This window comes from Nothobranchius furzeri, chromosome 16 (genome assembly GCF_043380555.1).
Source record: "Nothobranchius furzeri strain GRZ-AD chromosome 16, NfurGRZ-RIMD1, whole genome shotgun sequence".
NCBI lineage: Eukaryota > Metazoa > Chordata > Actinopteri > Cyprinodontiformes > Nothobranchiidae > Nothobranchius > Nothobranchius furzeri.
This window is the reverse complement of record NC_091756.1, coordinates 44674014-44746102: the sequence shown is the minus strand read 5'-3', so window position 1 is coordinate 44746102 and position 72089 is coordinate 44674014. Positions and strand designations below refer to the sequence as shown.

General features: G+C 41.9%; 2 protein-coding genes across 5 annotated transcripts; one reads left to right on the top strand and one right to left on the bottom strand.

Annotated features, from left to right (window-relative positions):
• Nucleotides 1–14563: 14563 nt before the first annotated feature.
• Nucleotides 14564–33839, top strand: cyth1b (cytohesin 1b). 4 transcript variants are annotated; one of them, XM_054749308.2, is made up of 12 exons: nt 14564–14882; nt 24240–24322; nt 26751–26815; nt 27086–27152; nt 27732–27850; nt 28065–28258; nt 28511–28659; nt 29597–29708; nt 30203–30279; nt 30375–30446; nt 32950–33104; nt 33184–33839. In XM_054749308.2, exons 1-12 carry the CDS (start codon nt 14795–14797, stop codon nt 33260–33262), a joined length of 1260 nt encoding a protein of 419 aa, XP_054605283.1. In that variant the 5' UTR covers nt 14564–14794; the 3' UTR covers nt 33263–33839. The 4 variants fall into 4 exon arrangements, with proteins under 4 accessions (XP_054605283.1, XP_070401811.1, XP_054605284.1 ...); XM_054749309.2 differs by lacking the exon at nt 14564–14882 and adding an exon at nt 18671–18842; XM_015962866.3 differs by lacking the exon at nt 14564–14882 and adding an exon at nt 20368–20500 and having other exon boundaries at nt 29597–29709; nt 30201–30279.
• Nucleotides 33840–34925: 1086 nt separating this feature from the next.
• On the bottom strand, nt 34926–69301 carry LOC107387730 (CDP-diacylglycerol--glycerol-3-phosphate 3-phosphatidyltransferase, mitochondrial). Its single transcript, XM_054749307.2, has 11 exons — nt 69150–69301; nt 63497–63707; nt 59326–59403; nt 56791–56887; nt 56532–56721; nt 46419–46597; nt 43428–43636; nt 42996–43287; nt 40508–40656; nt 40196–40321; nt 34926–35361 (listed from the first exon to the last, which is right to left on the bottom strand). Exons 1-10 carry the CDS (start codon nt 69263–69265, stop codon nt 40202–40204), a joined length of 1641 nt encoding a protein of 546 aa, XP_054605282.2. The 5' UTR covers nt 69266–69301; the 3' UTR covers nt 34926–35361; nt 40196–40201.
• Between the last annotated feature and the right edge of the window lie 2788 nt (nt 69302–72089).

Genomic DNA, 72089 nt, shown 5'->3' with positions numbered 1-72089 from the left:
TCCCCAACATCTAAGCCAACTTACCACCGCCACGTTGTGATCAGTTGACTGCTCCAACACTTTCTTCACCCGAGTGTCCAAAAAACACTGGGATGTTGTTTTGTAATATTTTTTTTAATTATTGTGAGAATTTCTATTAGATTTTATCCAGAAAGCCACACTTTCTAGCATTATATTATATCAGTGTCAGCATAAATGGGAACGTTTAATTTCTTTGGTAAAGAGAAAAAAAAACTGTGATGACGTATATTTATAATTAACAGACAATATGTGTCAGCAGAAAAACATTGCTCAATCAAACCGACCCCAGGAGAACCTCAGGGATGTGTACCCATTCCTTGGTTCTTTACTGTGTTGACACATGACTTTTCTGACTATTTCACCACAAACCAGCTCTTAGAGTTTGTTGATGACGTACAAATTTAAAACCATTGTAACAATGACATAACATCTTACACCGCTTGGAACAGTCTGGAGACAAGAACCTCCATGTTACTGGCAACAAGAGTTGGGTGTGGACTTCTGAGAAAATACATATATGTCAGGAGCACCCCTTGACGTGTTTGCAACACCCTTTTTTGTGAGTTTACATCACTGCAGCGCTCTTCTGAACTTTCATCAGATGACCAAGATTGCTCAACCAACACTTCCTCAGAAAACCGAAGCAAGTAACAACTTCCTCGTCTATCCTCATCAGGGAATCTTGACAAGAATTTTTGGCCAACCACTGCTTTATCAAGGTAGTAATTTCCCCCCAAATTTTTATTTTGAAAGAGAAGCAAGAAAAGTCCTTGGTATTGTTTTTGATTCCTCTTAGCCCACCCATGTCCTGTTGAATCTGAAAGATGTTGCTCTAACAAACCAACAGCCAGCATGTGTCAATGAATGATTCCTCATGCAATAAGATTTCCAAAGTCCCTGTCACATGATCCATAATGGCTTTACTTTTTTGTTCCACTCATTTAGAAAAGAAACTATAGTTTTAAAAAAAATTAAGAACTGACCACTGCAATACTAAAGGCTTTTCATCAAATATTCCATCCACTAACATTTCCCTGCAGTCTGATAAAATTTCAAAAGATCAAAAGATGAGTTGCAGAGAAATACCCACTATTCTAGTTTTTTAATGAATGAATGAATGGATGGATGACTTCATTCATTCATTCATTCATAAATCCTATATGTTTTGCTTAAACCTACAAAAAGAAAGGATGAGGCATAGAAGGCAAAAAATTCCAATTGTTTGTCACATTGGTGTGGTAAGAAGAAACATTTGGCCTTTGATTGTTTCTAATTTCCTGCTGAGGAACGAAGTGCAAACTGAACAATAATCTATTCTGCATGAAGGGTGAGTAAATGTGTGGGAATTGACTCAGCATGGAAAATATTTGAACAATGTGCAGGCAAGGCCCAGATCAGGTGGTTTTGTCATCTCTGTTCATTCTCTATGCGATCAGTTCAGCCATGACTGTGATATTAATCCAGAGTCAGAGGGGGTACAGCTCTGTTTTTATTCTGAGGTTCTGCTATCTGAAAGAGGGCGTGAATTTAAGGCTTGTTAGCTGAGGAGATTATGAAAGAGTTTCCATTGCTGTCCCTTGATACTTCTGTTAAACATGCATTTAGATTTGCCTTCTATTGAACTATTGAACTTAGGTTGCACATAAACTCCACTGAGCTGGTGAGTTGATGTTGCAAAATGTGCTTTGTAATACAGATTGCCCAACACAGATAACACACACACACACTAGAGGTACACGACACAGGACTTTTGCTCAAACTAGGGACAAAATAGTTGTGAAAGAATAACACATTCTTTGAGCATTTTTGATGCATCTTTACAACTTTTGATGAGTTTTGGATTAGATAAATCGGCCAACTAAATTACAATTCTGCTTTGTTTTTTAAGCAGAAAACTCCACATGTACCTAGAAATTATTGATAGTCTTTATACAAGTTAACAAGAATGATATATTTTCAATATTCTCTTAGTTTTTAGTGCAGTTAATTGCAGCTTTTGCTCAACAGCGGGCTTGTGATTACTAAATATTATGATCCTGATTTGTCTTTTTGACAGAATAGCAATAGCAGGTTACAGTTTAATGTAGTTTCATGGCTTCCAGGTAATTTCAGTGAGATTCTAGTAGCTAAATGACTGTTGTCGCATGAAAACTCTTCTTTGATTGTAATGCCATCTAGTGGCCACTGAAGACGCAACTGCCTTTTCATTAACTAAGGTGGGGTTATGCATTTTTACAATGAAATGATCCATTTTTACAATTTCTCCTACTAATTATAACATTCAAAGAGCCACAAATTCTGCTTTACATTAAAATTGTTTTCTAAATTTTCATTATTCTTTCTACATGCACTTACTGATGTTTCCTTCTTATTTATTTTATTAGGACAATGCATGTTAATCATTATACCTCAGTATAAATAGGCTACATTTCTTCCTTAGTCCTGGTGGTGCTAAAACCTTAAAATATTTGCTCTTAAAATCCAATAAACATCAAGTCAAACCAGACAGTAAACTGAATAGAAATGCACAGTGGGCCTGTGGTCCAATAAGAAAACAAATAGTTATGCAGGTAAGAAGAAACGGCATGATTCTATAAGAGCACCCTTTTGCTCAGAACTATAAGTAGAACAGTAAAAAGGATCACAGCATTTTTAACTAATTTGAACACAAACTCAAGCGTTTTATCAAGTTCTTCAACTAAAGTGATGGGAAGTGGCCAGGCAGCCTAGCTTGTGTGTTCATTTGGCTGCAGAAGCACCAGGCAGGCATGGGAAAGCAGCTAGAGCTATCTGGTCTTATTTTAAACATAAACCTCATGTTCATGACATTAGTGGTCATCAATACATGACGCCACCCACAAAAATAAACAATCAATAATGAACAATCTGTTTCTTGACCTGCAGAAAGAGAGAGAAAAAAAGGACACACAACAATACAACAAGAGCAAAAAAAATATCACTGCAACATCAATATCACTTTTCTCATTCCTAATGATAAATATAAAATCAATATTGTTTAACTGAACATTCACACAATAATAAATCACAGTGCATTAAGGGCCAGCCACAGCCATGAGACGTGTGTTGAAAATGCCCAAGTCCATACTTATGAGAGCACCATGTGAGCACCTGTATGCATACACTCGCTTGTATATGTAAGGTTTCTCTATAGGAGCGTCCAATAGAGAGTGTGAGGGGCCACATATCTGCCCCCTAAAGATGCATAGAAGATGGAGGGAGCTCCAAGCCCCAGAGATCCAGGAGGTAACCCAGAGCGCAGGGACCCCAGAGAGACTGTAACCAGAAAAGCCCCCAGCCTCCTCTTGAGAGGCGCAGAGTATTGCCCGGGGGAGCCACAACCAGCAGCCAGCAGAATCCCGGGAGATAACAGCGGCAAGCCCACAGGCCCGTCCGCAGCCTCCCACCCCCAAGCCGGTCGAGCCCGGAACCCAGCGGCCTGTGACCAGAGGCGGAGCTGCCTAAATGGCGCCCTGTGCGAGATCCCCCTGTGACGCCCCCCATCAGCTGACGTGGGTCATGTGACAGGGAGTAGTTGATATGGGTTACACTTTGTTGTGCTTTTATTACAGAAATATTATTATTATCATCACTATTATTATTAAGAACATGCAATTTCTATGTTTTGTTTATGTATTGGTTGATGCATCAAATTTAAAAAAAATTTAGAAAAAAAAAAAAAAAAGGAAATTAAATGCCGCCCCCTGCAGACTGCCGCCCTGTTCGGCCGCACATGTTGCACATATCAAGCTCCGCCACTGCCCGTGACCCAGGGGGGACCAGCCCCACCGGGGGCCCAACAGAGCCTAGGGACTCAGATCCCAACAGGCAGATGCCAAAAATCTTACGCCCCCTGACACGGGAGCCGCAAACACTCAGGCAGACCAAAGCACTACAGTCAGCACCAAATGTTGCAGTGGGAGGACAGGCGAAGATGTGTAGCAGCACAAGAAGTCCCAGGAGAGTCCAAGACCCCACCTTACATATACAGTCATACACAGACAGAGTCACGCACTCCCTCCCTCATGCTCACACATTCAATCTAAGACTTACAAAAATGAATGCTAGACACCCACTTATGCTCCCCATACTCACCCTATTCACTCTGGTCCCGGTACTGCTGCACAAAGGATACAACCATCACCGGTTCCCAGAGTTTGCCCCTTTCAGCTGGGGTGCTCATGAGCAGGTACCCCCTCTATTCAGAACGTTGTGGATCGGTGAGCAAAATACTTTGAAAATCCAATCGGCATGTCTTCCAGTGAGGAAACGGAGTCTAGGGACTTTGAGTTGGACTCTCCAATCTCTGGGGCCAAAGTCATTGAGGTGTCAAAAAGCTCCTTGGTGGCAAGGCCCCAGGGGTGGATGAGATCCGTCCAGAGTTCCTTAAGGCTCTGGATGTCATAGGGCTGTGTTGGCTGATGCGGCTCTGCAATATCGCGTGGACATCTGGGACAGTTCTACTGGACTGGCAGACTAGGGTGATGGTCCCCTATTTAAAAAGGGGGGTTGCAGAGTGTGTTCTAACTACAGGGGGATCACAGTTCTGAGCCTCCTTGGTAAGGTCTATCCAGGGGTTCTGGAGAGGAGGATCCGGCAGATTGTCGAACCGTGAATCCAGGAGGAGCAATGTGGTTTCTGTCCTGGCCATAGAACACTGCTCTTTATCCTTAGGGGGGTCCTGGAGGGTGCATGGGAGGTCGCCCATCCAATCTACATGTATTTTGTAGATTCGGAGAAGGTGTATGACCATGTCCCTCGGGGGGCCTTGTGGGGGGTACTCCAGGAGTATGGGGTACCAGGCCCTCTGATACGGGTTGTTAGATCCCTTGGGATTCCCCCGGAGGAGCTGGCCTAAGTAGCTGGAAAGAGGGAAGTCTGGGCCTCTCTGCTTAGGCTGCTGCCCCCGCGACCCGACCCTGGATAAGCTGCAGAAAAAGGATGGATTATTATTATTGTTTTTATTGTTGTTAATAATAATAATAATAATAATAATAATAATAATAATAATTATTATTATTATTATTACTATTATTATTATTATTATTATTATTATTATTATTATTATTATTATTATGGCCCAGTTACTGTGTATTTTTGCATGTTTCTAGTTTATGTTGTATACTCAGTTTCTGTTCTTTGAGTGATATTTTTTATTTTGGGGTGTTTCTGTCATTTAGTTTGTAAAATTTATTTTTAGTTTTCATCCATCAGGTTTCTGTGACTCCAGCTGTGTATTCATCTCTTCTGCATCATTATGTTTTAGCTACAATGAAACTCATTCATTTCCCTCCTGATGTTTGTGTTCTCCAATCTACAAAACTCATACTAACTAATTCACTGAATGCTTTATGTGGAAACCATTAAAACAAGGAACACTGGCTCTAGAATGAATTTGAACCAGAAAAGAAAAAGTTCCCAACCGTTTTCTTGTTTTCTAAATAATCTTTGTCCTGACAAGATTATATGTTTTTTTTACAAGTAATTTAAAATTTTAGACCACACAAATGAGGTCATTTTGCTTCAGAGTCATGAGAAAGATTGAATAACAAACTCTTTATTTCACAGGCAGGTGAATTTTCTTTTCAAATGACTTCCAGCCAACTTCAATCTGTTGCCAGGGAACTGACTCTTTTCTAAAAATGTCTGGTGGTTTCTGCATCGTGGTAACGGCTATTCTGTAAGTGTGGGCACAGTTTCAGAAGGTTCAATCTGTCTTCTCTTACAGCCCTTATTTAGCCTGTCCTGACTGATGAAACACAGCAGAACTGGAGCTTTTTTTATTCAGAACACCTTTTCTGGGTGTTCAATTTGACATTCTGGATTTTTGGACATTGGCCATTTTTGTGCTATTTTTACCATTCTGTCATTTTTTAACAAGCTCCTCCTCTGTGGGTGGTCTCATCCTTCCAAGCTCAGGTCCTCTACCAGAGGCCTGGGAGCTTGAGGGTTCTGCAGTATCTTAGCTGTTCCTAGAACTGTACTTTTCTGGACTGAGATGTCTGATGTTAATCCTGGGATCTGCTTTAGCCACTCCTCCAGTTTGGGGGTTACTGCCCCCAGTGCCCCGATGACCACAGGCACCACTGATGTCTTCACTCTCCAGGCTTTCTCGAGTTCTTCTTTGAGGCCCTGGTACTTCTCTAGTTTCTCATGTTCCTTTTTCCTGATGTTGCCATCACTTGGTGTTGCCACATCAACCACAATGGCTGTTGATTGTCCACAATGTTCAGTTGGTTTGCCATCATCATTTTGTCCAGGCACTCACCGTTTTTGAAAGAACTAAGCTGGAGAACCATCCACAGATCTATGAATTCAACAATGTGCTTCAAAAAGCTGAGTGTTGATGCTTTTCAGCAAAAAGAAATAATTTGAGCCGTATTTGTCTTATATTAACCACATTGTGTGTCAGTTTGGGTAAGATGAAGAAATCTTCAAATGTGTATTTAAAAATTGCCTCGGCTGTAAAATGTCCTAGAAACCCAGGGAAAACTTTTCAGAAATGCAGTCGCATTTACCACCCACAGATAAGGGCTGTTGATTATCTGACTGTCACTAGAGAAAAGATAATGATTGAAACGATCTGCAGCAACAAGCAGTTCAACTTTAACTCTGTGGCATTTATCTTCTTTATGACAAATGCATTTATTGGAGAAAATATGGCATATTCCGAATCTCCAGAAAGTTCATGGAGGCTGTTTACTTCTTAACACCTACTCTCATTTGAGTTCTTTACAGAGCTTACACCCAACACACACCGAGGACATACGGTGCTTGACCTGCCACAAGCGGAGGAAGTCTGCTGTGCGCCCTGACGAGAACTCCGGGCCCACGTCACTCGACAGCTCCTCGGGCACACTGAATGTGGCGAAGAAAGCCCTTATGTGACAGATTAGCCCAATGGAGCCCCTGAGATTGGTGCCCGCGGGAGAGCTCATGACTTCCACCCAGTCGGAGAGGCAATCGCCAACGACCAGGTAGTGGTGACCCCTGTAGTTGAAGAAGTCCGCAAACACCTCCTCAAGTGGCGTGGATGGCGGTGATGCCGGCATGGGAGGTGTGGCCACCTGCGAGGGGGCATTGCGGTTACAGTCTGCGCATCACTCCCTGGTCAACTGGATGTCCTTAGACATACCAGGCCAGTAAACAATGGAGCAGGCCCATCGTTCCATTGCCGACTTGCCCTGATGGGCGGCGTGGAGTTGCTGAAGTACCATGCGACGAAGGGACGTGGGGACAACAATGCGGTCGCAATACAGCAGTACTCCATCTTGCACATACACTGACTCACAAACCTTGGACAGGTTGGCCAGTGTCGGGTCCTTTGGGTCAATGCTGCCCCCATCTTTATTGAGGTGCAGGAGGTGGGAGAGGCATGCGTCCGCAGCCGTCTCCTGAGCGAGGAGTGGCCATGCAATGGCAGCAGACTCCTGTGCGTCGCTGCAAATGGACCCAATATGCACCGACTCCTCTCTATCGGTCACATTCTATGCGCCCATGCAGCGGCCCTCATCAGAGCCATAGGGTGAGGGATACCTGGAGGCTGCGTTGGCAGCGCAGTTACTCTTGCCAGGCAAGTGTGCAATGTCAAAGCGCCATGGGAGTGTGCACTGTTTGAGCCTGAACAGGCGAGAGTTAGTTATCTCATCCAGTGTCCAGTCCCCAAGGATCTTCACCACGGGCTTATGGTCGGTGACCACGACCAGATTGTCACACCCCTGAGTGAAGTATCTGACCTGCTCCAGGCCCCATGCTACAGCCAAGGCCTCCCCCTCAATAGCGGCGTATCGCTGCTAGGCGGAGGAGAGAAAGCGCAAGCCGGCCAGAGTAATTTTCCATCCATCAGGACAGCAGCCGAGGATGCCAGAGCTGCAGCTGCAGTGCTGCTGGAGGAGGAAGTATCCAATGCCGCGCCTGGACCAGCCTGGAATGGCAAGTGCGCCTCTCCATGTCGTAGATTTCTACGCCTCCAAGGATAGAGTCCATGACGGCCAGCTTGGATGCCTGAAAGGTTGCCTCTAAGTCGGGCGACCACACAAATTTGCATCGAGGGCTCAGAAAGGGCCTAAATTGTGCCATTATATCACGCAACTGCGCGCAGTTGGCCACCTGATTAACCAGACCAAACCAGCTCCTGATGTCTGTGGTCGAGGTAGGTGTGGGGAAGTCCCTAATGGCCGTCAGGTACTTTGGGAGGGGCTCAATGGTAACATCAGAGACCCTGAAACCGGCAAAATCAACGTCCCTCTCGGCAAATTGAAACTTAGAGGGGTTCAACACAATGCCGGATCAGCCAACGTGGGTCAGGAAGTTGATCATTCTCCACCAATGCGTGTTTAAGTTGGTGTCACAGTGGATGGTGTCATCCACGCACCTTTCCTTCTGCTCGAAGTCAGAGAGGGTCGCATCAAAGAGGCGATTGTAGCCATCGCCAGACGACAGAAAGCCCTGTGGGACTCTGGTGTAACGCCAGCAGCTGAAAGGAGTGATGAAGGTAGTGACATGACAGTGTGACTCGCGCAGGGGCACACTGTGATACCCATTCCAGGCGTCAGGGACAGTCTTCCAGGTCCCTTTCAGGATCCGGTGCAACAGGTGAAATGGGGACTTGGTGGCAAAAGTCTCACGCTTGCAGAACTTGTTAAGAGGTGAGATATCGACGGTCCTATGGGGGGTTCTGTCGTGCTTCTGGGTGACTACCATCCGGCGGCACCAGGTCACTGGTTCGCCATATGGGACATGTTTGATGACGCCCAGGGACTCGTCCTGAAGTAGGTCGTCATGTACTCTCTGTTGCCAATGCAGAGGCAAGGCCGCCGCGGTGTGGCACGTCTTTGGCATTGCCGCTGGGTCAACGTGTATCCCTATGGGTGGACCTTCCATGCATGGTAGTGGCCGATGGAGGCAAGTGTTGAACGTTGAAGATGCGTACCTGTCAACCAGCCACACCTTCATCCAGTGATTATTCTCTGGGGAGCATGGGAATGGCAGCTCCGTGGGGCGCGAAGGCGGGGTGCTACGTTGAGCACATGAGCAACAAGCCGCATGATGGGAAACCATGCCTTCATCACAGACATCCTCCGGGCATGTGGCTTTGGTGAGCCCACCACAACAGCTGGTGGCTTCAAGGTCACGGCCCACTGCAGAGTTGCCCTCACCCGTGCAGGGTGGAAACCCACACTAGGCAGCAGGCCGAGGCTGAGCAGGGAGTCATACGAGAGGTACATTGCGTGAACTGACCTGCTAACATATATCATTGTGCAGCAGGACCCCACCTCACCGCCAGGGGCAGCAGTGGATATTCTGGCAAAGAAGACGCCCTCGATGTTAATGGGGGAGCTGTTCGCTGCTGATAGGCTTAGGACCGCCAGGTGGAGGGCGCTGCTTAAAAAACCGTATGCCAGGAACTCCTCCAGGGACCACAGGTCCGACTGAGCCCCCGTGTCTGCAATGGCGGACACGGTGGCCTCTGTAACCGGGCATCTGGCACTGGCCCCACTAGTGAACCTCACCTTATCATCAACCTTGATGGAGATGGGCACTCGGGGGTGGTCCCTGGGCTTTGCGCGCCGCCATTCGCCCTTGGAGAAAATGTGATGGCCGAGCCTGATCGGCGTGGGCCCATCACCGCAGCTAAGCATCCCCAAGGTGCGGGGTCGGTGCTTGTCTCTGCGGCGCCCATTAGAGCATACGTCCGACGTGACAGATGAGACCTGTGATATCACGTCATAGCCCACCGCAGCCTGTTGTCCACCCGTGTGTGGCTGGTGCCGTGCCCGTCTCTTCCGGGCCCGGAAGCAGTCGGCACACATTTGATGAGGCTTGGTGTTCCAACCCCGAGATCCTTCAGAAGAAACACAGAAAGACACTTTGCAATCAGGGCATGTAGCCCTAGCAGACCTGTCTGGTGGGGCCGAAGAGGGAGCAGGCCCTGATGGTGGCATAGCTTGTCTGCGCCTAAACAAGGACATAGCTGATAGGCTGGAGGAGGGGAGGGCGTTGCAAGCCATTTCTTTGTGCTATAATATTACCAGTGCTATAATATTATTCACAGACTTACACAGAACATCATGAGTCCCCAACATGTCCCTTCCTATGTCAGAGTCATTAATCCCATTAATCAGTACATCATGAATAATATGATCAGAATAGTCAACTGACTGCCCGCATCTGCACACAGCGTTGTAGGCGCAGGTTTCTGCCTTACCATGCACCCTGGCGGCAAAAGCACGAAAGAGCTCGTCACTCTCCTGGTGTAGTTGAAGCAGATCAGTCCTCAGAACATATGTGGCAACTGGTATCACCGCCAAAGAGTGTATGGCAGCCAGCAGAGTCTCAACCGGTCCAGTTGCAGCACCTGGGTTAGTCTTCAGCAAACTGTCCCCAAGTTCCGGACCGGCACACTGAAACAGCTGGAAGAGTTCCAGCAGCGGGTAAAAACATTCCATTCCTCGATGGATATGCTGATATCTACTCTTGGTCGATCCAGCGCAGGGCCAGGCAGGACCGGGGCCCGGACGGGCGCAGCGGGTTCGGTCTGGCTCTGATGGGGGAGGCCATTGTTTGCCAGCAGAGCCACGGCGAGAGCCTCGGACACGTCGTCGGTGGCGAACATGCAGGCTGGAACGGAGCATCTGACGACTATCATGGCTCCTTCATGAAGAAATATACTCCTCGATGTCTAAAGGCTTTATTGACAAGATGAAGGAACCCTGCGGCGACATACAAAGTTGAGTGAGCAGAAGCTAACGGCAGCGTAAGCAGCAGCATGGGCTAAAGGCTACAGCAAAGCAATGTGATAAAATACGTAAACAAATGCAGCGCGGCTTAGCATGCATACTGACAATGTGACCATTACATTAGCTTAACAAGCATGTGAAGACTTACAGATACAAGTCGAACAGTAGCATGAATGGACAGCAGTGTGATGGCTGAGCAGCAGCAATACAAATAAGAAGCAGCAGTATGTACAGTCAGGTCACATGTACGTGATTTCAGGCACGTCCCTGATGACACCTTTTTCCCTCGAGGTTTGATCACAGCACACCCTAGTGGCCAGTGGTGAACTCTGCAAGAAACATTTTGTTATGGAGAAGCTGGTTTTATTCATCATAAGCTTAGACACACTTCCTTAAATCTACACGTCCAAACCCACTTCAACGTCAACAAGGAACATTGATTGCTGTAATGCTAATCGCAGAACAACACTAGCCTGAGCTGATGCAAGTGAGCTAATGCTTGCCCGAGTTACTGCTAACACAAGCCCAAGCAACTGCACTTGCCAAAGCCACTGCTAATGCTAGCACAAGCTACTGCTAACGTTAGCCTGATCTACTGCTAACTTCCTTGTTGGAAGGGAGGAAAATGACAGAGAACTGTCAAGTTTGGTTAAGTAGAACTAGGGCTCCAAACTGAAACCTCCATTGTGTGTTGTCATTTATCTAGGCTCCTGGGCCATTGTGAGCCCTGGCAAAGCTTCATGAGCTATAGGCTCAAAGAAAAGATTCCAATAGTAAAAAATAATTATTTTTAGAACACCTTTCGGGTTTACAGAAGAGGGTTAGGGCCACTGAAAAGAAAAAAAATAAGTAAATGGAGAGAATTCTGACTTTTTTCTCAGAATTCTGACTTTAATCTCAGAATTCTGACTTTTTTCCTCAGGATTATTAAAGATATAATTCTGAGATTAAAGAAAGAATTCTTAGAAAAAAGTCAGAATTCTCTTTTTTTTCTTTTCAGTGGCCCTAATCCTCTTCCATAAAAATTACATATTGAAATTTGGACATACAGTAAATGAAGTGGGTTTTAAAGTAATTATTCAATTTACATGAAAAAATCACAATGTAAAATGTAAATAGTCTACAAAAACATGATGAGGGGAAAATCTCCTAACATGATTGCTGAGAGGCCCAAAATCGACTAATTCTGTGCTTGAATTAACTCAAAAAGAGTCTGAGACCTCAGACAGATGACTCATTCACATCACTATTATTTTGATGGTTTACTTTACATCTGTCTGATTTTACACTTTAACTAAATATTTGGTTTAAAACCATAACACATTTTACTAGGTTTATGTTGGTGTTGTACGGGGTTCTGGTTATTTAAATTAAAACATTTGTGATTATTTTTAAATGTTTATCATTAGACTTATGGGTATATTATTCTGAAAATTTAGGTTTAATTATGGGTATTTAGACCATTTTTAAAAGATTTAAGTTTAACATTATACACTTTCTGTTTATTCTCTATATTTAATTATTTATTGATTGATCCTAAACATCTTTTCAGATGCTTAGGATTTAAACAATTAGACATAACATTGTGATTTATTGAAACAATATTGTGAAATGGTGACAAAGTTTTCATTTTCACAAAGAGCCAAGTGTAATTACATGTAATTGTTGAAAATGCTAAAGTGGTCAAATGTAGCTGTTAATTTAAACAATCCACTACTTTAAAATCGGCCCCTCATAGAACAGTCACTCTGGGACTGGAGCGATAATAAGTGGCAGAGAAAGTTGAAAGGAGGACGAGGTCAAGTGTGAGAGAAAGGATGTCAGCTCTGTGGAGAGGAGAGGAACGAAGGAGATCAAACAGATTTAATGAACAAAAAGAAGAACGGAGACATGATGGAGAGAAAGAATGGAGAGATGTTCTGTATTAAAACAAAGGAAGGATCCTTTTTGGATGGATGTCCACCTCACTCATATGGTGTTTGTCTAGACAGCAGCCCCGCTCCTGTACAGCAGATGCAGCTTCTATTTGGGTTAGGTCTAAATAAAGGAGCCAGAGGAACAACACACCAGGGCTCCCTGACAGCTGCTGACATGTTTCACATGTTTTTACTTGAACCTGTTTCTCTGAAACATGATCGGGACACTCAGAACACTCAGCTGTTGCAGGGATACTGGCATCAACGTTGTTTGTCTGATTGTTACCTTTTTTATTCATCAGACAAAACTGCAAAGTTTAAATCTCTATTTACTTTATATATTTTGCTTCCAAGCAGAGAGATTTTTTTTATAACGTATCTTAATTTTCTCCAGGCCTTTAAAGGTTTTTAGGACCTTTTCCAGTCATTTTCTTGATGTTACGATGCAGTTTGTGTTTAAAACGATAAGAAGAGTCAAGCTGAAGACCGAGAAAAAGAAAAGAAAAATCTGTACTTTACAATAAGGGTCCCTTTATTAATGTTACCGTCATTGTTAACTATTAAGTGTCCTTAAGGAGAAAAGGCTGGGGTGGGTATCTGCTTAATAATGCATTGCATAATATGGTTAAGCAGTATTTATTTAATAATATATTAATGTTTAATAATGCATGTAACGTTAATGAATGGACCCTTATTGTAAAGTGTTACCAAAAAAATCCTGCTGAGATCCTTACACAGACCTTATAACATCATTTGTTCATTTGTACATCAAGATTTGATCCAACAGCTTTGTGAGAACCACTTCCTTGGTGCTAAAATTGTGTTCATTTGTCAAACTATTTTCTTCATTTTTTTTATTGATCCAATCAATTAAATGTGATCAATTCACTCTTTCTGAAAGGAGACTGTACCATATTGACTTGATTGTCTATTATTTATTTGCTATATGTTCTGGTGAACACAAACACACACACACACACACACACACACACACACACACACACACACACACACGCACGCACGCACGCACACACACACACACACACACACACACACAATCAGCCAAAAAGAACTGAACTATTCAGATTAAAGTTCTGTTAAAATCTTTTAAAGACTTTCTAAAACCTGGTTGATTTCTAGACCATTTAGAAGAATGCAAGAAAATTAAGCTCACTGGAAGCAAAATATGAGGGAAAAGGGATGATTAAAAACTTTTAATGAGTTAGTCCTAGCAAAATGTTCCCCTCGTCGTCAAAGAACCTTGGACTGTAATTGAGTTAATTAAGTATTTTGTGAAAATACAGGTTCTCATCTTGACTCTTCAGTCACTTTCTCCTCAAACTTTAGCATTTACAGTAAACAACAATAAAACAAAGGGCTAGAAATAAATATTCACTAACGTACATAACAAATAAGGTTTTTTTGTGAGTTTTTTGTATATTGTTGCTTTCAAACTTGTGGATCAAGTTGAACATTACTCACAAGGGCTTTAATAATTAGCAGTAATGCATCTTTCCACTCACATCTAGCTGTATGTTCAGCCTAAACCAAACTGGGCACTGAGGCGTCTGTGTGGAGGTGTGAAACAGGAGGATATAAGGTACATGTGTGTGTGCATGTATGCGTGCGTGTGTGTGTGTGTGTGTGTGTGTGTGTGTGTGTGTGTGTGTGTGTGTGTGTGTGTGTTTCCAAGAATAGTTTTTATAACAACTGTTCAAAGTGACACAGCAGTAGGCGTGTGTTTCTATAAACACTAAAGCCACCTCTACTTATTTAAACTCCCCTTTGACAGAACGGTGTGTGTTTTTAATGTTTATATTTATTTGGATGTGTGCAGCAGAGGAAGAGAGAAGCTGAATTCGGGAGAGGTCAAGTGGTGTGAACAACAGCGAGGAGGGAGGGAGGAGAGAGAGCAGAGTGGAGAGTATTTCTCTGAGAGTTTGTCAGAGTCTGGTGGCGCTTGGGAAGAAAACACGGATGCTTCTTTCTTCAAGGGACCAGAGTCCACAGATGCTTCAGGGAGAAAAGCAGCAGGATGCTGAGAGGATTCTGCTAACCTGAGTCGGTTTGTTTTTGTTGTAAATCAGTGACTGTGTTGTGATGGGGACTGTGAGTGAGCTGTGTGCGTCCAGTTTCCAAGCTTTTCTGTGTCCTGCAGTTCGAACAGGGACACCTGCTGCTGCTTCAGGTGAGTGATCCTTAATTTTAAACACTTAACATGTTTTAACTTGCTATAATCTTATAGTTTAAATGTTTGAGATAAAAAAATGTGCTGCTTTTGTTTGATGAATGGAAAACAAAGTATCTCCAGTGTTTAGTTGCCGTGGTGATTTTTCAGGATGAAGCTTTCTTTCTCTGTGTGTGTGTGTGTGTGTGTGTGTGTGTGTGTGTGTGTGTGTGTGTGTGTGCCATGCTGTGTTTCTGACATTTCTGCGTTCATGTGTACACATGAGTCAGTGCGTGTGTGTTTTGTGTGAGAAGGTGGGCTTGATTTGAGAACATGACGCACGCCCCTCATCATCCTCGCCTGGTCCAGGATCCTCCTCTCCAGTGGGTGCTGGAGTGACATAATCTCCATCACTGCCCACTGCTCTCCCTCCGTGCAGGTGCCTTTTTTTTTGCGTCAACGCACTTGTTCAAAAGCCATCATTGTGCTTTGAAAGGAGCCTCACACGGGTTAAGTTCATTTCCCTTGCAGTTTTCATGAATATAGCTGCACTCTGTAGTTTCTATTGTCCGAATTTACATTTTGTTTTAAGCTTTGAAGTCACTAAAACAGGGAAGATTTCACCAATAATCCCTTTTAGATATTAAGAAGACTCCCTCTTATGGCTTATACTGGTCAAACTTAGTTTAAAATTATATCTGTACCCTTAGACGCCATTATTTCAGCAGAAAGGACAAACCTCAGCAGACATTTGTCCAATTTAAAATAAAAAGTCAAATTAATTAGATATGCTGGTAAAGGTTCTCAGTCATCCAGTTCATGGGAATCCAAAAGGGTTCAAATGAAGACACCAGGGGTCTCATTTATCAAACATTGCATAGAATCCTTACTAAAACCATACTTAAGCTCAGCAAAAAAAATGTACTTACGCCAAGTAGGTATGTGATCTATCAAACATGGAGTACGCACAGCTGCACGCAATCTCTGCTTCATAAATCAGAAACTATCTAGAAAGGTTCTCAGTTGCTTTTTAGTCACATCCCGCCCTCACCATGCCCACTTACTGCCATAAATAGTCAATGCAAATTGCCTTGTGGATCTCATGCATATACATATGCCGGCTGTTGCAGCATTTTGATCACGACCGCAGATCAAGGAAGCGCTATTTCATAAGCAGAAGTTGAGGTACCTGTGGGTGAGGCAGAGACATGAAAGGAAGTGCTTTTGCAAAACAAATAAGAAAAAATCCGGAGTCACACAATGTTGCCGAAGCCGTCAATGCTGAGTTCTTCAGAGAGATCTGTGGCGGACATAAAAAAAAATTATCCAATCAGGATTTGATCCCCAGACTCCCAGGTAAAATTCGCACACGCTAACCAGTCACCCAAACGGAAATCTCCCCTGTACATGTAGCCAGGGTGCATGATCAATCGGGTCACAGTGACAGGACACACACTGTCACAGACACATGACATTCTGTTTCAATCTGTCTCCCTGCTGACATTCTGCATTACGTATTCTGTGCTTCAAACTGTGTGTGTGTGTGTGTGTGTGTGTGTGTGTGTGCGTGCGTACGTGCGTGTGTGTGAGTGTGCGCGCATGTGTGTGTGCGCGCACATGTGTGTGCATTTTGGGGGGGTCTTGTTCTGTGTGAAAACAAAGCAGTACAAGTGATAATGCTGCTGGATTTCATAATTTTATCCTTCTCAGCAGCAGCACTGCAGGTACTCTCCATGTCCAAAACGTGCGTAAGCCAGGTCCTTAGTCAACTTAAAGTTGCGCACATTTTTCCGCTAAGTTTTCTTTCATAAATCCCAAAGTTTGCGTGGAAAGTCGCTTATGCAGTTTTCGACCCTGTTTTGTGCGTAACATAGTTTGAACCAAAGTGGGAGGAATCATCATCATTAGTGACATGTAGTAGCTACTGGTCAGTGATCAGTGATATTAGACGCTCCTGCTCCCCTCTGATGACCTCGAGGATAGAGCAGACTTTATTTAGTGGAAAGTCACTTGTTACAGCAGCACCAACACTTAAGAGAATAATTAGAAGAAAAATAATAACAAGGGTACGTGTATACACACACACACACAGGCTTCTTCACTTCAAACACAAAAGCATCTGCTTTAATTAGAAAAACTTTAACACCAGTAATTAGGCAAACCAAAGGAAAGTTGTGTTCTTTAGGCTGACCCATTACACTTCAGCAGCTCTTTCTCACCACACCTCGACATATCCTGTTTCTGGTGTGTCCAATCTACACATAAAGCAGCGATTCAATCACACAGCTGCAATCCTTTGCCCTCTTTTTCCTCTGTCCTTCACTACACCCTTTCCTCTCCCTTCCTTACATTCGTTCACACACCACCGGTCCATCAGCGACAGCCGATCTGCCCCCTCGCCTTCACACTAATGAGTCTGAATGTGTTGCTTCACTTCAGCAGGTGGGGGCTGTTATTTTAATGTCTTTTTTACAACACATATCTGGTCAAGCCCTGTTTCCTCTTCCTGGGGAAATGTGGAAAAAGTTACCTGACTGCCAACTTGCTGAACAAAAGTTACACAAATCCAGATTGAAGACAAATTATAAGATTTTTTTGAATAAGTTCACATATTTATTTGTTTTTATTTATTAATTAATCACTGCAACTGCTAAAGATGTCTATCTGGAAACTGCTGGTAAACTAACTTTATGTATTTAGAATAGATTACTGAGCCAAGAAATAGAAACAATAGACAATAAAACTCATTCCTTGGAGAACTGCTTAGATCAGGGGTCTGCAGCTTGTCTAGTTAATGCAAAATTGTGATGTATTTGAAAAACAAAGAAAAGTAAAAGTGAAATGTTGTTTTTATCAAGCGTTTTAAAATCTTGGAAGAAAATGTGTTAGTCACAATTAAATATTCCACAAAATGGCCTCAGTTTTATGCTCACTCTACTTTCAAGCATGCTTAATTATTTAAAGAGTGAAATAGTTTTTTTTTGCAGTAATAAAATAATCACATAGACTTTCATAATTAAGTGTTTTGTTTGTTCTAAGAAATTTTTCACCAGAAAATGTTTTGTTCCCTTTTGACAAAAGTTTAATTTGCACATAAGTCAACAATATACAGTAGTTCATTGATTTCAAACTACAGTTTTTAATTTATATAGGTTGTTAAATAATATTTATCTTTTTTCATTAATTTTCAACTTCAAGCGTATCTTGTAGCTCAGAACAAATTTGATCAAGAGAGAAAAAAGGCAGAAGCAGCTCTGATTGTGAAGACCAAAGATGAATAAAATACATAGTTTATTTAAATCAAACAAAATTTTCTAGGAAGTTTTTTTAAGATCTAAAATCTGGGGATTTAATAAATCGGTGAGACTTGGAAACAGTTTTGTAGCAGCTGTTGCAATGAGACAGTGATAAACAGTGATTCATGCTGACATCAGAATGTTTCTGGAAAACTGGAAAGCCTACTAAACCACAAAGCAGGTGTAACAGTCACATAAATTTAAAATATCAATAATTTTGATATAATTTTGAATTCAGAAAATACTTTAAATAAAACAAAATTGCCCTTTTAATTGCAAGTGACCACCTTATTTATGTTTTTGCATATTATGTAATTGCACCCTAAACCGAAACTTATGTAACAAAGTAAAACAAGATAGATAGATAGATAGATAGATAGATAGATAGATAGATAGATAGATAGATAGATAGATAGATAGATAGATAGATAGATAGATAGATAGATAGGCGCTCTCTGATTGGTTGCTGTAGATTGAGGCCCCGCCCCTTCACCCTGCCCTCACCGTCACCGGGTGTTTCTCCGCACACTTGACATCCACGGTCATTTTAACGAGACACAGGTTCTAAACGAGTCTCACGGTGTGACCCGGTAACTTTATAAAAGTGAACGTTTAACGTTTGTGTCTTCGGGCAAGTTTGAACCAAACTTTACCAACATGGTGTTAAAGTCGGAGGACGGAGTTGGTGAGTTTCCACCCAGACGCTCCTTTATCTCTACGCAAAGCTAACACAGATGCTAACTAGCTTAGCTAACTTGGTTAGCTACCTAACTATCCTAACGGTGAAAAATGACTTTAGTGTGCGTCCGAATACCGCCTAGTTGAACCTGTTCTGGTTTATGTGTCGCTGCTAGCGCACCACGTCCGGTGGCTGCTGTGCTAATGCTCTGACAGCCTCTATGAACTGGCACAAGGGATCTATTATTATTATTATCTGAATTAAGGCCAGACCTCACGGAGGGATGTGCTTTCGGTGCAGCAGTTCATGTCTCCACATGTAGTCAATGCACCCATTTATTAGCTGGGAGATGAACGGGTTTCTCTAAAAATACTTACTGGACTAGACTGCGTGAGTTAGAGCCAAAGAGTTGAGCTGTGGAAGTCCATTTCAGACAGAAACAGCCCTGGGTAGGGGTCAGAGATCAGTCCCAGCACGGCTGCACCTTGGTTTCCTGTCACAGCTTGAGCTGCTCTTACAGGATGTGGTCATGATAACCCATCAGATCAACTCTGTGTTAAAGTTAGATGGAAAATTGATCAGCATGAATGGGTTGATGAACTATAATTATTCACCCAAAACTAATATTAGCTCATAAAGAAACAAACACACATCAATAATCATTGTTTTAGTTATTTTTCACATTAAAACACCTTTAAATGTAATTTGGAGCATCACAGATCTAAATGCTGCATATTTGTTCTTTCCACATGAGTTGAGAAAGAATCTGTTGTTTTCCTAAGCATCCGTCATCACATTAGGATGGTTTTATGATCGGTCTTAAAGCTCATATTCTTTGTTTCCTGTTTGCTTTTCTTTAGACTCATTGAGGCAGCATTAATGTGATCAGTAAGAACAACAATCTCTCCAGCTAGTTCTCCCCCAGGCCAGGGAACTCTGAAAAGTACAACTACTGCCTTGTGAAAGGCTCAAATGGAGGATGATTGCCTTGTGAACAGTGACTGGTACACAAAACCTCATCATTTAAAACTTCTGGCATTTTTTTGCAGTCATAAACAAAATGTGCTGCCGTTGGTCCTGAATCATGTTCTCTTCTGGTAATAAACACATGTGATGAGTAGGGACAGAACGTCTGTACCCGCTTTGCTTCCTCGCCACAAGTTGTTTTAAAGAGGAAACTGCGACTCTTGATTCCTGTTCCTCCCCTCAAACGCCTGTCCACCATGCAAGGGAGTGTGCGTATGATGCTCCTGTGCTTGATGGAGGGAAGGAGGGCAAGGGAGCAGGGAGGAGTTCAGATGGACAGAAGGAGGGGGAGACAGATGAGAGCTCAAGGGTTTTCCCCTGACACACACACTTAAAAAAAAAAAAAGTTTGTCCTCATTTAGCTGCAGGCGGGCTCTTTTCCTCTTTACTGTGCTGGAATTAGACTGAGGATTAGAGACAGGGAGGCTGGCAGACAACCGGATCGGGACTGGTATTCCCAAACACCATACGGGGCTACACGAAACTGGTTGTTCTTGATGAAAACTTTTTCTTTTTGATGGACTCTGGAGCTGGAAACCGCTGTGTGAATGCCATCTAGGTGAATATTTTCTTCTGCACCGGTTGTCCTTTAACCTCTGAGACCTGTGGTGAAGCTCAGCAGACACAAGCCTCCTCTGGTATGATCACCACAATTATGACACAAATGTGTAGGTGTGCAGTGCGTCACCATGTTTGCATCAGAGCTTTTTTGCAGAAATGTCTCCAGATGTGTGTGCATGAGTTGCCACATCTTCCTGTGAAAGCAGGAAACCTCAGCTAAACAGATGATAACTGAAAATGGACTGATGTGCAGATTCAGGTGGAAGTGATGCATAACTTGTTAACCAGAGCTGGGAAGAGTTTAGAGAGCAAACGTGATGCTGGTCAGTGGTCAGTGTTGGGCGTCCTGAGCAGCAGAGGTGTCCTTGATGCTACGTGAAGCGGCTGGCTGAAGACCTGTGAGGTTCTTTGTGTAGGATGTTTCTGTGACTGGAAAAAGGTGTTTGATAAGCTGTCACAAGCCTTCCATCTGCATTTCCTTTGAATAAAAATGAAAAGAGGAAGTGGCTCAAAATGCCAATTTCACTACTTCTCCTTTCACATTGTTACGGCATTCTTGTCCTTAGGTTAAGAGCTGGCCAGGCCTACTTAAGTGTGTGTGTGTGTGTGTGTGTGTGTGTGTGTGTGTGTGTGTGTGTGTGTGTGTGTGTGTGTGTGTGTGTGTGTGTGTGTGTGTGTGTGTGTGTGTGTGTGTGTGTGTGTGTGTGTGTGTGTGTGTGTGTGTGTGTTGTCTGAATGTAGCAAAAAATCCAATTCTTATTGTAAACAGGCTTGATTTGGCGACTTTTTATGGTCTATGTTGATTAGATGGTAAAGCACAAACATTGAAAAAGTTTGAAGTCATTAAAAGAACTTCTGCTAAAAACTTTATTCCTTTATTTGAAAGCCTGTTTGTGATCATATACATTACTGCAGTCATTCATTCAAACTGAACACGTTAGAAAACCTTAGTAAGCTGAACACAGATACAGTCTAGTGTGCCCTGCTAAGCTACATATATAAATGCTGTTTTTGCAAACTCATTGACTAATCATTATTAAATAATCATGGCTTTATTATTGACCAAAATAACTTGGCTGTAGTTTAATTTTTAGCATCTGTAATAAAATGAACACACACATTTGACTGAGGTCTTCCTGATGATGTTTGAACAAATGGAAAAAAATTATCACAGGAAAAAAACGGCATGAAAGTAAAAAGTGTAGAAAACATCTGCAATATTTTACATTTAGCTCCACTTAACTACAAAGCAGATTTTTGTCGGACATAACTTTTGCAATTTCACAGTGAAGTCAAACCGTTACACACGAGATTACCCTTCACATCAACTTGTTTCACAAGTTTTTGCTAGATGTATGAACACACACACACACACACACACACACACACACACACACACACACACACACACACACACACACACACACACACACACACACACACACACACACACACACACACACACACACACGATTGCTGAACTGAACACAGCTGCCCTTGTTTTAAGATGACAAGGCATCTTTTGGCCAAAGTTCAGTTTCCTTAACTTATCTCTACCTGACTAGTACTCTTTCAGGCTTTTGCATGCTAACTATTGCATGTTGGAGCTGATGAACTCAGAAATGCAAAGGTCTAACTTGTGAAAACATCTGAGCCATGTTTAAATGTTTTTATGAGTTTGATGTCATGTCAGAGTGAAATGGGACTAACATGTTTGAAATGGAGTCTGGTCTCTTTGTTCCCCGTTCCTACTGTGCTCTGAGTGACTCGGTCCTGCTGCCAAAGTCAAATGAACATTTCACACACTTGAGTCCCTCAGCAGGATTCATCTAATGAGGCTGACAAACAGCCGCAGCACAGCTTGATCTGTCTTTGTGGCTGCTTGTTACTCAGCATTAATTATGCTCCTTCACTGCCATTTATTAAAGCTTAATTGTGCATTAGAAGTTCATTTTAGTCCTTTAAGGCTCCCAAAAATGGAAATGATACTGCAATGGGGAGTTTTGATGTGTGATCATGTGAAACCTGCCTCTACAGTTCTGCATTTGTCGTTTCTATTTTCTTTTTCTGTTCTTTTTTTAATTCTCCAGAAAGCCAACAGTGAGTCTGACCTTTCTGCATACTTATCATTCTCCTGCAGATCCTTGGTACGTCTCTGGCACATGGGCGTCTGTTCTATCGGGGCACACACTTGTACATTTATGGGTGTGTTTTATACGTAGACCTCAGTAGTTACAGGAGCATATCGTTTACTGTAGTTATTATATGTTGATATTTAGTCTCACTGGTAAACTTGTATTTATGTTTGAGACGAAAATCTTATGATGGTGCAGATTACTGACCAAATTCTGACAATTAACTTGATTTGTTCCATCTTGCTTCAGACTTGTGTAAATCAGAATGTAGTCAACAAGAAAAAGAATGAGGAAGTGAAGCCCGGAGCTGTTTCTGAACCCAACGGTTCACACCTTCGGTTTTTATAGCAACTGAATGTTGTGTGTTTTTACTGAGTAGAATAAAAACAGACCTATATTCTTGGAGGCAAGGTGTTTTCTTTTGGGTTTTTCTGCAGCAGCATCTACAGCAGAAATGTGCATATAGACAGTGGCAGCTGGTGGGAGTCATTTTTGCTAGTTGGTTTTCAAATGCGCTCTAACCACGTATCACTACTTGGGTACACCAAGGTACCATTCTTTTTCATCACATTACTTAAAAAATTAAAGCAAATATACAAAATGTGTTTTCAGCTAGTTTAAATCTGTAATACCTGTCTGAATCCAGGCTTGATCTGTGCCAGGCAGGAGAAACCCAACAAAGCACCGGTGTTAGCACAGCCAGCTAACCGGGCATCTTCTGTCCAGTTAAAAAAAAGCGGACTGTGGAGAGCTTTCTGGTTGAACGTCCTGCTCTGAGCTGGGACTCCAGTCTTCTGTGCATGCTTCAAGGTGCAAAGTTCTGCGCCCGAAGGCTCTTCTATGTTTTGTATTGAAGGGAGGTCCAGCGCGCATGAGCCAGTTATCGTTTAGGTCTAAAGATTTTTATGCCCATATGGAAGGGCCGCCACTGCTTCTACTCATCTGAAGCTTATAAAAACAGTAAATTATTATTATTATTCAGTAAAGCTTGTGCTGTAGCCTAAAGCAATCAAATGAAAGTTATTATGACTGTTCAAATGAACCTGGTCAGTGGACATTATTGGTCTTTGAACCTGTGCTGGTTTAAATTTTGACTCCCTTCTCATTTTAAAATAACTTTATTCTGGTAACATTATGTAGAGTTTTATCTTAATGTTCGAACTTTAATTAATATTAGTAAATTACCCTCGCACATATAACTCCTTTCAGAGTCGGAGGACTCCAAAGCACTTTATCATTCATCCATTCACACGCTGGTAGTGACTTTGCTCCTAACACCACCTCACCCTCATCCATGCCTACTAATACTGAACCTGTAACAAAAAGGGTCATTTGAAAACAAACTGAACGTCTTTGGTATCATTTGACTGAATTAAAAGATTAAAAGTGTTTACGGCATGATCCCGTCTCAGTTCTGTGACTGATATGTTGTTCCTAAAAGTAATTCTCAACTTCAAATCTGAAAACTTGTTTTTGTAAGAAGGAAGGAGTTTGATTTCATCTTCCTCTTTGTGCGTGCGCGTGTGTTTGATGGCTTTGAGATTGTGTTGCTATAGTAATCACAGCACTGGGACTCTCGGGTCTCCTTTCTTCTGTGTGTGAGCAGTAAATGTATTGTGAGCAGGATGAAGGAATATTTGATCTTTCTGTATCTGAGTGCAGCGTGTTTTTCTCTCCTCAGTGCCGGATGACCTGAGCCCAGAAGAGCGACAGGAGCTGGAGAGCATCCGCCGCCGCAAACAAGAGCTCCTGCAGGACATCCAAGTAAGAACACTTTCACTACCTGTGACAGGGGCTACTGATGCTCTAACATGTTTGATTTATTAACAGTTTCTTTTAAAATGGGTAAACCAAACCAGGGCTGCTCTAGGACCAACATCATTCAGCTGTTGTGCAGCTAGGGCCTAATGCACAAGCTCTGTTAGTCATAAAATAAGTAGACCCGCATGAGTCCCTTGCTTCTTACTTGGGACGTTTTTCAAACAAAGACCGTCGTTGTCCGAGGCTGCTGATATTTAAGCCCCGTGTGTGACAGGCTGTTAGGATGTCTGTAAGCACAAAAATCATGTTGTTTCTGTTTACGACATTCATATAAACTCTTCTTTTAGCAGCAGCTGAGGATGGTGCACATAAACTCTCCTGTCGGAGCCAAGCGTGTTTTTCTGGGTAGAAGCAGCATAACCGAGGGACGGATCCTAAATAAATGATAAATGACCCACACTTGTATAGCACCTCTCAGCGTCAGAGGACTCTAAAACACTCTACACTACAGTGCATCAGTCTTCCTTTCACACACTGATGGTGATGAGCTACACTGTAGCCACAGCTGCCCTGGGGCGCACTGACAGGCGAAGCTGCCGAGCACAGGCGCCACCACCAGTCCCTCCAACTACCACCACCAGCAGGCAAGGTGGGTTAAGTGTCTTGCTCAAGGACACAACAGCAACATTCTCTGTCCGGAGCCAGAATCGAACCTGCAACCTTCCGATTAGTGGCCAACCCGCTCTACCTCCTGAGCTTCTGCTGCCACCTCACAAAAACACAACATAAATAAAAATACCAAAGGTTTTCCACAGGAGAAGTCTTTTATTGACATTAAAAGAAAAAGGTCATCTCAAAACCCACAATCAAGAAAACTGCAACATTAACTGTTTATCATCATTATTAATGAGTTTTGTTCTAGAAACAGAAGAATTGTTAGGATTTAGCGTGAAACGGTTGAATTGCTGTGTCGCATTGAAGCTATAACCCAGCATTATTTTTACAGCAACAGTTGATGTAGGATTTCTGTGTTTTTACTAGCTGAGGATCTTGTGGAGCTTTTTGTTGTAACTTTATGAGCTCTTTAAATTCTGGTTTCATTTATATTTTATTCATAAGAAATATTTGAATTATGTGAAACTTGAGACCAGCAGATGTTTCAAAGCCCTGTTCTCTGTGTCGTTGATATGGGCCTTCATGTCTCTACGTGTGTCCCTGGGGAGGGCTGGGTGGGTGTGGGTGTGTGTGTGTGTGTGTGTGTGTGTGATTTGCTCTGAAACCTTTATTTCTGTTTTTATAGCCTAAGATTGACTTATGTTAACTATTAAAATGTATCATGACTTTGTTGTTGTTTATAACTTTTGTTTATTAGTATTTTATCAACTCTCCTAATCACGATCACAGTTCGTTTTTTCTGTTGCAAGAACAATAGAGTAAAATGTGCTGATTGCGAAAGAGCCAGTGTCCTTTAGCGTCATGCCTGCTCGTGCTCGGAGGCTGATTCCTGGTCATGTTTTAACCTGTAGCAGATGCGTCAGGCACAGAAAGATCAGTGTTTACTCGGCGCATGTTTTCTGAATTGGATCAGTCTTAGACAAGTGCCAAATAAAATGTAATTAAATGGTAAAAACGGATAAAACAAAGCTCAGATCCAGGATGGGAGGCGAGGGTTGGTAGTGGGCCTTAATAGCCTTTAGGCGGGGGGGGGGGGATTAGTTTGTTCAAACACCGTCTCGTTTCTCGTCTTTTAGCTCCACCCACTTGTTCCCTCGGGGACTGATGGGTATTGAAGCATGACATACTCTAGTGCTGGAGACAGAAGACTTTAGTTTATCAGAGTGTTACCGTGGAAACGCATAAGGAGGAATCTGGTCTTTGCTCATGATTTTAGCTTTAATCTGTGGTCTTCTGTCTCTCTGTAATTATCCAGTTCTGCTATGTTCTGCTGGCTCCAAGTTTCTCCATCGGTTTCTCTCCTATAACCGCCACTAAGCCGGCCCGTCTTTGATCTAGTATATTCCTGTCTCCCCAGCTCTGATGCTCACACAGGCTTGAGAGTGGGTGGGGGTGGTGGGCTAAAACCCTAAATCTGGGTCAGCAAAAGGGAGGGGAAAAAGAAGTGGAAACAGGGGTGAGGGTGGCCAGCACTGACCCCAGACCAGGTGCTACAGGTCCCAGAGCTGAATCAAAGTCCTGCTGAGGAAGATTGAGTCTGTCTGAAGGAACGTGAATCACGCCAGCATCTTTAGTTTTAGTGAGTCGTCACTTCAGTGGGAAGAGCCTGTCTTGACATCCCAGCCTGTGGGGTGTTTATGAAATCTGTAAAAATTAGATCAAAGCTTCTCTAAAGGGTGAAGGGTTGAGATGTTTCATGGAGATGGTTGTTGTGTTTGATCCTTCTGAAGCTCTCTCTCCCTTTCTCTGCTCTCAGAGGCTGAAGGATGAGATAGCAGAAGTGACCAGTGAGATTGAAAACCTGGGCCTGACTGAAGAGAGGTGAAGTATCTCCCAAGGACCGTTGGTGTGCTGCGTGCGTGGGCAGCAGCTCTCTGTTCAATCTTCGTTTTACTGCAGCTCTGTTCATGGAGAAAGGGCCAGCTGGAGTTGTTTACATTATTGATTTACTTATCTTGTATTTACACCATCCTACAGGTTCAGTGTGATAATAGAAAACAGAAAAAATGATCATGCCACATATTTGACTTGCTAAAATCTGTATGTATTTGTTTATTTTATGATGAGATTATTTGTTTTATCTGTTTGTAGGAAAAGTATGCAGAGGAATAAACAGATGGCCATTGGCCGAAAGAAGTTCAACATGGACTCTGTGAAGGTAAATACTTTCAGTTAAATAGTTTGAAGCTCAGATTTGGTTGAAGGCCTTACTTTAAAAGAGGAATTTCACTGAGAAACGTATAATATTTGTTCTTTTTGAAGAAAGTCACTGAGTTTAACATGCAGGATGAACGTGAACATGGTCTTCTGTCCCTTTCTCCTGCATTAGCCGCCAATAGAAAACAAACACGGTAACACTTGGATTAGAAAAGCCACTCAGATCTACATCACATTGTAATTTACCATTTATGGACTCGCCCATCGTGGCTGGCGATGAGGAAGGCTGTTGTTGGTTTAGCGTCCAGGAGAGAGCAGGGCACATCTCAGCTAGTAGAAGCTAACCGTTGGCATTAGCAGCTCCACAACACAGCCCCCCACCCCCACCCCCCACTTCTTGAAACGGCAGCGCTACCATTTTTTCCCACAGGGAACGATGCACAAGACATTTGTTTGTACTAGACCACTGCAGATATACTGAAATAACAGGTGCAGGCCAACTTTAAACTTCCCGAGCTTCAAATGACATCCTGATGATGAATACTGAATAATACAAGAACGAACACATCTTCTTTCCCAGGGCATTTGCTTCCTGATTGAGAGCTCCCTCCTAAAAAACACCAGCGAAGACATCGCTCAGTTTCTCTACAAGGGGGAGGGGCTTAATAAAACAGCCATTGGCAATTATCTGGGAGAAAGGTGAGTTATTTTAAAGTTCAACCCTTTCTTTTTCACAACACAGTTTGAAGTAGACTAGCTCATTTCTCCAGAGATCTTTGCCTCTGGGGTTGTCAGAACTGATGCTGTTTGTTACTGAACATGATTCATAATGAAGCACTGGCAGTTTTTCAGGATCAGCTGTTTTTGTCCCACAACTCACTTCTGTGTGGGCGTGTGTGTTTGTGTCGTGCAGAGATGAGTTTAACATCAAAGTTCTGTATGCCTTTCTGGACTTGCACGAGTTCACGGACCTGAACCTGGTTCAGGCTCTCAGGCAGTTCCTGTGGAGCTTCAGGCTGCCTGGAGAGGCCCAGAAGATTGACCGCATGATGGAGGCGTTCGCCCAGAGATACTGTCACTGCAACCCAGGAGTGTTTCAGAGCACAGGTAGGAGAGGGAGGGACAATTATGATAACCATCAGCAAAGTGTTTGAAGGTAAATGTAAAAAGCTACATTTATAAAACTTTACAATGAAATTTGTTTGCTTTTTTACATTTTTGTTGATGTTCAAAACTTTTATTGAGTTTTGGCATTTAAACAGAAACTTTTAGAACAGAAAGCAAGTATTGTTTAAAAGCAGCAGTAGCATTTTGTTATCAAATGAAAACGGCCTCAACCACATGGTCTATCGGTTTCAGATACGTGTTACGTGTTGTCGTTTGCTGTGATCATGTTGAACACGAGTCTACACAACCCCAACGTGAAGGACAAGCCTTCGGTCCAGAGGTTCACCGCCATGAACAAAGGCATCAATGATGGAGGAGATCTGCCCGAGGATCTCCTCAGGGTGAGTCGAGGTTCTGGGTGTTTGTGGAGCTTTTGTTCTTTTCAAGAGTTCTTTATGTCCACACATATAATGAAGCTGGAGATTCAGCTGTTTATGAGCAGAAGACGAATGATGATAATGTCAACCCTCTACTCAGGTCTGATTGTATGAAATGTTATTGGTTATTTAGAAACCTCTACATGTCCTGCAGGAGGAATAGATTCCTCTTGTAAGACAAGTAATGATTCTATGAATGTAAACTTGTAAATCCACATTTAAAGCGAAGCATTTCTCCTCAACAATCTCTGTAATTATGACATCTTATTGTCAGACTCCTTTGTGTGATATAAAGAAGTATTTGGTTTGAAACACATGAAATATGCTGGTTTCACTGATGGATGCATCCAAATCCTCTGACTTTAAAGTAAGCAGGACTTGTTTCTGGTTTTCATTAAATGATGGACCAGTTGGTGACCTGGTCTGTTGGAGCTAAGTGGGATTTTCAGTGATTGTCCCCACAGGAAAGCCACATGGGCGTTCATAGTACACTATAATTAAGTAGACGTGTGCCGTTTCTTTTCTTTTGTCATCTTTAACATGAAATGGTACCGACTACAGCAGAGGCTGCAGACAAGCGGGGACTGAAGCTACCTTCTGTTTTGTGGTTTGATACATCGCTCTGTAGTGGCTTCCTGTGTTAGGCGTGCTGTTTTTACTCCAGTGTTCACCTGCATGCATGCTAATGTCAGAGTGAAGCAAAAGTAGTCGTAGCTGCCTAGATTAAACCTGAAATGCAGTAAAAAATATTTTTAAAATCACAACTTTGCCCAAAACAAACCAGACAACAGCTGCAGCTTTGCTAAACAAAAGAAAAAAATCCTGCAGCAGCATTCCTGAATCGTGTCTCTGTTCAGTGAAGGTTCTTCCTGTAACCCTCATGTTCTGATGCGTTCTGCAGAATCTGTATGACAGCATCAAGAACGAACCCTTTAAGATCCCAGAGGATGATGGGAACGATCTCACACACACCTTCTTCAACCCCGACAAAGAAGGCTGGCTGCTAAAACTCGGTAAGTGAACATTTAGATTTAATCTCCATCTTTTTACGGCTAAAGCAAGATCGCCCTCATGTGGACAGTTTGAGAAACACCATCCTGTGCTGTTAAAACTGAATGGAGTAAATGTTTCTGCTGGCCTCTTAACATTGTTCTTGTTTGTGTTTCATGGTTGTGACTCCAGGAGGTAAGTGTTCTTTAACCGCTCTAGCTTCTGTGCACTGCTTTGCCACAGAGCCCCCCCTCCCCCCCCCTCCATCCATTGGTGTGCGTTCACCTTTGCATCGCAGCTGCAGTCTGAATAAATGTAGACGAATCATCGTTCATGTCAGACCTTACCCTCTGCTGTACGCTCATGCTGTGTCCAGATGTGAAGAACAACACTTCACATCTGCTGGGCCAAGTTCTAATCTGAGTTTCTACTCTCTGGGCTTTAATTAACCTGCTGGTATGTGCTGCTGCTGCTGCGTGTCTCTGGGAAGATCTAGTCCTTTATAATCTGTCCTCAGGTGGGCGAGTGAAGACCTGGAAGAGACGCTGGTTCATTCTCACAGATAACTGCCTGTACTACTTTGAATACACCACAGTGAGTTCTTGTTGCAGTAGGATTCTGATCAACACAGACTGCTTGTTTAAGGTCAACAAACAGCACTCACTCTGCAATTTATTCTCTTTTACAAGGATAAAGAACCCAGGGGGATTATTCCTCTGGAAAATCTGAGTATAAAAGAAGTGGAAGACTCAAAGAAACCAGTAAGCTACTGATCTTTTTATTTATTGGTTTTTCTTTTGTATAGTTTAACACTTTAACCCTCTGGGGTCCATGGACGCATATACGCTACGCGTCTTTTGAACAGGTCTGATTTGGGACGCTGTAGCAGCAAGACTCCACCTCCCTGAGTTTCGGTTTCAATTCAGCTTTAAAAAGGAGAGATTATAAACTACCCCAGTTTTTAAAATTTGTTTATAGGCAATGTAAAAGTGGAGTTCTACTAAACTAAAAAACGACCTATTTTTAGACAATCTGATAACTTGTCAGAACAGCAGTTTAGTAATCCGTGAGAGGGAACGTGCTTGTGAACATAAAAAACCCCACAAACACATGAGATCCATTTGCTGTTGGTGGAAGTCTCACATATTCATTGATAAAAAGTATCATTATGTAGCTGAGAGGGAGAGGAAGGCTACACGAGCAACGAGATGTGCGCAAAAAGGAGCCGCTTTGCGGGGAAAGGAGTGGTGCGAACGGAGTAACAACAAACAATTAGACAGATATTGACGGTAAACTTCATATTTTGGAGCGATCCGGACAGATATATTGTCGCTGCAGTTTAGTAGGCTTTTATTAGGCTTTAATAAAGGATGATGAGAAGGATAAATGTCCACCAGGCAGTTCAGATAGTACGGCTGTTTTTTGAACTGGAAGCAGAGGAAGTGGACGGAGACTCGCAGCCGGAGTCTGAGGCAAATAGCGAGGATGTTGATGATGATGTGGCGTATCCATTCTTCCTCATAGAAGAGTTGGGTCATGATGAGGTAGAGGACGAAGGCAGAGATGCAGCTCCTCGGAGATCCGGCGCCGCGCAGCTGTCAGATCTCTGCGTGAGACAGAGCCACTCCCCACTCCAAAATGCATGTACATTATTGCCAAATTAATAAAATAAGTATAAATTCAGATAGTCCAGGTTGTCCTGAAAAAAATGATACCCATAAGGCAATATTTCTTGTTTTTATTAGAAAATACAAAAGAAAAACCAAAATGAGTCAGTGATTTACACCCTGGACCCCAGAGGGCATTTTTTTTATTTGTTATTTGCTATATTTAGTCATATTTTTTTTTTTATAAATTTACAGTCTAGATTACCATTCTACATTATAAAAAACATTCGTCATAAATGTTTGTTGGTTTCACAGTAAAATAAACAACTTTTTTCCAATTCGGATTTTTGAGTGATTTGAGGTCTAATATGCAACCGCTTTATGTCCAAATATAAAAAAATAAGTATAGATAAGTATAAAGTCCAGGTTGTGCTGAAAAGATGAAGCCGGGCGTACACTGTGCGACTTTTTCACTTTTTTGAGCCGATTTTCCACTCGTGCGAGAATTCACGAGATCGGGGCGAGTTTTGCGCTGAGCGGTCGTGTAGTGTACAGGGGGTTACGAAAGGCGATTAACACCACGTGACCAGCTGCCGATCAGCAATCGTGGGCTCGCACGGACTTCTGGCGTGTTTAATATTTTGCTCGTCCCTCATGAGGGTATCGCACTGTTGAAGCGGCGCTGCGAGCAGCTGCAACCCAAAATGTATCAGAACCGCTCACGGCACATGCGCAATCCTGCATCAACGCCGCTCGCCCGCTATTTCCCTAATAACACACGTTGTTCGTTTTTGTTTCTACACGTTTTTTTTACTCAGAAAGATTGTCAAGAAAGCGTGTTTGTCGTGTTCATGTCAAATTAAACTGATCACAAAACAGATTTACTTTCTTTTTGTTTCCTCATCCAACCCGCCCGAGAACTGGGTCGTGCAGTGTGAGCGCCTGGCTCGTGAGATCAGCCCTGCGAGGAAGTCGTACAGTTTGAGCTGAAGCTGAGTGCTACGAGTGAAAAAGTCGCACAGTGTACGCCCGGCTTAAGGCAGTGGTTATGGTTTTTATTTTGGAAATACAAAGGAAAACTCTAAATTAGTCAAAAACAGCTAATTACACCCTGGACCCCAGAGGGTTAAGAGCATCAGGCCTAAAATGAAGAAAACAGTTTAAAAACGGATTAAACACAGTTGCAGGTCAGATTACTGATCTGCAGCAAAATGTTTGTTTTCTCATTGGAAATGTGGCTCTGATGGATGCGGTGTTGGTTTAATCATCTGACTTATCCTAAACAGTAACTTTTTTTCTCACACACAACAGGATTCCTACTCATTTCTCCTTTCAACGTAGCAGACTTCTTCAGAGTCAGATTAGTAGACTTCCTGTCAGTTCTTGTTGTTTAAGGACAAACATTTCCTGTAGATTTACAATGAGATGGAACACAAAAGATAAACGACGCATTTCAGAATGAAGAGCCAGTAGTTTACCTTTAGTGAAACAAAGTCGAATATTCAGATAAAGCTGCTAAATAAGTGGCTCACTGTGTGCAACATCAAGGTTGCCATGGCAGCACATGCATTTGCAGGAATCCTGACATAATTAACTGAAGCTGTTGGGAGTGACTACATGAACCTCCAGACTCTTTTATTCCATCTTCGTTTCCCAGAACTGCTTTGAGCTTTTCATTGCCAACAACAAAGATCAGGTGATCAAGGCCTGTAAGACTGAGGCAGACGGGCGGGTCGTCGAGGGCAACCACACAGTTTACAGAATCTCTGCCCCGACCACAGAGAAGAAGGATGAATGGATCAACAGCATCAAGTGAGTCATTTTTCCTTCCAGATCATCAGAATAATGATGAAGCTGCAGACTGACGGTCTTCCTCTCTGAAAACCTGCAGGGCTGCCATCAGCAAAGACCCATTTTATGAGATGCTGGCAGCTCGGAAGAAGAAGATCTCCAGTGTGAGAGGTTCGTAGAGCTGTAAGGAGACCAGAGCGGAGCTGGACCTGATGTTCCCACAGCAGTGACTCTCAGACCTGCTCCCCCTTTGTTTCTATCTGAATGGACTTACTCCCTATTCACAGGCTTGACCTCATATTCACGCAGGAGAAGTTGGTATTTGTAATTTTCCCCATCATGTGAGTGTATGAGGGCCTGACCTGAGCAGCACATGGACTCTACCCTCTGGTTCAGACTCCCACACATCTGAAAATCGGCTGTAATCGCTGTTGAAATGAGTCATATTGACCCAAGAGCCTTTTCACACTCAGCAGCTGCTCTGCGGCAACTCAACAGGAAGAAAAATGGCAGTAAAGCTCAGAACATAAAAGAAACCCATCACGACAAAACACTGAACAGAACAATCACAAACTGTCCACTCAGATTTATAAAGCTGGACCTGATCAGGTGATAATACTCTGTAACAAGCCTGTTTTCTCACTGCTGTTCTGTTGTCAGTACACTGTTTAAACCAATGAAACCGCTAAATATTTATTATTCAGATTTCTTGTAATTTATCCTTTTTGTCATTAAAATACAAATTCTTGTTTCAAACTTAAGTTTTATTTTCACAGGATTCAGTACAGTAAATCTAAAAATATGAAGCTATTTTTTGTTTTTACTTCAAACCTGTTGGTTCAGCAGTAAACATATATAATGGCCTCTTAAAATGGTAAATCTGTCACTCAGGAGCTTATCTACATCTGGAGGAGTTATTAAATCACTGATATTATCCAAACAGCAATGTGTGTGTGTGTGTGTGTGTGTGTGTGTGTGTGTGTGTGTGTGTGTGTGTGTGTGTGTGTGTGTGTGTGTGTGTGTGTGTGTGTGTGTGTGTGTGTGTGTGTGTGTGTGTGTGTGTGTGTGTGTGTGTGTGTGTGTGTGTGTGTGTGTGTGTGTGTGTGTGTGTGTGTGTGTGTGTGTGTGTGTGTGTGTGTGTGTGTGTGTGTGTGTGTGTGTGTGTGTGTGTGTGTGTGTGCACACCTGTCAACCAGGTGATGAAAGGCTCGGGTAAACTGGGAAATTCCCCTTCATGAAAAGATGCTTGTGGCATCAATAAAAATGTATTGGAGCTGCAGAAGAACGTTGAAACGCTCCGCTGTGGTTTGTTTGTACAACACCCACACAGGATGCAGTTAGCGAGGCAAGTTTTCAGGGTTGTTCTCACATCCTGTTGTCTTATCGGATCAAACGGCACAGGACCGTCTTGTAGCTGTATCACTACTGACCACTGCAGACTGGGATCACTCCAGTATAGCGGCAGGTTTGAAGAGACAACATTTGGCATAATTTTTTTTCTACTAAGTGATTTTAAGTCTGTCGGGTATTTTATTTTGCTGCAGATGTTTCCTTCCAGACAGCCCATTGTGAAACAGCTGGAATAAACCAAACGGAGCATTTGGCAAGAGTCACAGGGCGAATGCTGATATTTACATTTTTGGGTCTCAGGTGTCTTTGGGCTGTCAGAACTAAACTTAAACTTGTTACCAGCTGATCCTGACCTCTGTTCATGTTAGAGTTGATAATCTGATCTGTAACCAAATTAAAATAGAGGATTATTTTGCTGTCAGTTTTGTGACTAAAACTTTTCTTTTAAAAATCTATTGATCTTGTCCCCCCCGACAACAAAAAGGACAAACATTTAATAAAATCTTCTCTTCCTTTAATTTACAAATGTAATAACACATAACTGTACACACTATCTCTGGGCAGGACTGTAAACACACCGTCTGAGCTGTTATTAAAGCCCCTCGAGGGACCGTCGTGCTTCACCACACCCGTCTGTTCATCATTACAGCAAAGACACTCGTCTCTGTTCATGCATGCAACACGTGGATGGACAGTAAGGGGAGTGGATTTGTTTTCTTTAAATGTTTCCAGTTATAACCACTTTGAGGTGTGCTGAAAAACAGAGTGAGCTTAAATGTGGAGAATTTACCCCCAGATCCACGGCATGCATTCTCTCTTGTGTGTGCATGTTGGAGCCATTTCCTCTGAGGAGGTGATGCTGATTGTGTCTCAGCAGCAGGGCCGACCTTCACTGACCCTCACCTCAGGACAGGAACACACAACCCACCTGCAGAAAACAAAAAGGGAAAAATGTCCAGAATTCTGTGCTGGATCTCAAGTTACAGAAACTCCCTGTTGAGGGGATCAGCTGTGGTGTTTTATCATCGTGAAGGACGAGATGTGAAGGCTGAAATGTTCCAGGTCAGCCTCCCTATCAGCTCCCGGGCTTTTGTGTTCTGAAGCATCTGTTTATTCAGGATCAGAACCCTGGATGGCCTCACTGTATAAAAACAAAGACTTCAGCCTCCTCTTTGAACTAAGATCTTCATTCTAACTGAAATGGAGACGGCAAAGCCAGGAAAACCAGATTTCCATCAAGTTATCCTTTTTTGTGCTGAATTTCAAAAACATGACTTGCAATTTTACTTTGCAACTGCTTTTGTACACTTATTTTGAAAATGCCAGTGATAAATCGGGATGCTAACAAGTTGAACTACTTTTAAAAAAAATCAGCTGATCCTTTGGTTATTTTCATATAAATCCAAGAAGAAGATCTGAAGAGTTCAAATTACAAAAGTAAAAGTTTAAAGGTGCATTATGTAGAGATGAAGATTTGGTTACTGCAACCACTTTACATGAATCTGCAGCTTTTTGCTGGCTGTTGTCAAAGTACAAATGTCTGCGTCGCAGTATCAGCTCACAGGAGACATGGTAATCCCACGCTCACTGATGGTAAACAGTAGTTATGTCCCTCCTTCCTTTGTTCTGAAAGGGGAAACTGACAATCCCCACAGCCAGCTGGATATAAAATATCTTTCAGTATAACCTTCTAAAACAACTGAAAAAGACTCTTGGCATGTCTCACATACAGTAACATTAATGAAATTTAGTCTCAGCCGACGACAAGTTTTCTGCTAATAAAACGTTGGCAATCACATTTGAGTTGCTAAAATTGTATTCATATGTTAGATTTAAGAAATAAGAACAAACTGTGTCTCTGACAGCATGTTGGAACCAACATTACAGTATTAGTTCACTACGTTTGCCTTGATGCTGGTTTTATTCTTTGGGTTGGAGCCAATTTTTCACCTGCATTATTTAGAGGGTCAGAGTTTAAGTAAGTTAACAAAACAAATATCCTTACAAGAAATCAGTGTTTGAAAGAAAACATGGCTCAAGACTTTTGCACAGTCCAATGCAACTTAAACAGTTTCAGTTGAATTCTCGGATTCCTTGTTGCTGCTCTACCACAGATGCTCGGATGCCAGCGTGTTCATCCCAAACTACCCATCAGGTCCACCCTGGTGCCAGAGCAGGTTTCTGGTGGACCACAAGAGGGCAGCCACGTCCCCAGAAACCACCCAAACCTGCTGAGTGGTCATCAGAGGATTCTGCTGACTCTGGATCAGCTTCAGGCTGTTTCTAACAATGAGGGGAGGTGTGTAGATCAGATCTGTTCGCACCGCTAACTGGCAAGGCTATTGTTTGTTGTTTTTTTTTTCCTTGTTCAGAAAAAAAGGAGATACTGGAATTCAAGTGGGCGGGTCCCTTCACCAGAAGGAAACAAGAACTTTAAAAAAAGAACACACACAGGTTATTTGAAAACAAAACATAATTAAAGATAATAAGTGGGAGAAAAACATTTTCTATCCACCAGCTTTTACTTTAAACCTCTAAAACGTGACTGAATTTCAATAGTTAAATTCAGATTTTTCAACTTGACTCATAACTGGAACTAAAATGTGCGTGTCAGCGGGTTTCCTCTGAATTTACTTCAGATATGAAAAGCATAGAATTGTTCAGAAAGATGAAAAAAATTGATAAAAACTCCTCACAGTCATCCTGCCTCTAAAATAATCTAAATGAAACCCAAACTAGACTTTAGCAGGCATGTTTTATTGAGAAACAGTTTCACACACAGTAAGCAGTGATCGGAGAGAAATATTTTGTGCTCAAGTGTCATTGTATTTAAAATAAAACACATTTTGAACGTTTTATCCTCCCTAGAAGAAAAAAGTTATCTAACAAACCAGATAGGAGGATGTGATATGGGTGTAACACCCAGACAGAAACAAGACATCTTGCATGTGAGGCCTGATTTTTGGCTTTATTGTTATGGTTTATTACGGTCAAAGCTCACATGGTGCAGCGCTTGCAGCCTTCACAAGCCCTGTTAATAATAGGCTGTAAAAGGTCGAGCCGGTCGTCATCAGCCAGCCCGTCTGAGCGCAAGTCACTGAGCCGGTAGCGCAAATGAAACCAGTTTTCTCACTCCTTTCTAACACTGGGTGTAAATACACTCATTACAGTCGGAGGATCATGGCATGCATGCTTGTTCTGCTCCAGGGAAGAAAGATGATCTATTTTAAACAGCTTCCTTCTGGCAGCAGATGACTCAAGCCTTTTCCCTCTGTCCTGGCAATGCTCAGGTGGTGATAAGACACCGCCCGTTTACCGTCAATATCCAGCTTGTGACACTTCCTGTTCTTAGAAACCGAGCGGCTTTCTCTCACTCAGCGGCTGACGAGCCTCCCTTCAGCTGGTGCATCAGAACAGAGGATAAACCTGTCTCTTCACACACCTCCCTGAACTTATCTGACCCGTAAAAGCTGCTTCACTCCAGCAGACTCTCTGCTCATCGTGAACTTCTGGTTTCCAGACAGCAGAACTCGTCTGTTTACTCTGATTCTGGGTTCATGAGCCCATCGACCTCGCCTCTTCGAGTCCCGACAGGGCTCAAAGACCACAGTGTCAAATCATCACCATAACGCCACAGTGACTCACTCCTCTACAGCCGTGAATCAGCCGACTCGCTGTCCCCGCTCTCACCGTGGTGATTCTGGCTGCTGGGAAGACCGAGACGGGACCTGAGATCTCGGGAATCACCGCAGTGACTGCAAACATTTTGAAAAAGCCACATTCTTTCTAGTGTGTGTGTGTGTGTTTCTGCACAGTATGCTGAGGCTGTGTTTTGCCTACAAACCAATGAAGACCAACTCTGAACAAAAACACCAAAAATGACTCAGATTTCTACAAATTACACACATTATTTATAACTATTAAAAGATCCGATTCCATTTTGTTGAATATTTTTCCTCATTTTTGAGTTTCTGAAGCTTGAAAAACAACTTAAGCGACACTTTGTTTTTGCTGGTTGTAATTCAACTCACATCTGAAATTCACAAAAAAAGACTAAACCTCCCAGAAGGAGAGTTTGTGATCGGCTCCAAATCTGCCTAATCTTATATTTTTTACTCTGTCTCCATCCAGCTTGTTTCATTCTGTCTGCGAATCACTGGTGGTTGCACCTCATCTGGTTTTTTAACACTTTGATGTTGAACAAAAGCGTTCCGTAAACAGGATGAAGGAATCAGATGCGTGGGTGGTAAAGATAACGATTGTGCTGCTAAATGGGAGTTTGAACGCATTTCTCCTGGAAGTTGTGTAAACGATAACCAAATGTTAGAACCTCGTTATAAAACAGCCATCTGAATGAAGGCTGCTGTCAACTTCACAAAAAAATTTAAAAAAACTTATTTTTTTGGCAAAAATGACCCAAATCAAATCAAAATCAAATCAAATCAAATCACTTTTATTGTCACGTCACATGTGCAGGTACACTGGTACAGTACATGCGAGTGAAATTCTTGTGTGCGAGCTTCACAGCAACAGAGTTATGCAAAAATACAGTAATGTAAAAACAGTCAAATATAAAAATGGCTAATCTAAGTAATAATATGTATAAGTTGTAATGTATATACATTACTAAATGTTTATGCAAGTATATTATTATTTTTTTTTTAATATATTGTTCTACGTGTGTGCGTGTGAGCACCTAATGTGAACTTGCTCACCTTTCCGTCACTATTATTGACTTTTCCACAAATCCTGTTTGATCATCCAGCTGCTCGTTTCATACAAAGTCTTTCCTACTTTTTGATCACCCACGTGGGCCAGTGCAGGTGATGAATTAGATGGTGTCCTAAATGAAATAATTCTGACGACAAATGAACCAAACATGTTTGGTATGTTCTCGCTCGCTCTTGAATGGAATAAACTATTTTACTCAGGAACTCCTACGTCAGCTGGATAAACAAAAACACTGATGATTAAATGGTAAATGGTCTGTATTTGATATAGCGCCTCCTAGAGTCCTGGAACCCCCCAAGGCGCTTTACAACACAATCAGTCATTCACCCATTCACACACACATTCACACACTGGTGGGGATGAGCTACGATGTAGCCACAGCTGCCCTGGGGCGCACTGACAGAAGCGAGGCTGCCGAGCACTGGCGCCACCGGTCCCTCTGACCACACCAGCAGGCAAGGCGGGTTAAGTGTCTTGCCCAAGGACACAGCGACAGCGACAGACTGAGCGGGGCTCGAACCTGCAACCTTCCGATTACGGGGCGAGCACTTAACTCCTGTGCCACCGTCGCCCTTAAAACAAATCTGGGGCAGAAGATCTGAATATAAACAAGCCACAACTCCAAAAGTCTGAACAAAATGTTTTTGCATGTAGGAGTGTGTTTGTCGTGTTGTGGAGTGCGCTCCACTCGAGAAGACCACCATAACTAATCAACCGTCTCTGTAACAAAAATGGCTAGAACCTTAGCTATTAGGCTAATTTTGAGCTACAGCTTGATGCTAACAGCTGCACATTGTGTAACAGTGTGTTGCAATATTGTTATTTTAAAGATGTGATCAAAAACATCATCAACTCCATTATTGTTTTCATCGTAAAATAATTTTGGTCCAAATGAATTCCTTCAAGGAATCTGAACTGGTTTAACCCAAAATAAATGAAATGGTGTTCGTGCATCACGTGTGTGTGTGTGTGTGTGTGTGTGTGTGTGTGTGTGTGTGTGTGTGTGTGTGTGTGTGTGTGTGTGTGTGCACCTGCTCTCAGAAGAAGTTCTTGATGAGGGGTGTGACCAGTTTGACCCACAGCTTGACGTAGCGGTCGGGCCGCTCGAAGGTGGAGCTGGACACCTCTGTGGAGCGCTGGTACAACATCTCCTGCTCCTGTCAGAGTGAAACACAGGTGTGTGTGTGTGTGTGTGTGTGTGTGTGTGTGTGTGTGTGTGTGTGTGTGTGTGTGTGTGTGTGTGTGTGTGTGTGTGTGTGTGTGTGTGTGTGTGTGTGTTCAGGTTAGAGTTACACAGTCATTCATTACTTTTTTGGCTGCTAAATTTAGGGTAATGACCAGACCTCCTGCAGCTGTGTCTGCAGCTCCTTGTTCTCCGTTACTATGGCGATCTGGGCCTCCAGGTCACGGTGAACCGAGCGGTAACCAAAATTAGGGGAGCCAATTAGAGTGAGGCAAGGCCGATCCTGCCCCTGGAGGTAATACCACAGACCTGTAGGGGGGAGGGGAAAGTGGGAGTCAGAGAGGAGGTAATGCTTCAGGGAGATGTTTCCAGAACAGATTTCTGTCGACCAAAACCACAACTAACAGGAAGCACATGTAGAAAATCCCCTGTGTTGATCCAAACCCCAAAAGTATGAGAGTGAGTGTGCATCCCTGTCCTGGGGCTACAACAGAGTGACTGTACAAGCTATTGTCTCAGACAACATACCTCTTCATCCAGACGTTGCAGATTTACAACGTTAAAACCTACCTACCTGGTTACTCCACATACGTATTTATGAGCATTTTTTAACTCAGAAGTACCCCTGAAGGACTTAGTTGTTCGTCCTTTTATCAAAACTTATTTGGAGCCTGAGAGTGTTAACCTGTGCTGTGTGGACATTTTTACATTATGGGGACATTTTTGCCGGTCCACACAATGCTAAACACCCTAAAACCTGGTTTTACAGCTATGGTGTGAATTAACTTTTAGATCAGGCTAGGGTTAGGAAAATAACCCGTTTGGGTATGGTTAGGCATAGTGGAGTCACTAAAATGAATGGAAGTCAGTGGGGGGTCCACACAAACATATAAATACGTGTGTGTGTGTGTGTGTGTGTGTGTGTGTGTGTGTGTGTGTGTGTGTGTGTGTGTGTGTGTGTGTGTGTGTGTGTGTGTGTGTGTGTGTGTGTGTGTGTGTGTGTGAACTAAATTGTGAAATACTTCCCTTTGTGGAAACACACAGCACCTGAATCCAGTTAGGTCCTCATAAAACCAGAAATGTTCTCAATAAGTCAGTTTTAAATAATAATAATAAAACATCACCTAGCTGATACTTGGAGGGAAGTTATAAAACAAACAGGTCTAAAATATCAAATAAATGAAAGCTCTAACCCTCAGCACACGACCTTCATAACAAAACGACAATCATCACCATTTATAGCCGTTTTAGTCCGATTAGAAAGACTTTGTGGAATCTGTCAGCGCTTTAAACATTTGTTGCAAATGACTTTACTTACTACAGTGTCAATGTAAAGCATATCTGTGAAATGGACTTTAGTTTTTACGTGTTTGTGTTTGCTAAAGGGCTGTGGCAGCCATCTTTAAGTGATTTTTTGGAGTCTTGTAGCTTGTTTTATTTGTTTTATTTTCAGATCTTCTGCCCCAGATTTGTTTTAGTCATCAGGTGTTTGTTTATCCAGCTGACGTAGAAGTTCCTGAGTAAAATAGTTTATTCCATTCAAGAGCGAGCTTCAGCAGGAACACATACCAAACATGTTTGGTTCATTTGTCGTCACAATGTTTTTATTTAGCACACCATCCAATCCGTCATTAACACTGACCTACTTTCTTTTTAATAGACTCTCCTGTCAAATGAAGATAAAAGTAAAAGAAAACAACAAGGTGGAGGTCCTGATTGGTAAACTGATATAATATAAGCCCCTTTGTAAAGAAAAAAAAGAAAACCGTTTTGGGTCAGGCGACAAAAGATCTATGGTTGAAAAAATGTTAAAGACTGTTTACTACAAAAGAATAAACAGAAACGGCAGCCCAGAGACACAGATTTCTCACAAGCAGCGCCTGAGGAAGAAACGTCTATCAGGCAGAGGAATCACCAGACAGCACTGAAGGTTAACAGAATGTTTCAGGTTACTGTAAGTTTTGTTTTTCTTCTTTAGGATACATAAAACCCTTCGTAAAGATGGCTGACACAACTTCACTTTAATTAGTCTGAACTATTTCTACCCCAGCAGAGCTCAGAGTGAGCAGGACCAGAAGCACTGATGGGATTAGGAGTAGTTTTTACATCGGGCTGTAATATGAGCAGATCTCACTCAGTCATCATTTTCTAACCCGCTTCATTCTCAGTAGCATCAAAGGGAGCTGGTCTCCAGCAGTCGTCGGGTGAGAGATGGGGGACGCCCTGGACAGGTCACCAGAACATGCCAGGGACACACACTCCCACCTACAGACAATGAAGTGTCCCATTAACCTGACACGCATGTTTCTGGTCTGTGGATGGAAACCTGAGCACCTGCAGAAAAGCCACACATGCATGGGGAGAACATGCCAACTCCAACCTGAAAAGTCGCAGGTGGGATTCACACCTGCAACCTTTTTACTGCAAGGCAACAGTGCACCATGCAGCCGCACACCATCATCTAACAGTGGATGCTGAAACAGACTCTAGAATAAAAACCAACTGTTTCTGATGTTTCTTTGATAAAATACAAACTAACAAAGCTTCCCTCACGTCTTTAGACGCACGTAAAGCAAAGTCTGACCGTTTTTAAAACCGTGCAAATGAAGCCTGTTATCTGTGGACCTGGGTGTTTTTCTTGTGCAGACCTTTAGCGTGAAACGTCCACTGAGACCGGTGGTACTCGTGCAGGTGGACTCTCTCCTGCTGACCCAGCCGACACACCTGGTTGTAAAACTGCCGGGCGATGTGGATGTATGCTGCAGGGATGGCACCAGCGACGCCTTTGGCCCCAAAGAACCCATTGACCTCCGGGGAGGCAGTCAGGATGCGGTAGCTGGCTCCGGCCCCGAGCACCAGCCGCATGTATGCGCGGGTCAGGTTGAAGTAACCTGATGTTAGATACACAGTGGAGCCCGACCCGGCGTCTGTCAGCAGGCGCTGGATCGGACCGGGCCGTTGAGAGACAGGAAGTAGAGGCAGACGGGTTACAAATATGGCCCTTTTGATATTTTTTCTCACATGTGCAATATGAACCAGCTGTACTAATGGGTCGTTAGTTCATCAGGAACTGGGCTCACCTGTGTGACCTGCTCATCTACCCGGATACCCAGAGGCTTCATCTGCACCAGAGGGAACACCCAGGTGTCCTCGTCCCCCTCGCTCATCATGCCTTCATCCTCTGACTTCTCGGAAAGCTGCTGCTGCTGCAGCTGCAGCCTGGTGCGTGCTGTGTTCAAAACCTCCATGATCCGCTTCCTCGCCCCCGTAGAGAAGTCTTGGCGGTTGCCTGATGATGAGAAACACGTGGCTGAGAGGGAGTTGGGTCAGCCAGACCTCTGGGTCACCGTGTTCTGAGAGCTGTGTGTGTGTGTGTGTGTGTGTGTGTGTGTGTGTGTGTGTGTGTGTGTGTGTGTGTGTGTGTGTGTGTGTGTGTGTGTGTGTGTGTGTGTGTGTGTGTGTACATGGTCTAGTTCTGGCTTCAGACATTAAACTGATGTTTATGTTATGGTCTGCTAAGTAGTTACGAGGTTATGGTTACAGGAAGTGAGTTAACCAGTTCAAAACAAAAGCTACTCATTGGCTTTCACATGCTTTTAGATTAAAGGGTCAGTTCACCCAAATTACAGAACTATCCAAGGATAAATCACCCTTCATCTTTCCTCCCGTCTGAAGAACGGAGAGGTCATTAGAGAAATGAAACCAAGCAAAAGTAGAGCTGCCGCCTGCAGATTCAAACTTCGCCCCAACTTTTGTAGCATTTACTTCAGGAGTCCCCAATCCTGGTCCTGGAGGGCCGGTATCCAGACTGTTTTGTGGTTTTTCTGCTCCAACAGACTTGATTCAGTGGTTGAAACACCTGTGCAGCAGCTCATCAGGCTCTGCAGAAGCCTGTTAATTAGCTGCTGATTGAAATCAGGTGTGTTGAAACAAAGTTCAGACTAAAACATGCAGGATACCGGCCCCCCAGGACCAGGATTGGGGACCCCTGAATTACAGGATCAAGTTTAACTAGATTAATTATATCCACGGTAACTTTTGAAGCACTATTGTGTTGGAATTAAAGGCAGAATTCAATCCACAAAGAAGCACATATTGCCTTTAATGAGAGATTTGAAATAAGAAGTAGAAAAGTCACAGAGACAGTCATTTTGGTTAAATTTTTGCAAACAATCTGCATTCTGTTGTGCAGTATTACAATATGTTGCCTGATCTGTTAGCAGTTGTGGTGAATGACTCTCAGCTACAACTATGAGACGTTGAGATGCATGTCCGTAAAACTGACTGAGCTTTTGGAGCTTTTGACAATGTTATATTTTTATTTCCCCATGGAGAATGCCCTAAAGCAGTAGCTTCACACATGCAAACTACTCTCTCTGCTGCAGCTTCTCTTCAACTCTGCCCAGCTATTGTAAATACTTGGATAAGGAAGGTTTGTTTCATCTTTCCCTGCTCCTCTCCATCCAGGTAGTGTCGAATCCAGATCCCTCTTCTCCTGGACTGTAAATACCAACACCCAGTTCCCTCAGTGTAGCTGGCGGGGAGTTTAATCTTCACAGTTGTGAAGAGTTGATTTCTTCTACACTTTAAATAACGCCTCGAACCAAAACACTAAATTTTGTCTGCGAGAGGAACAGGATGCCTGTCCAGTCTTCTTGAAGAAGAGTTTAATCTGCAGAAATGGTCAGATTTTGTCTTAAGGAGCTCTCAAAAACCGTGCAAGAATGTGACCGTGATTTCAAAGGCTGCTTGTTGATCCACCGTCAGTATCAGAGTAGGTTTTCAGATGGATTACTTTTTCAATCTTGTGCCATTCCAACGTTAAAACATTCGATGGATAGGTCAGGGCAGTGGCTAAAATCCAAATGCCCAAACGCTAGCTGCTAGCTGAATGGTTATAATGTTTGGCGGGTGAGTGCCAAGGATGGACTGAGACAATTATTCAGGCCAGGTATCAGCCAGCCGCCTTTTCTCTGTCTGACTGATGTGTGTGTGTGCTAGCAAATCGACCCTCCAATAGCCAGTTCACCACTGCTTGCGAGTTGCAAACGCTGCTTTATTCATGGTCCGTGATGCTTTGGTGAGGATCTAGAGTTACCTTATGAAATGGGTGGACGGGGGATTTCATCAAATGTCTCAAGAAAATAATTTGTATTTCACAACCAAAGTGTTGACAGCAATATTTTGATCATATATCATTGCCTATCCTTGCTCTGAAAGGTTTAAAATAGAACAGAAAAACAGACACAAGCAATAAAATAAAAATATATTGACGCAAATCCAACAGAGGAACTAGACATTAGATACCCGTCAGAGAGAGAAACAACTGGAAACAAGAACTGTACGTGAGTCACATTCAGCTTTATACTTCCCAAAAAGGAGAGTGTGAAGATATTTGATGAACTGATCTTTAAATTTAAAGTTCATAAAAAGCAGCTTTAGTTTTTATTGATTACCAGTAATCACAGAATGCAGACATCCTTCTGTCTCCATGCTGTCTGCTGCTGCAGATGAGGACTCATCATTGTTTTTCAATCAGTTACAAGTCATCCAGTAAATATGTCTTCTACTGTATTTTCATCAAGTGTACTTCCAATAACTGTGTTTGTGTGTATCAGTTCCCACTACTGTACATATCTCCTTCCAGCAACACCGTGACATCACATCTCTATTCCTGGTGTTCATTCCTGCAGACATGATGTCATTCATCCTTCTAACTAACATCCTGGCAGGCCGCGCTCCAGTTACGGACACACTCTGTGTGTGTGTGTGTGTGTGTGTGTGCGTGCGTGCGTGCGTGCGTGCGTGCGTGTGTGTGTGGTCTAAATTCTGACAGTTTCACATCCGGCTGCAGGGCTAGCCAACCACAAGACCTCTCTCCATCTTCCTCACTGTTCTCTTTCAGAGCTCGGCTCTCCGATCAGCATCTCCTCACCTTTCTAAGCTTTCAAGCTCCATTAGCAGAATCCATCTGATCCTGGTGCCGCCCGTTGGGCCGTAACCAGGCTTGGAGTGCCACACCGAGACAAAACCAGCTGGGGTGTAAATCTGTCAGCACATTTTGTCTCTACCTTTGTATGGGTGCACCATGCCCTCCAGCATGGTGACCGAGTCATCGGGCTGCAGCTGCAGGGAGACGTCCCCCACCGCTTCCACCAGGTCCGAAAAGAAGTCTGCCACCTCCCTGCAGTTCTCCAGAAGAACGTACCGGTCCTGTCTGTTGGTAAAGTACGAGTCGCTCAGGTTGGCCCTGAAAAAGTAATGAAAGATGTTTTTAAATGAAAAATGGATTAAAACCCAAATTTTTATTAACAAATACAAATAAAACACAAAAGGTTCAATTAAAAATAAACTCCCTTTACAACTTTAAACAATACAGTTAGAGGAAGCCTGATCATCAGCAACAGAGGTTTTGGCAGATCAATGCTCTGGGTTACTCAGACGTGTTAACACGATGCCAAGGAGGAGAAACATCTGCAGTAGTTTTACAATTAAGACATTGAACAACCGCCAGTTGCTGACAAATAAATGTACTTCAATAAAAAAATCAGCAGCAGGTGTGAACATTATAAAGCCATTTCCAAACCATTTGGAGTCGATCGCTCTACTGTGATTCAAATTTACCCTGAGGTCAGTGTGTTAGGTTCAGGGGAATGGTAAAAACAGTTCCCTCTCTGCCTCTACAGGCGTCATGTTAAATTTAATAGCAGGACAGTTAAAAAAGACCAAAATAACACAAGGTATGATCATTTGATTGTTGATATTACAAGCAGCATTACAGGGAGTGCAGAATTATTAGGCAAATGAGTATTTTGTCCACATCATCCTCTTCATGAGTGTTGTCTTACTTCAAGCTGTATAGGCTCGAAAGCCTACAACCAATTAAGCATATTAGGTGATGTGCATCTCTGTAATGAGAAGGGGTGTGGTCTAATGACATCAACACCCTTTATCAGGTGTGCATAATTATTAGGCAACTTCCTTTCCTTTGGCAAAATGGGTCAAAAGAAGGACTTGACAGGTTCAGAAAAGTCAAAAATAGTGAGATATCTTGCAGAGGGATGCAGCAGTCTTAAAATTGCAACGCTTCTGAAGTGTGATCATCGAACAATCAAGCGTTTCATTCAAAATAGTCATCAGGGTCGCAAGAAGCATGTGGACAGACCAAGGAGCAAAATAACTGCCCATGAACTGAGATAAGTCAAGCGTGCAGCTGCCAAGATGCCACTTGCCACCAGTTTGGCCATATTTCAGAGCTGCAACATCACTGGAGTGCCCAAAAGTACAAGGTGTGCAATACTCAGAGACATGGCCAAGGTAAGAAAGGCTGAAAGACGACCACCACTGAACAAGACACACAAGCTGAAACGTCAAGACTGGGCCAAGAAACATCTCAAGACTGGTTTTTCTAAGGTTTTATGGACTGATGAAATGAGAGTGAGTCTTGATGGGCCAGATGGATGGGCCCGTGGCTGGATTGGTAAAGGGCAGAGAGCTCCAGTCTGACTCAGACACCAGCAAGGTGGAGGTGGAGTACTGGTTTGGGCTGGTATCATCAAAGATGAGCTTGTGGGACCTTTTCGGGTTGAGGATGGAGTCAAGCTTAATTCCCAGTCCTACTGCCAATTTCTGGAAGACACCTTCTTCAAGCAGTGGCGCAGGAAGAAGTCTGCATCCTTCAAGAAAAACATGATTTTCATGCAGGACACTGCTCCATCACACGCGTCCAAGTACTCCACAGCGTGGCTGGCAAGAAAGGGTATAAAAGAAGAAAAACTAATGACATGGCCTCCTTGTTCACCTGATCTGAACCCCATTGAGAACCTGTGGTCCATCATCAAATGTGAGATTTACAAGGAGGGAAAACAGTACACCTCTCTGAACAGTGTCTGGGAGGCTGTGGTTGCTGCTGCACGCAATGTTGATGGGGAACAGATCAAAACACTGACAGAATCCATGGATGGCAGGCTTTTGAGTGTCCTTGCAAAGAAAGGTGGCTATACTGGTTGCTGATTTGTTTTTGTATTGTTTTTGAATGTCAGAAATGTATATTTATGAATGTGGAGATGTTATATTGGTTTCACTGGTAAAAATAAATACATGAAATGGGTATATATTTGTTTTTTGTTAAGTTACCTAATAATTATGCACAGTAATAGTCCCCTGCACACACAGATATCCCCCTAAAACAGCTAAAACTAAAAACAAACTAAAAACTACTTCCAAAAACATTCAGCTTTGATATTAATGAGTTTTTTGGGTTCATTGAGAACATGGTTGTTGTTCAATAATAAAATTATTCCTCAAAAAAACAACTTGCCTAATAATTCTGCACTCCCTGTATATTAATAATAACATGTTACACAGGGTTTTATTAATCCAACAAAGACTGAGCCAAAATCCAGAAGGAACAAGTAGAAGGTCCGACACAACTAGGTTTCAGAACAAAGTTCAACTACAAGACACTGAAACAAATGTCTCCTAATGGAGGAGGTGATTTAATTGTAGAATCTGTTCATATTTAAGGCTAAATATTCAGGTGTCATCATGACAACAACCCGGCCCAAATCATGAGTCTACCACAAGCGTGCTGAAAAGCTGGCGTGAGGTATTTGTGCTGATCCTCCCCATTTGGGTTTTCCCCAGACACAAAAGTTTTCCCTAAAGTGAAAGTAAGTCTGATGGCTTATTCAAATGCAGCTTTGCAAATCAAAGTCATGCTGATACGATCGTGTCTGTGAGAAGCAGCATTATCCGTTCAACCCTGTGTGAATCACGCTGTGGTTCAACATGCTGTCATGCTGACTGAGGCCAGTAATCTCAGACATGTTTCATGTTCTGATTTTGGGTAAACCTTGGTCGACTCCTGGGAAGGTTGGCAATTGTCAATAATGTTTTCTACTATCAATCTTTTATTTTTTTTTACCTTGTCCTGTCCGGCTGTAAAGCTATCAGGATTGATATTCTTCACTTTTTGAGCTTTTGTTATGATGTGCAACCATGGCAACAAGCTGGTTTACAATCGGGAGCAGCTGATTAACATTGGAAAGGCTGAAATAATACCTCAACTGAAGCCACAAATCTCAAATGAGCTAAAACGCAAGAAGCGCGGGTGCAGAGCGGGAGCAAAACAGAGACAGAGAAAAAGGAAATCCAAACAATCCCTTCCATCAATCATAATGAGCAATGTGAGATCACTGGCCAACAAGATGGAGGAGCTCCAAGCCATTTCAAGGACTCAGCCAGAGTTTCGGCAGTGCAGTGTTATGTGTTTCAATGAGACGTGGCTGCAGGACCATATCCCCGATTCCAGCGTCTCTCTGCCAGGATTCCTGACTGTATGAGCAGACAGAGATCTGAAGAGGTGCGGGAAAAGAAAAGGAGGTGGAGTGGCAGTGCGTGTCAACAACAGATGGTGCCATCCAGGTCATGTTTCAGTGAAATGTCGTCTCTGCAGCCCAGATGTTGAACTCTTGGCAGTAAGTTGTCGCCCATATTATTTGCCAAAAGAGTTCACCAGTGTTGTCTTGGCAACCGTTTATATTCCACCTTCAGCCACTGCTGAAAATGCATGTGATGCCATCAGTTCCGTTGTTGCTAAGCTACAAACCCAGCACCCCAATGCATTTGTGGCTATATCTGGTGATTTTAATCGTGCCTCGCTCTCTGCTACACTTCCAACATTTCAACAGTTTATCAGCTGCTCCACCAGAGAAAACAAGACATTGGATTTGTGTTATGCAAATGTAAAGGATGCATACATGTCCAAAACAAGACCTCCTCTGGGACAATCAGATCACAATCTTGTTTTTCTCTGCTTAGAATACAAACCACTTGTTCTGAGGCACCTGTGACAAGAAGAACTGTGAGAAAATGGTCACAGGACAGTGAAGAAGCCCTGCAGGGTTGTTTTGAGACCACAGATTGGATGACTCTCTGCCAAGGATATGAAGAGGAGATCAAAGCCATGACTGGATATGTCACTGACTATATAAACTTCTGTGTGGACAACATCGTACCCCCCAAGAACTCTTTGATGACTTGATTATTATTATTCTGAGCTACTAAAGCAATCAATTTCCCTCTGGGATTAATAAAGTATTTTTAAATTGAACTGAACTGAATTGAAATATTTTCGGTGCATTAAGTGCCAACAACAGCCTTAAGTCAACTGTTATAAATGTCCAAGTCCATACTTATAGGACCACCATGTGAACTCCTGTGTGTGTACATGCACCTGTGTGTGTACATGCACTTGTGTACGTAAGGTTTCTCTAAGAGTGTCCAATAGTGAGTGTGAGGGGCCACAGACCTGCCCCCAAGGATGTGCAGAAGATGGAGGAGATCCAAGGCTCAGAGATACATAGGTGTCCTCGGAGCATGAAGACCCCAGGGAGACTGTCCACCCCCAAGGCCCTAAGTGTGCCACCAGAATGGGGCAGCAGTGCCCCAGCACCAGACCCCCCTAGTGAACCTACCTCTAGGGAACCATAGGATGCTCCTAACTCAGACTCTCCACCACATCAACCATGGCATCCTGCAGGACAATATCAATATCCATCCTCTCTATGTGATGGAACTGATCAAAGGAGCCCAGAGATTTTTTTAAGTAGAGTCAAAGGCTGTCTAAAGTGTAATATGATCTAACAAAAGATTTCTAAACTGGTTAATGCAAATATTATCTTTATTTTTTTAGTTTATGAGGACAGTTTTCTTAGCAATGCATATGGCTGTCAGAACCACGTGAACCAAACGTGTTTCAATCGGGACATCGTCCAGGTTTCCTAGCAAACAAAATGAGGGGGAAGTTGGGATATCACATTTCAGACACTTTGACAGGTCTTCACATACTCTGCACCAAAATCCCTGAACAGGTGGACAGGACCACTGTGTGTGGATATAATTGTCAGGAGTGTTGTCTGTGCAGTGTGTAAAGGTATCAGACGGCACAAACTCCATCCTGAACATCCGATGACCTGTATAATGTACTCTGTGCAAATTTTGTATTGAATTAATTGTAAATTGGCGTTACTGGTCATCTTAAAAGTTCTAAACAGGTCTGAGACCAGAAATTCAAGTTAAAGCTGACTAACAGATCCACTTCCCATTTTTATATAGGAATTGCTATTGAATCATCTATTTTGGACAGTGTCTTGTGTACTTTAGACAGTAATTTGGGATAGTTGAGATTCAAGAAGTATAGCACTCTTGATGGTGTATATAATTATATATTATTAACCTTAAAATTTTGTTTAACTACAGATTTAATTTGGTGATATTATAAAAACATATTATTATCTATGCCATATTGAGGCTATTCTGTTAAATGGGATGAAATGCAATCCTTTAAATATATGTTCCAGTTATAGGGTTCCTTCCAGTCCAGAAGGTTAATCATTTTAATGTTTTGCAAAATTCAGGGTTGTTCCAGATGGGTGTTCATCTGCATGATATTAGTGAGGACATTTCGTCAGAGAGGTGCTAAAATAATGTTAAAAGTTGGGTAGATCAAGCCCTCCTCAATCTGGTTTTCTGTATTGTTTTTAAGCTAATTTGTGGAGGTTTATCCTTCCAAAAGAATTCAGTGATGGAAGAGTCTATAGATCTAAACCAGTCAGATGGTGGTTTGCTTGAAATCATTGTAAATAAGTAATTTGTGGTAAACCCATCATTTTAATTGTGGCAACCTTCCCCATGAGTGATATCGCTAAGGATTTCCATCTGCCAAGATCACCTTCCACTTTCTTTAAAAGTGGGATGTAGTTTAGTTTTGTTAAATCTCCCAGCCTGGGAGAGACATGAATGCTCAAGTATGTGATTTTCCAGACTTGAATTGCGTATTAAGGGAATTGAGAAAAGAGAAATTATGTGGGAGAACAGTGGACTTTGACCAATTTATTGAAAAAGAGTTTAACAATTCAATTGCCTGGGAGAGACAGGATTGTGATTTCTGGAGAAAAAGTAACACATCATCTGCATAAAGACTGATTTTATGTTCTATGTTCATACACTTTATGCATTTAATAACTGTAGTTTTTAAGTCCAGGCTACATGATTATATTTTATTGCTTGCTTTGCATGTTTTATATGATTATATTTTAGCACTTTTTCATTATTCAATATTATTATTTTACTGTCTATATGCTTAAATTTATTACTTATTTTCTTACTTTTGTCATTTATATTAGCTCTTTTTCATATTTTTTACTCATTTTAATCCAGTGTTTTCTCTGTAGCGGCCCTCTGCCCCGGGGGCAGTGGTCGACTGTAGCTTCCTGGGCGCTCTATAGGTAGTGTTTAAGTGGAGGTGGGGGTCTATGCTCCCCCTCCTCTGAGCGCCCTGACTTAGTGTGGAAGACCTGATACTGCCGGGGAAGACAGCTCCTCTGATGGCGTTTACTGGTGTGTGTGTGTGTTTGTGTTTGTGTTTGTGTGTGTGTGTGTGTGTGTGTGTGTGTGTGTGTGTGTGTGTGTGTGTGTGTGTGTGTGTGTGTGTGTGTGTGTGTGTGTGTGTGTGTGTGTGTGTGTGTGAATGTTTTTAAACTGTTATGGGAATTTGGGGTCATTTTGTAAAGCACTTTGAGTAGCACTTTGTTTGAAATGCGCTTTATAAATAAAATCTTGATTGATTGATTGATTGATTGATTGATTGATTGATTGATTGATTGATTGATTGATTGATTGATGCTGCTAGTGGTTCAATAAAGCTAGCAAATAGTGAGGGGGAGAGTGGGCAGTCTGGTCCCCCTCTGAAGACAGACGCTGGCTGATGTTTGGTCTTTTGTCCTGACACGTGCTGTTGGTGAACTGTATAATGTTTTTAACCAGTTTATGAAGGAATTTCTAAAACCTAATTTGTGCAAAGTTACAAACAAGAACTTCCAGTTAACTCTGCCAAAAGCCTTTTCCGGATCAAAAGATAAGATATTAGTTTCTATGTTTCTACTATGAAAAAAGTCCATCAAATTAAGTAATCTATGTGAATTAATGAAGACATGACTACCCTTTAAGAAACCAGTTTGGACAGGGTGTATTATGAAAGGGGTTCAAAGTTTTCTTTTTGTAGCCTTTGTGCTAAGACTTGTGTTTTGTTGTCAATAATTCCATTAAGTTCTAGTTTAGCTTTACATTTTCTGCTGTGTATTTCTTCTTCAGAGGAGGCCTCTAAAGATTTAATGGTTTAATCTATTTCCTGAATGTTTGTTTCTCCTGGGAATGTTGGCAGTTGTCATTATTGTTTTCTACCATCAATCATTGCTCTTGGAAAACACTGGACTCAAGATTTGCTTGGAAATGTCAATTATAGCACCACCTTGCTACTGTTAACTCCTTAATCAAATGGAAACAATAGAAAGGCTAATTGGGCTTGTTGCTTTTTAAAATTAATGTTCATTACATTGGGTAGTAGAAAATGATATCATTAAAAAACAACAATTTTGATAAAAGAAAACATGGATGCACAGCTTTAAGTATCACTGAAGATCATGTGGCGTTTAACCACATTTCAACTTGTGACCGGCACATGTAATTTTCATCTCAGAAATACCTGTAACTGAGACGTTCCTAGAAGTGCCATGAGGAAAGGGAACACCTGGACACACCTTTAAAATTTTACTTTACAATATGTCACATACCAGAACCTCAGGTCAGTGTAAGGCATGTTTGTTAGAGTCTATAAGAAGTTTGTTAAGATAAGAAAAAAAGTGCTTCAATGCATTTGCCAAATTCACATAAATGGTTGTCTCCAGGAGGGGCTCAGCCAGAGCTTCTGTAACCATAATAAAGCAGTAATATTACACAAGAAATATATCATTATATCAGGATTGAGCACACAGAATAGAGAAAAGGGTTTCCAGTGAAAAGCGTTCCATAATTGTCATTTCATTTTCTGGAACATTGTTTTAACTTTATGGTTTCATTTGACATTCCAAAACCTAGATACCATCACCTTTTTAAGGTGTGTTGTTCACTACAGTTGTGTGAAAGGTTAATATCTGACATTTTAAAAAGATTGCCATTTCCTGCTATCCAGGAAGGTCTGGGGTAACGAAGATTAAAGGTGATTCTGTGATGATGCTCGAGTTGTTTGTGCGATAACCAGCAGATTTTTGGATTTTTTTTCCCCCTATCTTTGCTGCAAATGTATCTTATAAAAAACTGCTGGCATAATAAACTCTGAGCGTTTCTACTCTTTGTATGACATAACCCAGTGTGTTATCTTCGTGGACAGGATCTCTAGGAGTTTTCAAAGAGAGGAAGGCTGGTGGTGGTGTCTTATTTGGGAGCATCTGCGCTTCATCTCAGATTTTTGTTTTTGCAGATGATGTGATTCTGTTTGTGTCTCCAAGCCAAGATCACCGGGGAAGTTAACAACTGAGTGTGAGTTCCTCCAAAGTCTGAGGTCATGGTTCTTAACTGGAAAAAGGCGGAATGCTTCCGTTGACCAAGGGGAAGAGTCGTTGCCTCACATGAAGGAGTCTTGTTCATAAGTGATGGTAGATGAAGATACAGATTGAGGGTTTAGCTTTGGTCTTTAGCTGCAAAAGAGAAGCTGAGCCAAAAGGCAAAGCTGTGGATTTACTGGTTTGTCGGCACTCCAATCCTCTCCCGTGCCAAAAGAATAAGATGCTTGACTGAAACAGCTGTAAAGTGGGCATGCTCAATCTTAAATGAACATCTTCAGTCATCCTCCACCTTAAAAGACAAGATTTGAGTTGGGTTGGGCATCTGATTGAGATGCCTCTTCATCACCGCTCTCACTGGAGGTTTCCCAGGCTTCCCCTACTGGGGACAGACCCTTGGGAAGACCTAGAACTCACTATCCGGGAACGCTTAAGGATACACCGGGATGAGCTGTAGTGTGTAGCTAGGGACTGGGCTATCTGGGTTTCTCTGCTAGGCCTGTTACCTTGGTGATCCAACCTTAAGCAGAACAGAATGAGTCCACAAACAAACATTAAACATGATTAAGATGTTGCAGCAGAACTTTAACAGAGTTGTGCAGAAATGTCAGCAAGCTTCAATGAGGTAAAGCCCTGTTGTGAAGAAAATTGTTTCCCATCTCTGAGAGACGCTGATAAATCCACAAAGTCGTAGAAAGAGTTTCACTTGTCACACAGCTTTTCTGCATATTGGTCGTTTTAGTCAGTAACACTGTGATGTGTTGCAGGTCTGAGGATTTTTATTATTTCTTTAAACAAAAAAACCTTAAAATGTTTTTGCACGACTGTAAGTTTTTCCTCCTGTCCTTCAGCCTGTGAAAATCCGTTTTATTTGCGGACATAAATTTGGTGTAAACATGACGCCAGGAAAGTCTGGCTCTGTATGTTGATGTGAATGTTTGTTCAAGTTTCAGCTATGGTCGTCTTTTGATTTGACCTCTGAAACTGGAGTGAGTCTTTAGCTGAAAATCCAGTCTTGGTCCTAATCCTTCCTAACCCTCTCACAAAAAGGTGCATTAAATATGTGATGTAAAGGACTGAAGCTGCAGCAGAATCTAAAGAGATGTTTTTAATAGTCAAGTACATGTTAACATTGGCAAACCACAGAGTACCTTATTGAGATAAATGTGTTTGATAATGATACGTGCGTCTCCTTCTGCCAAGAAGAAAATAAACTCGTCAGAAATGAGAAGGAACATATTCTCATGTACTTGAAGCAAAAAGGTTTATTTTAGAGCACTCCCAGTGCTCATAATCCTCCATGCACGTGTCAAATTTAAGCTCAAGAACTTTTTCAAATAGCTGAAGTTAAAACGTGATGTCTGAGGAGGAAGCGCTTTTGGAAATGGACAGATCAGAATAATTTAAACAAAAGTGAAACAGAAAGGAATAACAAGGTGTTCCCTATCTCCTAAGCAGTCGATAATTAGCAATGACAGACAGATTGTTCTGTGAGACATAATTACAAGCCTTCAAGTCTTTCGCCCTGAGGCAGATACCGCAGGGAAAGCTTCCTTGTGTTAGTTCTCCAAATACAGGAGGTGGAGTGGAACGCGTGCTGCCACTCTTCCCTCTGACTCTGGAACATGATTTCCATTTTCCCTGAATTCATCACAAAGTCCACTGAAAACACTTCTGAGCAGCGGAAACACCTGCTCTTTGCTTATGAAAAAATATGCAAAAAAAGAACGTCATCCTGCACTTAAGTGTGATTTGAATAAGCAAAACCTAAACTTGACTCACCCGCTGATGATAATGCTGTCATCAAACAGGTAAACTTTGATGTGCTGGACTCCGATGGTCTCATTGAAGCGCTGCGGGACCAGAAGTCTAAGGAGGCCCCTCAGGTCTGGAGTGTGGTACAGAGAAACCCGCATCTGAGAGCTGAAGCGCTGCAGCAGAGGCAGAAGCATCGTTCTCGAGTTGATCTGCCCTGCGTGGACGACATCAAATGTTAAACACATCTGGAATTAACAGCTGGAGATGTTACAGGAGGTGTTACCTCGTGATCCACGAGTGTAGTCCAGTAATATGGAGACTTTTAGGTCTGAGTGACCGTTTTCCTGTGAGTGTTGGAGAACTTCTTCCATGCAGTCCACCTTAAAATAAAAATAACAGGATTATAACTTTCTGCTGTAACTTGACATTTTATACATAAAAAACAGCTGGATTCATGTTGTAGAGATCAAATATAATACTATATAAAAACCAGATCCAAAATGATAATGTTTACAAGTCTAATGCCAGCAAATAGACTCAGGATGATTCTGAGAAGCTGAGCTCATAAGAGGAACAAACATTTCTGCTATGGTGGACTTTCACATTTTCTGCAATTCTCACAAAAGAAGACACAAATATGATAAGAGCTGTTCCCAGCAGGGATTGTCGCAAAAGACGTTTGAAACAAACTCACAGCAGCCACTCCTCAAGCTGGACTTTTTTAAGTCAAAACGTTTTTTTTATTTCATCAGTGAATAGTTAGGAGTCCCTGAAGTCATGTGTTATGTAAAAAATACCCAGAAAACCACAAGATTTCTGGTAAATGTAGATGTAATGGTCTCATTTCTGCAGTTTCGTGCTGTTTGACAGATGACAAAAACAAAAAAACTTAAAATAAATCCTGAAGCCGGCTTTAAAAATGATAACTGACAAGTTGACAGACTCTTCTGAACTTTATGCAAAAAAGTTACTCGAATTTTACATTCAGCTCAGCCAATGCATGACTCTGCTATTTTCATCTTTTCGTATCGTAAATTTAAATTTGTTTGGTCTTGCTGCTCAGGCTCCATCTCTATAAATACTAATGAGCAGCAGATGCTCACTACTTCTGACCCTTTTTCAGAAAACAAATAAATTCAAGATCATTACTCATGGATTAAAACACCAGAATAGCAAGAAATAAAAGCTTTATACCATCTGCCAACTTCAAGCCATACAAAGAAGTTCTACATTTAAGCTTTAATCTCCTTTAATCCTAATAGTTTCCTACAGATTCTATAAGCACATATTTTAGTAAAATGCTGTAAATGAAAACTAAATTTCCACTAATTTTATATTTTACTATGCATGTTCCTAACTTGCACTGTGCCAATTAAAACCAAGCACTCGTTTAATGATGTGATCTTCACATTTAAAACATTGAATGTCAAATGTTTTCAGACGGTGCCACGAAAAATGTATATTAACTGAGAATTTGGTAGCACAGAGTTTTATCATCATGTTATTTTTATTGTGTGTTTATGGGAAAAGAGGAGTGCAATGAGGACGAACTGATCTACTCAGAGCACTAGCTCGGTGTGTTTTAGTAAAATCATCTTGTTAAATTACCCTGCGTTATTTCTGCTAAACTGTGGCCATTATTGTCTTTTGCTTCCTTCATGAAATCAAAAATGGGAATAAAGTTAGTCTTTGCAACAACGAGCCTGATGGTTTCCATCTCACATGTACACTGCTCTGCCTGCAGCCGTGCGTCTCTTAGTGCATCCACAGTCTGTGTTATGCATTTTGTACTCTTCTATGACATATTGACTAATTATATTAACATCTGCAGTCACAACACTGAACCATGTGAACAAGATGCAAGCTTATTTGCTTTTCTGGAAAAATACACACTGGAAACAAGGCGGGACATTTGTGGACCGCCTTGCTGCTTGATGTGCATCCTCGTGTGAAAGCATGAAACTAATTACAACTTTAATATCTTAAGTAAAGACCCTTGAGCAAACTTTGCATGTGTTGTCCTGAAGATAAACATGACTTTGTTTTAATCACCAGAAGACTCTTGCTGTTGGATCCAACGCTTGAGTAAATACACAGTTCAGGTGTGACCATCAACAGCAGCTCAGCCGCCCTCCAGTTGAGACTGAAAACAGGGTTGGGTTGAGTTTGTGCAGGTTTTAGACTGAAATTACACCCACAGCTTGATTTTTTCGTCCCAACCACAAACCGTGCTTTTCTTTTCACACTGGTTTGAATTTTGTTAATTTAATTTATTTTAAAAGCAAAAAGCGAAGGTGGATTGACCTCACTGCCCCTCACCGACCTGCATAGTAATCCATCATCCTGTTAGGTTACAGCATTTAGTGGCTGAGTCCAATACTTTTAACTGTGATGGAGCCTTTTGGCTTGTGTGTTCCTTCCCTCTCTAGTGCTGCTGGTTTCAGTTTGTTAGAGAAAAAAGGGAAAACAGCTAAATCTGAGCGTCAGTCCAGACTGTGGTTTGCTTTGGTCTTAATGTTGTTATGCTGGGCTTTCCAAGCATGAAAAACAGCACGCCATCACACGCCAGCACCTCCTCATACCAATAAACCCTTGCATTTTGGGGTCATTCCTTGTAGTTTTGGCCTGGAGAACATTTTCATTCTGAACTAAACACAGTGCGGTCGTCCTGGAAGAAAAGTCTGACTCACATTTTCTGGCATCCGTGACCAGTCATCTGGCAAGATCCTGAGCTGTTATGGCATTGTTCTCACCTGCTCTGAACTACAGAGGATACTTTTCTCTACTTTAAAAGTGTAAGGAACGTGAATTTGCTCACCAGCTCCTGCTCCAGCTGACCTGTTCCCAGATACAAGGAGGCCATCACCACTCGCCTCTCCGCAGTTTGGATTCGCTTCTTAAAGGGGAAAGAAGCAGAAGGGACAGCAAATGAGACCAAAGTACATGTGGGTTTTACATATCTGGTAAGAAATGTCTAATATAACAGTATAAAATCCTGCAGGACTTGTTGGCAGTTGCATGAAATTATTAGACTAATGAGCAAAAGAGGTAATAGGTTTGCAATAAAATCTTGAAATCCTGAATCAGCCATGGGTGACTTTATTTACTGCTTGGTTTTATTGTAAAATACACATAAGAAGAGCATTTGGGCCAAATAACAACTACAGTGATTCCATGTTGTCGTTCTTTTATAAAACACAGAAACGGTTTTGTTACCTGTTATTGACGCTACAGTTTCGCCGACGGCTGCCGGTTTCTTCAGTGACGCGCCACCATCAGCGTCAGCCTGAAGAAGCCGGCAGCCGTCGGCGAAACTGTAGCGTCAATAACAGGTAACAAAACCGTTTCTGTGTTTTATAAAAGAACGACAACATGGAATTAGAACGCACAGCAAGAACACACCTAAGAACTACAGTGATCCCTCGCTACTTCGCGGTTCGTTTATCGCGGATTCACGACTTTGCGGATTTTTTCTTTGGAGCCTTATTCAAGGGAAATTCGCCGATTTGCGGTATTTTTCACCGATTCGCGGTATTTTTCACCGATTTGCGGTATTTTTCTATGTGAAATATCAAGAAATTCCTGGGGTTTTTTTTTCATCAATTTCATCATAAAATGCACTTTTTGTACTAAAACTATAAAAAAACCAAGTAAAAATACAGTACTATGTAAAGGGAGGGTTTTGAAAGTCTGAATACTGAATACGTACCTGTTAAATAAATACTGTAAATATGGTGTCCCTACTTCGCGGATTTTCACCTATCGCGGCCAGGTCTGGAACGCATCTACCGCGATAAACGAGGGATCACTGTATACAGACTTTAAGTTTGTGATATTTTCCACATTTACTGAAAGAATAAGATGCCTTTTAGAAAAAACAATAATCCTCATTAACATGCTCAAAGCTTTCACCTCTCTCAAGGTATTTTCTCAACACCCTGAACCTAAATTCATTACGAAAATCATGAAACAGGAAAATATATTTTAAATAATTTTTGCCCTTACGAAATAAAACAGAACTTCAAATACTGGAGAAGTGTACAACATCATATCAAATCTGTTTCACATATTTTTATACAATTAAAATAACTTTCACAAGTCTTATTCATTGAAACATGTTAAAAGGAAATTCTGCTGAAATTCTAAAAATGATTTAAATGACGAGAGAAGGTGTTTATACAACAATGTAAATATGTCATGCCTTGTTGCGTGCAGGGAAAGTACCATCATCAGGAAAGAACATTCACACAGACTTCACCTTTGATGCCACATTTAATTTGGAGAAGTTGGTCAGCGTTTATGGAAAGTTGGGACACAGGAAAGAGGTGTGTGTGTGTGTGTGGGGGGGGGGGGGCAAAATAGAAAGAAAGAATAGAAGATATGCTCTGATGACATTGCCAGCTGTCCTCAAAAACCCTTGAAGATGTTTCTAATCAGCCACTCTGGAGTTGACAACCCATATGGAGATGCAGTTTGTCAAGATGCTCTCCACGTTGCCTTCGTAGAACATGCTGAGGATGGGAAGAGGGAGAAGGGTCTGTGTCAGACATCTCAGAAAGTGGGGCCTTCTTGGTGATGTAGTTGGTGTTAGTGGTCCAGGTGAAGTCAGCTGTGATGAGAAGTTCCAGTAACTGTGTTTTTTGCAGTGTGGATGCTGAGTGGGGTGTGGTTGAGGCAGGATCTCCTGAAGTCAACAATCATCTCCTTTGCTTTGTCTACAACAGGTAGTTTGCATCACACCAGCCAGCCAGCTGCTGAACCTCGTCTCTGTACGTTGGCTCGTGGCTGTGGAGTCTCATCACAGTGGTGTCATTTGCAAACATGATGATCTGGTTCAAGCTGTGAATGGTGGTACAGTCATCAGTCAGCTGAGTGAACTGCAACAGACAGAGGACACAGCCAGGGGGGGTATTTCCGTGCTTAGTCGATGATGCTGGAGATGTTATCGTCAATAAGGATGGACTGAGGCCTCTGACAGAAAATCTATTGGTTAAGGCAATTATGAGACAGATTTATGACCAAATTCTGAACAAAAAGAGCAGAATAACAATTTCCATGCCGGTCACATGACCACTAATGGGCCATTCCCATCCGTACCGGGTCGGCCCGGGCCGGGTAGCCCCAGTCGGCCCCAGCCTGGCACGGTTGATTCCACACATCCTTGTCTTAAGCCCATGTGGGCTGATTCTACCCACCAATCAGAGGCTTGCTCTAATGGAAGGTGTGAATTTGCTGTCAGCAGTGGGTGTGTTGGCCCTGGTCGGCCTGAAGCAGACCCCCTCGAGAAGAGGGCTGAGAATGAGCCTTGGTTGGCCCGGAAGAATACCAGGCCACCCAGATATGTAAACAACCTACGCTACCCGGCCTGGGCCGACCCGGTACAGATAGGAATGGTCCATAAGATGTACAATCTGCTCAGAAGAGCCAAAAGGTAGACTGCCAGTTCAAGAACAAAGGGAGAGATTTTGCTTTCAGAGACTTAAATGGACTTGGAGGAGACTGAATGTTGTGCTGGCATCTGACAAACACCTAAAACAAATCCTAAATTAATCACCGTGAAGCTCTGTAGAAGGGTTCTCCAGAGTGAAATGAAAGCCTCATGACCACAAACTCACATTAAAGAAATAACTAGACATTATTAAGAGGCATGTTAGCTCAGATTATCATGTAGTCTAGCAGTTATAAACTCCAAATGTTCTCCAGCTTAGCCTGTAAACAGATCCCTTTAAATTCACAGCACAGAAACTTTTCTCACTCCAGTCATAATAAAAGAAGTCAGATTTTCATCAGAGTGAACCTTGAAGGTATTTACTCTATAAAGGTATCGGGATGTTTCGGACATATTTTGGAAACTTTTGAATTCCCACTTCAATAGACTCTTCAGATTGACATCTCACAGCCATGTGATGACACTGTGGTTTAGTTTGTTTAAAAGTTTTGGCAACCACAAGAATTCCTCGAGCTTGTAGCAGAAGGTCTGGTACAACCTCGTGATGGCAGAAAAAACAGTTCCTGTGCCAAAACTGTGGTATAAATATCACAATGTGCAATTCACACAACAGCAACCTATCAGTTAACAGCTTGGAGGAGTGGCTAAACGGTAAACTACGTACACACACACACACACACACACACACACACACACACACACACACACACACACACACACACACAGTGCGTCACATCTTGTAACATTCTTTCAACCATGACAAAAAAAGATGTTTATATAACCTTTTTTGTCTTTACAAGTCACTCAAACATCATTAATTATAAATCCTTAATTAATGACACTATTTCTGACTCCGGTATAGCTCAGGTGTGATGATTAAGTTGTGGATCATTCCTGCACGTGTCTGGGTGCCTGCTTAAAATAATTTCCCAATTAAAATTTTGAATTGAAGGAATTTGTCATAATCTTGCATTAAGTTTCCAAATGGTCAGTTAGAAAAATATTATTTGAGATGCATTTAAATATTTCAAAAATATTTATGTAAATGTAAAATACCTACATGGGAAAATGTAGCAGTGTAAATATCTTAGACAATGCTCCAATGAGCATGAAACACTAATAAATTATTTCACTCGTGCATTCAGAAGCCTGTTTTATTACGCTGTATCAGAGACCTTTATGACCTACCAAGGCTCTTAAATAAAAATGTAAGATTATCAGATTACAACGAGCAGTCAAGCTGTGTTTTCTTTTATTATTGTTCTTTTTTTAACCAGAGCAGATGAAAAGTCGTACGTTGGAGGAAACCTAAAAAGATTCCCAACTGGAGACACTAGACAGACATACAAAGGTAAATGACAATGCTACTTTGTACCAGTGGTTTATATGAAACTGTAAATTCTCTCATGTGTCTAAGGTTAAGAATTAAATTGTTTCAACACATTTTTCAGTTGCTAATTGGTGCATTTAACCTAGTTTTACAGAGCAGATTTGGGATTAGTAATAATTAATTAGAGATGCAGCAGGTACGAACACGAACCTTCATCGTCTGGTAGAACTGGTCAGGTGAGGTCAGAATTTTGATGTTGCCTCCTGGAACCCGGAAGGCAGGGACTTGCTCTGCCATCCATCGGAAGTGGGCGCAAAGTCCTTCTGTACCCTGAGCTCTGGCCGACCCGGGGGGCTTGGAAATGCGTTGAGGAACTGGGTCGGTATCAACGAGCAGGGGAGCCAGTAGCAGCACCGACGACCTGCAGGAGACACAGACAACTCTGGTATTTTTTATTTTATTCCTGGTATTTTTAGAATCTTCAAACAAGAATTTTAAAAAGGATGGTTTATGAAGAATGTGATTTACATCCTCGGTAGAGCTTCTAAGCTTCATATTTCAGACATTTGGATCTGTGCCGGATCATTTTGTCATTTTGTTATATCATAAAACTGTAACAACTCAATAAACAGATAAAGCAGCAATGTTGCAATGAGCAGATGGGTTGGTTATAATAAATGTAATGACTGCTTAGAGGCGGAGCAAGCTAGCCACTAGTGGTAGCTTTTCCTGCTAACTTTAGAAATACACTGGTTGTACATTTATATTAATAAAAACGTTACTGAGTCATCTTGTTTCTTATTTTTAATTATATTTATATTTTAAAAACAAATATCACCCAGCCCTAGAGAAGACAAAAGTTTAATTTTTAGGCCTAGCTGCAAGCACCAATGCTCATCACCCTGAACACACCATCCCCACTGTGAAACACAGTGGTGGCAGCATCATGTTGTGGGAAGGCTTTTCTTCAGCAGGGACAGTGAAGATAGTCAAAGACAACAGGAAGATGGATGGAGCTAAATGCAAGGCACTACTGGAATAAAAACTGATGGAGGCTGCAAAGGACTTTAGACTGGAAAGGAGATCCACCTTCCAGAAAGGCAATGACCTAAACATACAGTTAAGAGCTACAATTACATGGTTTAGATCAGAAGATATTCATGTGTGAGACTAGCCCTGTCAAAGTCCACACCAAAATCCCAATGAGCATCTGTGGCAAGACTAAGATTTCTGTTCAGATCTCCTCCAATCTGGGTGGGTTTGAGCGAATTTGCGGCAAAGAATAGACATTTTCAGTCTCTAGATGTCCAAAGCTTGTAGATATACTCCAAAATACTTGCAACTGTAAATGCGGAAAAAGGTGGCTCAACAAAGTAATTGTGCAGGAGGGCTGACTAAAAATAGCTGCCACAGTTTTCAGATATTATTTGCAAAAAATTTTGAAAACCATGTACCAGTTTCATTCCACTTCTCAAATATGTGCTACTTTATGTTGGTCTATCACAGAAAATCTCAATGAAAACATGTAAGTTTGTGGTTGTAATGTGTCAAAATGTGTAAAGATTCAAAAATTACTTTTGCAAGACACTATACAACATCCTCCAGAGGTTGGTCCAGGATAAATCCTGCTGCTCTATGTAAACACTAAAGGACATTGTCCAGAATGACAATTTTCCAGAAGTTGATTTCTGTTGATTCAGATATCTGCTGCATGTTTAAAATATTTAATTTTGTAAAATTTTGTTGTAATACATTTAGTTTAAAAAAAACACCAAAATTGTGTGCAGGTGCAGGAGTGTGACTCACAAAAGCAACACAGCGACACAAGTAAACAGGATGTTTGGGCTTCACCTTTGGTACAAAGGCAAAAATCAGTGGTGCATCTTATAAGGTAGTGGTGCAGGCAAAAAAAATGCAAATACATGAAAATCAACATTTATTAAAAATATAGCACCTAAGAAGCAAGAGGCAACGGATGATGATGAGCATTTGTTGTAAGACGAAGGTGTAAAAGATTCATGTTGATGACCCAAATATTCAATATAAAGAGTAACTCACAATATCTCACCAATGACACCAATAACATCATGATTCATCAATTCTAGGATAGTCGATACATTGCAGGACAATCCTAAAATACACAATGTCTTCACCACTACGCATTTCTTTTTTTAATGCCAGAGAAAAGTGTTGTTCGCTCTTGTATATAATAGAAAAAACCCTAATTGTCCCTCGATGGAAAAATTTTAGGTTTACAAATAACATAATATACGTAGTCGGGCAAATCAGCCAAAGACAAAGTGGAACGAGAAACTCGTGACATGAATGTGAACCACATCACAAGCCTTTAAACACTTTACAACTTAAAACTACCCGGATCAAACACGACTAAAACATCATAGATTATGCAGGACGGGGACGTCCCTGTTGGCTTGGATTCAAACCCACAAACACATATAGTATACAACCTAAAGTCATAAAAACACAATTTGGCAAATAACTTCCTTGTGTTGGTAGATGGTTTCATGAATTATCTGATTTTTACAGCAGTACCAACGTTTTGAAACAGCGCACACCCAGCTGTTAGACAGATGAGTTATGTCAGCTGATCTCAAGCCAGCTCTCCGTAAACGATAAGGCAGTGAGACGGAAGATAAGAAGTTCACTTTCATGTCATAAAAACAGACGCAAAGAGAAAGCACTAAAACACTCATCATGTCCTTTCAGACGCATGGGCAGCATGAACACAGCTGGGCTTTAGATGGTCAATTAACTTTGGCTGTTGGGAAAAAAATGTTTCTTAATTTGAAGCATTTGATAAAAAAAAAAGATCAGTCTTTTTCAGGAGTCAATTGCATAGTTTTAACATGAGCGTTGGTTCTGTGAACTACTTTTGTCTTCGAAGCACCAACATCCTCTTTCTTAGCTACTGACCCACAATAAATGAACTTCTTTTAGTCATTTATATTTTTGTTTTCAACCACGGAACACAGACTAGAGATCCACTGACATCTTTTTTTTATTACCGATGTCAATATGATTAATGACAAATGACCCACATTTGTGTAGAGCCTTTCACAGTCAGAGGACTCCAAAGCACTTTACACTACAGTAGCTATGTATACATGAGCACAAGCAATCAGAACGAATGTCCCATCAGATCAAAAATTCTTCATGAAACGTAAATTTCATTCCGATTCAGAGAGGTGGTTTGTCCGATTGTCATTCCGATTGATTTCCATACACACACCCGTTCGGATAGTTGGAGTAAAATAATGCCCACTGCACATGTGTGCAACTTCAGCGTGACGTCTTTACGTTTTCGCAGACGCTCGGGACAAGACGAAAACACGGCGGGAAGTTATTCTGCTCTCCTCTTCTCTGTGTAAACATTTCCAATCAAACAAGATTTGAATCGGATAAGGGGAATTTTGGGTCATGCAAACGTAGCTAGTGTATCATTCACCCATTCACACACACATTCACACGATGGTGGTGATGAGCTGACAGAGGTGAGGCTGCCGAACACAGGTGCCACTGATCCCTCCGACCACCACTAGCAGGCAGGAAGGGTGAAAAGTCTTGCTCAAGGACACAACGACAATTACAGACTGAGCGGGGATCTAATTTGCAACTTTCCATCCATAGAGAAGACACTTCCTCTACCACCAGCATGAAACACTTTAATCGTGATAAATGGGTAAGGGGGGGGGGGGTATAGAATTTGAATTCAATTCTATTTAACTTACTTGCATTGAGTTGAAATGAATAAAAAATGGTTTATTTGTTCTTTGTGTCCTGAGACAACCTTTGCTGTCGGCTGGGGCTATGCAAATAAATTGAATTACAATAACTTCATCTATTTAGCACCTGAAACTCAAGTCCACACAAATAAATACATAAATAAATAATAAGCCAAATGACTAAAAGAAAATGTGTTTGCTTCAGTCAGGAAAATGTTATATGTGTAATATTTTGTTACTAGGGTGATGAAGACTTTGTGTCACATTGTTTCACGTGTTGCACAAATATGAGGAAATAAAGGCTATTTTGTAAAACCATTGATGTAAATGATTCAACACATCAGGTTCTTCTTTCATTTAAAGCAATCATGATGAGTTTATTTCCTTTGGGGAACCTGTGGCGTCATGAGGAAGTACGTGTCATGTTACAAAATGACAGTGTCTGATTCATAGTATACAGACATCCACGCTTCGAAGTCTTTCCAGTCATTTCGGAGCAAATCGCACAACTATATTAGTCAATGACATTACAGCAAGTTATTACAACTCAGTAGCATCAGCAGGGTCACGCTTCTTAACAGAATGCTGGAAATTTGGTTTAAGACTATGATCTTGGTATAAAAACAAAACATAATTTTCATAACACAAACAGAACGTTTATCTAACTTCCTTTAATTCTATGTTAGAAATATTAAAATCAATAATGAAATTTCTTCTTTTAATATTTACAAAATGAAACTGTTGCTTTTCTCACTGATAATGACTTAATGTTTCCAAATCAGACATTTCTTTCCCTGAGTAATAACAGTAACCAGCCAAAATTGTGGAAAATAATCTGAAGGTGTACTTATATACACTTGTTGCCGGAATTTAACGTGGCGATGTGTATTTTCTCTGGCAATAAGGGGCTGTACCTATTTCAAACAAGCCGTGCTTTCCAGCTATGAGGACATGTATGCCCTAATAAGCCACACGTTTTCGGTTGTACCAAACTATGTTGTTAGAAACAGACAAAATATTGCTGTTTATTTATAAATCTATAATATTTAGTAAAAAAAATTACATACGTATAACGCCATGCATTGCCTGACACCCCCGTCAAATAAACACACAGACAGACAGACAGACAGACAGACAGACAGAGAGAGAGAGAGAGAGAGAGAGAGAGAGAGAGAGAGAGAGAGAGAGAGAGAGAGAGAGAGAGAGAGAGAGAGAGAGAGAGAGTTTTTAAGTTCAAATAACCAGTTACAACTAGGTCATTAGTCACACAGACGCTTCTTGCAACAGACTAATTCATAAATACATACATAAATCCTGGAAAAAATACAGCTTTTAGTTTCTTACTGAGGAAAAGAAAAACATGTTTGCAATACTCTATTGTATTTAAACGTTATTTCATCTGAACGTATGCATCATGATAAGATAAAATCAGCATGAACTGTTAGCCTTAGACTAGGTCTTTCTAGATTTGTTTATTTACAGCTGATGGGCTCAGCTACTCTGTCCTAGTCCAGTAAACATAGACGGAGGTTGGACAAACGTGTTGGCGCACTTTTTACCAAGTTTCCCGTAACTAAAACGCGAACCCTGATCACATGATTGTTTTTAATGAAAGCCACTCATTAGCGTTTCCAACACAAGCAAAAACGTCAGACAACAGTAATCACGTGTGCTCTGCCCTAAAGGTTTTAATCTGATCACCGTTTGGAAGACGTGAAAGGAAATCTTTGACTGGAACTTGATGAAACGTAAGATGAATGAGTGGTGTCACGTTTCGGATTTTGCTAAACTGTCAGGTTAACGTATCACAGCAGCACGCTCAACCTGTCACTCAACTTTAACTGAAGGGTACCTCGTGTTTGCTAAGTTTCAGGAAACGTGTAACAAAATTCTTATCGGAAGCATTTCCGGGTATAAATGTGACAACATTTTTAGGTAAAAATTTCACTCTTATGATTGGATATCTGCTTGGAACAAAGGCACCAATTAAACGCGTCCGATAACGGATACAGTAGCATATACAACATTAGCATAGCATGCTAAACGGCAGCTCGATCCAGTCTGAAAAACACAATGCTGTCTTCATGTCCGCGTCTGACCTGGTTCACTGTAACTCTTACCCTCTTCTTCTGTCCCGAGCACGAAACAGCCGGTCAGAAATCCTGGTAAAAACCCCGACAAGAGCCGGCGAGGAAACTGAATGTAGTAGCCTCCTCCAGGACACGGGAGCCGCCATTGCTGTAGCCCGTAATTGAAAAACTTTATTGCTACTCTCTCAGTGAACACGAACACACAGTGTCAAACACACAGTGTCAAACACAACACTGAATTTTCCTGCCTACCACACAGTAATAAACATTGAAATATCACCCACTCGTTTCCATTTTGTTTCTTAAGATCCTTTTTAAAATAATTTTTATTCTTAAGTGGCTTTACTGAGAATTTTGTACAAGTTTTCTGCTGTTTTTCTCCAAACCTTGGCTGCCTTTTCACTCATTTTCAGTCCAGCAGTACTTGATCTGTATAATCAACAATCCGTTCCCTTTTTCAGTGAAAGTCTGCATGCAGATAAGTCAGATAAATACCAGTAGCATGTGTTTGATCTCCCTCTAAGTGACCTGTCATATGGGGATCACTAGAGTGTGTCGTTGTGTGTGCTATATAGCCAGTTTATCACATTCACATGATGAAGGCTTGAAACACATGTAGGTAGAAATTCATTATAATATATTGTCCATTGTGCTATTGAAATTCAGCAAAAGTTGTAACTCATTTGGCAATTGCCTTTATTGTTTATTTATGCACAACGTACACTGAAAAATAACATTTATCAAGTAGTGGTTCCTTATTTCTTATCCACCTTGCCTCATCATCAACTTTTAGTGCTACAACTCTGGTTTATTAAACTCGTGCAGTGCAGATGTGTCAGGATTACTTACATGAATTGAACTGATCACACACCACTTTACAGTGTAAAAGTATATAGCCACACTGATTCCAAAGTTTGGCTGTAAATGTTATTTATATAGTTTTGTACTATTATTTTTTACTACTACTTTATCTTCTCATGCAACTTCTTATTAAGTACTCATGCACCTTATATGACTGCTGTCATGCCAAATAAACAAAAAATATTGGCAGGCTATTATGTAAACAATAACTCAACTGCTCACTATTTTGAAACAGTTTATGCAGTCTAAATGTTAGATTCAAATGTATATTTACTTCACCTTTTATATATAGTATATGTATATTTTTATATTTTTGTTTTACTTTGCCAAATTGTTTTTATGTAACATGGAATGGATAAAATAAGCGTTGGCTTCAACCCATTCAAAGTAGGTTGACCTACTACACAACCTATAATTGTACAATGACAACTCTGTTCCATCCATCCATTTTCAGCCGCTTATCCGGAGTTGGGTCACAGGCGCAGCAGCCTAAGCAGCGAGGCCCAGACCTCCATCTCCCCCGCAACTTGCAGGGGAATCCCAAGGCGTTCCCTGGCCAGCTGAGAGACATAGTCCCTCCAGCATGTCCTGGGTCTTCCCTTGGGTCTTCACTCAGTAGGACATGCCCAGAAAACCTCACCAGGGAAGTGTCCAGGAGGCATCCTGACCAGATGCCCGAGCTACCTCAACTGGCTGCTCTCAGTATGGAGCGTTACAACAACACTGTTATAATGCAAAATTTTAAAATCTATTCATTCATTCCTCGCAGCAACTAAAAACTTTTTATCTTTGGTTTACACCAAGCCTCCATGATTCTGGGATGAAAATGAAGCCAAGGAGTGGCTAAAATTGCTGTTCCACCGTCATCCGCTAGGGGCTGGCACCAGAAGTGAGCAAATCCTCATTGACTCGCATGTTAAAAATGAAAAATTTACAGCAGAAATAAACATGTTTACAGCCTGGTTCAAAAAACATTTTAGGTTTAGTAGATCTAGTTTACCCATGCTTTTGTTCTTTTTTAAACACAGAAACAGTTTTGTTTACCTGTTTGTAGCTACAGTTTCGCCGACGGCTGCCGGCTTCTTCAGGCTGACGCTGATGGTGGCGCGTCACTTCCTTCTCCGTTTATCTGCGGGCAGCAGAGGACGTTGTCGCCCTCTACTGCCCGCTCTCCCCTCTCCGACGATGCAGTCCCATGCGTGGTCCAGCGTGTAAACTCCGTCGTCCCTGTTCATGGTCCCACATCCACGTCCCCTTATCTCGATTGCTTCCTTGATCCATCTTTTGTATTTGTGTTGTTCGGTGGTTATGATCCGTGTGTTGTCCCAGTCCATTATATGGTTTTCTCTTAAGCAATGTACTAGTACACCCAAAAGACAAAATATCAGCTGGACAAAAATGTGGAGTCATCTACGAAATCCCATGCAAAATATGCAATAAAACATACATAGGAGAAACCGGACGCCAACTCAATACACGGACAATAGAACACAGAAAGGAGTGCGAGAAAGAGGCAAATCGTAAACACATAAGAGCAGCAAAAGAAGAAGCAGAAAGTACAATAAAAAAGTCAGCCATAACAGATCATTGCTTAAGAGAAAACCATATAATGGACTGGGACAACACACGGATCATAACCACCGAACAACAAAAATACAAAAGATGGATCAAGGAAGCAATCGAGATAAGGGGACGTGGATGTGGGACCATGAACAGGGACGACGGAGTTTACACGCTGGACCACGCATGGGACTGCATCGTCGGAGAGGGGAGAGCGGGCAGTAGAGGGCGACAACGTCCTCTGCTGCCCGCAGATAAACGGAGAAGGAAGTGACGCGCCACCATCAGCGTCAGCCTGAAGAAGCCGGCAGCCGTCGGCGAAACTGTAGCTACAAACAGGTAAACAAAACTGTTTCTGTGTTTAAAAAAGAACGAAAGCATGGATTTAGAAAGACACAGCAAGAACACACCTAAGAAGATCTAGTTTACATTCATGACAACTCTGAGGGGGGTGACTTTTTTGTAACTTCTGTTTAAGTGGATTTAAATACTTAAAATTCTGAAAAATTAATGAGCATCAGAGCGGTGACTTCAGAGCTAGCTCAGGGG

Excerpts from the sequence above, each read along its gene's own strand:
- cyth1b (XM_054749308.2), top strand. The coding sequence starts at position 14,795 with ATGGGGACTGTGAGTGAGCTGTGTGCGTCCAGTTTCCAAGCTTTTCTG. Across the intron at positions 27,851-28,064 it reads GGCAATTATCTGGGAGAAAG|AGATGAGTTTAACATCAAAG; the intron begins GTGAGTTATTTT and ends TGTGTCGTGCAG. Across the intron at positions 28,660-29,596 it reads TGCCCGAGGATCTCCTCAGG|AATCTGTATGACAGCATCAA; the intron begins GTGAGTCGAGGT and ends TGCGTTCTGCAG.
- LOC107387730 (XM_054749307.2), bottom strand. The coding sequence starts at position 69,265 with ATGGCGGCTCCCGTGTCCTGGAGGAGGCTACTACATTCAGTTTCCTCG. Across the intron at positions 63,708-69,149 it reads GCTCGGGACAGAAGAAGAGG|GTCGTCGGTGCTGCTACTGG; the intron begins GTAAGAGTTACA and ends TGTCTCCTGCAG. Across the intron at positions 40,657-42,995 it reads GTGGACGTTTCACGCTAAAG|GTCTGTGGTATTACCTCCAG; the intron begins GTCTGCACAAGA and ends TCCCCCCTACAG.